This window comes from Triticum aestivum, chromosome 7D, assembly GCF_018294505.1.
Source record: "Triticum aestivum cultivar Chinese Spring chromosome 7D, IWGSC CS RefSeq v2.1, whole genome shotgun sequence".
In the NCBI taxonomy this organism is placed as follows: Eukaryota; Viridiplantae; Streptophyta; class Magnoliopsida; order Poales; family Poaceae; genus Triticum; species Triticum aestivum.
The window spans coordinates 531,317,957-531,390,045 of NC_057814.1; positions in this window are offsets into that span (position 1 = coordinate 531,317,957).

The following is a 72,089-nucleotide window of genomic DNA, read 5'->3' on the forward strand; positions in this document are numbered from 1 at the left end:
TGTGCTCTGTGGCGGTTTGCTTTATTTATAAAGCGGGGCGAAAGCCTTTTTCGGTAAAGCCTATCCTGTAGCCTACAACACTCAATGTAGACGCTTGAGTGTACTTGCATACTATAACGACATATCACACTCACTCACCACTGTGTGGCAGGATCAGTGATATAGTTGGTTCATTTTAGTCCAGCATTTACAAGGTAACATGTGCACTACCATACTTATATATTGCTCTGACCCGCTGCTTATTAAAGACATGGAGCAAGGTCCAGAGATGTGCAGTATGTTGCAACTGCTATATTTAACATGTATGCTTAAGTATCGTTTTTGCACAAATTTATGTTTATGTTTGCTAAGTTGCCCTTCATGCTATGTTTGTTAAGCAAGTTCAGAAGGGGTTCGCTAAGCCGCATGCTAAATTATGATGATCAAGCTCATCGCCTCAGGATTCAAGTGGTAACATGAATGGGTCGCTAGGAGGATAGAAGGCATGCAGAGATATGTTTCTCCCATTGCAACGCACGGACATATTACCAGTATTACTAAAAACTTTTTTAGTATCTACCTTCCTTACATATACATGATTTACTACATTTATGTATATCTTGCCTTTCAGCTCATGGTCAAACTCACTTGATCAATTTTCAGTATCCAGTCTGATGAATGGCTTGGAGTTCGGCTGCAAATGAATCTGAGCATTTGTAAATAGCATCCCTTCTACTCGAAGTTGTCCCAGTGAGCCGACAACTATGAGAAGGTAAGTTATTAACTGTACAGGTATGCATTTCGATTTTGTGGGCTCACGATACACTGGTTTATCTATGTATAAGTAAAGATTTGCTCGCACTTCTATATCATGATTAGGCTGTCACAGTATTTGATTACCAAGTATGTTTGGTTATTTGCCAATTTTGTAATTTTTGTATGGAATGTATCATTTTGTTGACCATTATATGACTTTCCAATTAGAAAATGGATGTTTCATGCAAAAATTCTTTTGTTCCTCTAGAAATTCTCTCATGCCATATTCATTTGTGAAATAGGGCTAATAGTTTGTGTGATTTCAGGTTGGAAAGGGGATCTTTAAGGATTAGAAGGGCCGAGATGCGAAAGCATGGAGCCTTTCTTCTACTGGTTAGTGTTACAACTGAACCGGCCAGGGTCTTATTCAAAGTATCTTAGACCTTCTTGTAAATAGACAGTCAAAGCTTTCTTATTCAAAATCTTTGCATTTAAGTTTGAAATATTTATGTTGCATCAGCTCACACTATCCATTTTTGTATAACATTACCCTTTGATTAAGTTATTTGGGTTCATTACTGAACTTTGTACTGCTTCTTGTTCATTTGTATCAAAAGTATCTTAGACCTTCTGTAAATAGACAATCAAAGCTTTCTTATTGAAAATCTTTGCATTTAAGTTTCAAATATTTATGTTGCATCAGCTCACACTATTCTTTTTTGTATAACATTACCCTTTGATTCAGTTATTTGGGTTCATTACTGAACTTTGTACTGCTTCTTGTTCATTTGTATAGCTTAATTATGACGAAGTACAGATTCTATTCAGCATTTGTGTTTACCAATGGTTATGGGTTAAAGTCAGCAAAGGTAGAATATTCACATGTTTGGAAATCACTTTTGTGGTATATAAGTGCCATCAAGGATCAACCTACACCCATGGACGTGCGTAAGCTAGATAAGTCTGCACATGAACGCCTTTGCTCCAGCCATCTCAGTGTGGTTCCTTCTAATTGCTGGCACATCGGGATGCACAACCTCATTGTTCATGACATTGGTGTTTTGCGGGCTTTCAATCCAATATATATAATGCTCTCTTTACTTCAGAAATATCTAGAAGATCTTTAGATATAATACTATTACAGGTCCAATGTTTGTTAAATTATCTAATGGTCATTTTGGTTGCGTGATGTGTATATTTCTATACCCAGAGGTTGTGGTAGGTTCAAAACGGTCTCTTATCTGCACTGTCAACACATTAACAACTAACATGCATGTTTGATCGATGTGCTACTAATAGATCCTAATGTTATAGCATACCTCCATATTGATATAAGTGAGTGATACGAGTACCAAACATGACAGCTGAATGTACGGAGGTAAGATAAGTGCGCCCAAGCCCGCCCAGGTGGCGCCACCAGGTGGCGCCCCAGTCTCTAGTGAGGTAGCATGTGGTGATTAATCCACTAATTACCATTGTTAATCCAACTCATCACGCTAGCATAGTGTTACGTACATATATGCAACACTATTATATAATCTTTTTGTCCTTAGTGAGGTAGATTCGTCTAAACTTTTTCTTTCTTACTATCACCGAAAGTATTCACAAACAGGGATCTAGTCTATCTAGTGCGCACAATTATCTATTGATTTTTCACGTGAGTTGGCCAATGAATATCCTAATGAAGATCATAAAGTAATTAGTCATTAAGTACATAGCAACAAGATCACCGCAAGAATTACATCAGATATGTCACAAACATTTGAGGATACTCATGATATCATTGTATTGAAGCGTGGGAGAGAAGATGCTACATGTCTACTGGTAGGAACTCATAGTCCATGGGGTGGACTACTCACGCCTCATCATGCGAGCTGCGAAGATCGATGTTGATGAAGAATGCGATGATTCCCTCCTATAAAGCACTGGAATGGAGTTGTAAATCTTCTAGCTAAATTTTGTAAAATGTCGCCACTTGTCACAATATATAGACTACCAATATCTTCTAGCTGTAAAAAGCTAGTTCCAATGGCAGCCTCCCACTCCGTGAGGTGTAGACCATCTTCGTCCTCTCTTGCTGAGTACAAGCACTCATTATCAGATAACCAAAACAGAGCATTGTCGTGTATAATAAGGTTGTGTATGGCACGCATTGTCCGTTCTTACCAAAACTTGGTCACGATATCTTGATTGACCTGAATAGGCGCTTCATCTTCTGCATGAGCATTATCATCCATTTGGACCACCTCCACTTGCTCGGCAAAAAATCTCTGTCTAGCTAGCACTATAGTCATTTCTGAATATGGGGTTCCCTTAAAATAGCCCTGCTCCACTTCCACCCCGATGTGAAAAATAAATACTCTCTTGTGTGATTTCAGGTCCCACGGATTTATGGGTAGCTTCTTTCAATACAAATAGAGCTCTGTTCGAGTACAACACACCAGCGATTTCGTCATGTCTGTGTGGGTGATATCGATTCTTCGAATTCGAGCGAATGTAGGGGAATCCGTGGATCAAACTCTGTGCTGGTCCAATATTGGCAGATGGCGAGAGTAAAGTAAATATCAATATTTATACTAAATTTTAATTGTTGCTTATAAGTCAATTTTCCAACTCACAATGATAGTCAATTATTATGATAAATTTAAAGATTTTATGTAATAAAAATACATTTCTCGGTAAAATACGCCTTAAAACATGTTTAAATCAATCAACTTAAATGTGATCAAATAAGAGATGACAAAATTCCATGTGTTTTTGGATTAATTTGTGAATCTTGTATTAATGTAGCGTATATGTATGTGTGTCATTAACTTTCTTAATAAGTGTGTGTATACAGATATATCTTCAGAATGAACTTTACAATTAGATATGTGTAAATAGAGAATTCTGGATTACACCGGATGTTTACAGGTGTTTGGTACCTAATAATTGGCATGCTTCTTTATTAAATTTTTTGTCAAATAAGTGAAACATATTACAGTGGTTCAATAATATGTTCATGATGTGCAAATGGTATGTACTTAGTACTGAAATATTATTACTCCCTTTAGTACAACTTGTAAAGCGTTCACCAAAGAGAGAAACATGCATTCTATGTAAAATTATTTTATAGTGTGAACTTGCTAGGGGGGGGGGGGGGGGGGCGTTTTGGTTCCCGGGTGCATTTGCACCCGGATGAACAGTACCCCGAAAAAACAATTTAAATGTTTTCAAAAAATTCTGAAATTTTTTGTAGATGATCATGTTGGTGTAGCAAACATGCTTGACAAATTTCATGCGGAACGGAGCAGCGGTGTTTCGTCAGTGAAAAAAACAAATTTTGGATGACATTTTGGGATGACATTTGGTCTTTGATTTGTTTTTTTTTGCGCAGGCCAAAATGCTTAACTTTTTTGTCTCAAAAATTTACAGGTAGCATTTGTATGTGATAAAGATCACAAAAAAAATTTCTCAATTTTTTTGACATTTGAAAAAAAATAAAAAATGGCCCTGGGTGCAAATGCACCCGGGAGCCAAATTGACTTTACGTGCTATGGGTCTCTTATTTTGTTTAGATATTGATTCGTATCTATTTAGTACGTTCTTGGAGGTAACACTTTTTCACAAATAACCTGGTTATTAATATGCACACTTAGTGTAGTGTGTTTGTGCGCGCGCGCCTTCGCCATTGGGCCCGAGGTCGTCGTCCTATTTTCTTGGTCTATGGGCTCGGTCTAACGTCAAGGAGCAACAAAACGAGGTTGGCCTTGGCTATGATGACTCGCACTCACTAAAGAAGACAACTAGGAGTAGAGACACAAACCTCAAGCCAGGTAGGAGAAGCTCAAAGGTGCAGTTGCTTAGGACATTATATGGACGTATGTATATGTATAGTGCACTTTAGTTCGTGCCTAACAACTAAAGCTCGCCTAGTGGATGATCTGCCTCATGATCATGGTGTAATTAGGAACTTACTTCAATTTGTTTTTGCGATAGGAGTCCGGCTTGTTATGTTGCATTGACAAGTGCTTGTAAATTATTGGGTATTAGACTGCTTGTTATGTTGCATTGACAAGTGCTTGTAAATTATTAAGTATCCATTGTATGTACTCCCTCCGTTCCAAAATAGATGACTCAATTTTATACTAAAGTTAGTACAAAGTTGAGTCATCTATTTTAGAACGGAGGGAGTACCTACTAAGTATTTATAGTATCTACCTAAACGGAGGGCCTAGGACATTAGAGGCAATGTTCAACCGTACATGTTGCACATGCCCAGGGCCAGGCCTGATTAAACCCTAAGCCTTCAATTGTATCAAAGGATGGGATGAAGCTCACTAGTAGAAAACCTACCTTTGATCCGGAGCATTAGTCCCGGCCAGGTTTGGGCCCGGGAGTAATGTGATCATTACTCCCGGTTCCAACGGCTAGGAACCGACGGTGGCACGGCCACCGCTAGTCCCAGTTCAAATAGGACCTCTAGTCCCGGTTGGTGATACATCGGGACTAAAGGGGTGACGGCAGGCTGGGAGCCCTGCGAGCACCTTTAGTCGCGGTTGGTATCACCAACCGGGACTAGAGATGGACCCCGGTTGGTGATATATTCCTATATATAGATGCTTCGTGCAGCCGAGTCCAAGCTTTATCCTTTCTCTCCTATCTGTTTCCTTCCCCTAGCTCGAGTTCATCCTCCATTTTTGCCAAGATATGTCAAGATTTGAGGCACCCCATCTATCCAAGGGTTCTAAAAGGTTAGCGACTTCATCCTTTCATCTCTCATTGCTAGTTTAGCTCGTTTCATACTCTATAAGTATAGTGATTTGTGGGTTTTAGTTTGGGAGTAATTATGTGGGAGTTTATTTGATTTATATGCAATATGAGCTCTCGACAAATGTGTCGTGATCATCACCAACATTTTGAGCTCTTCCAGGATATCAATCAAATTCATGATGGGAAATACCATCCTTCCCCCTTGATGATTGTGTTATAACCGACAACATTCTTGCCTTCCCCCAACACAAACTTGTTCATGTTATGGATGCAACTTGCTATCCAACTTGTATGATGATCTACCTTGAAGTATTACTGTCTTTTATGTCAAGAATGTTGTGAGGATTGCTTCACCTTTTACGAATTCTTGAAATAGTGATACTTCTCACCATCACCATTCTTTCTTGGTTCCCGTGTTGATTCTAACCGGGGTACCAACAAGTGAACGGTGCTGTTTGGATTCTGTACTTCTAGCAACCCTAATGCTTTGAAGTTAGTGATCGATAGTTCATTCTTAGACTATCGCTTATTGGATCACCATTCTAACAATTGATCAGGCTACCGATGCCGATATTTCGGGCGCACCTGTCAACTAGTGTTTAAATCGAGTATCGTTTCCTCGAGCATACCCCATTATATCATTGATCTGACAAATGTTATCTCCTTGTTCACATAATTGTAGAAAACCATCTTTTGGAAATCTCGTTGCATTGTCGCTGAGTTCATCAGCCACCTCCTCATCCTCTCCTTGGTTTACTGATGAACTCTGGTTTCGGAACTTGCTTCCATAGTTCATTTCCCGAGAATCATATAATGTCATCTCGTCAATTGTGTTGCACCTATTCTTCTCAGGCATCCTGAGTCTGAGATATCCTAACACCAATCAGATATGAATCCCGGTCAGATATGATGGTTGGGACGCATTTTCCAAGAGTTATAATGTTGGTCTTTATATGACCCGGTAAGGTGATGTCATGCCTAGCACACCTGGCTGGAGGGCCTATTGGTATAGTTCTTCCTTTTAGCAATGTTAACCATTCTTCCATGAGGAAATTGAAAGACTTATTCTATAAGTTGTTCTTGATGAATCCATTGAGTATCCAAAGTCCCACCTTTGCTTGAAGACCATGTCAATGCTATCTCGACGCATGTCTATGGTACTCCGATTTTTAACAAGAACATTTGAAGCCCAATGCTAAATGTTTCTTGCTCAATTATCCAAACACCGTTGTATGGGTAATGTCATGAAATTTCTCTACCCTTACCTAAAGGGTTTTCTACATTATATCCTGCCACGGATATCATGCTCTGCTTGTCTTTGGGAAGGATATATCCCTGAAATATGTGTTTAAACACATTTTCCTTCCCATTGTTCTGTTTAAATCTCATGATCACCTTTTCCTTCCCATTGTTTTGTTTAACCTTATTGGTGATCTATATGATCTAAGCAGTAATATTCTCCTGCTTATGTAAACACCGTGGTGTACAACTCGGTCAGTAAGACCCTGATACTATTGTTGATGATATTCCAGTAACCACCGATGGACGAGAACTTTGCCTATTGGTCCGCCTCGTTTCGACGAGCAGGAAAATGGTTCTCTTCGTCCCTCGCCCTTGGTACCGATGTTGTCGCCGACATAAATGACAGGCTATCCTCTGACATGCCTTGCTTACATGATCACGCAAGACGTCTCCGCCCTTCCTGCCGTTAACTCACATGATGGGCCCATAACCCACAGTTCCACATGATCGAAACCTGACTCTTCTGTACACCCCCTGATCCCAAGGTTGTTCCTTGCGCGTGGCCTCGTATGTAAATTCACGAGCCACTTCTGAGAGATCATCAATTCTGGTATCAAACACGATACTTGTTCCCGTTGCTTTGAACCCCTTTCAAGCCCTGTTTCAGGCATCGAACTATAGCCTGCCCGCTCGAAACTTCCATTTTGCACCTTCTTACTTTGCTCTCGATGATTTCTTAAGTTTCAATTCGAGAGTTACTTTCCGCCACCTTTCCTCCTGTTATCTACCAGATAACCAACATTGTAGCGGTCCGTTTTTCCGAAGTTACCCCTTGTCGTACGTATGATGGAGTTCCCGAAGAAAGGATGCCGACTTCATCATGATGACCTGAAGCAAAGAACTGAAGACATCAACGTAATGAATCGACCTCTTTGAGAAGAGCAACTAGCAACGAGAACACTCGCTAGAATTTCTTAACCAGAATCCCCCCTTACGCCTCTTAAATCTCGGGACGAGATTTCTTATAGTAGAGGAGAATTGTGACGCTCGGATAATTAAGCTACAGTAAACCGCTGCCAATGATGCCACGTCACCTCGGTTACTGTTGATAAACTCGCGTTAGTTCAAAACGATTCAAATTCAAATTTAAAAATATAGGCAAACAACAAAAGCTTTCAAATATTAAAACTAAATTGTTCGGGTTGTGTCAAATAATGCATAGGTAATTATGATGGAGAAACCACATTTTTATAAAAGGTTTAAATGCACTTAAGTAATTAAAATAGTAGGTAAAACAATTAAATAAATGCATTTTGGATTTTATAAAATACTAAACTATTTTGTTCAGGGATAAAACCTTTTGTGGTAGTAGTTATAATTATAACTCTTTTATTTTTGGTATGGGTTTCACTTTTTGTAAAACTATAAACTATTACATAAGTAAAAGAAAACAGAAAAGAAAATAAAGAAAAAGGGAAAAGAACAAAAATAGAAAACAAAACAAATAAAGAAAAGGGGCAAAGCCCCTCCCCTCTCCCTGGGCCGAATGGACCATCTGGCCATCTAGGCCACCAGGAGGCCCACCCCATCCCACCTTAACCTCCCGAAACCCTAACCCCCTCCCCACTCGTTCCCCCTCCCCCCTTTTGCGCCCCCACCCCGATCCAGATCGGGATCGGAGGCGCCCGACCCCGCGCCCCACCGCTGGGCTCCGTCACCGGTCACCGCCCCGCCGCACCTCCGTCCTACCCCGGGATGCCACCTCGCCGGAGCCACCCCACCGCCATCGCCCGCGCCCGCCTCCTCAACCCTCCGCCCCGTGTGGATCCAGTCGGGGCAGCCGACGCCCCCGACGCCCCGCTCCTCGCCGCTCGCCTACGCCGGACTGCCTCTCCCCAACATCGATGTCGTCCCCGTTGTCCTCACCACGCCCCACTGCCACTCCCCTACGGTCACCGTGAGCACGCACCCCTCCTCTCTCCCCGTGTCTCCCACACGCTCGCGCGCACGCCCTCGTCCCGCTTCGCCCGCCACCGGCCGCGCTTGTGGTCGCCATCCCCTACTCGCACACCTCGCCGCGCACGCCCACGCGCTCTACTCCCCACCTAGCTGCTTGTCGCGCGCCCGCAGCCACGATCCGGCGCCCACCCCCAGTCTTCCCACCGCGCCTGCCCGCTTCCCCCGAGCGCGCTCGCCATGCTCGGGCCTCGCCCGCGCGCGCGTGGCCGCTGCTCGATCGCGCCCAGCACCGCTGCCGGCCAGGCCCTCTGCCCGGCGCTGCTCCGGCCGCCGCACCTGTTGCTGCGCCCTATGTCCGCCTGCCTCCGGCCCGCTGCCGCGTCGGCCTGCAGTGGCCTCCCCCCGCCTCCTGTCGCTGCTCCCCTTCCCCGACGACTGTGACCGCTCGCTGCGGTGGCCGCCGGCGCCTTGCCGCTACCGCGCCCAACTCCGGCGCCCCACCGCGCCTTGGCGGCCGTCGCCCACTCACCCGGGTTCGCCCTGTCCGGCGCGCCCGCACCCGCTACCGCCCGAACCGCTATGGGCCCTCTGGGCCATAGACATGTAGGGCCCATCCCCAGAACGATTTAAAAATATAAATAAATATATAAAAAAAGGTTTGAAAAAAATGATAAATAAAATATTAATTAATTATTTAATTATATTTAATTAACCTAATTAACTATTGTTAGTTAATTAAACAGTAATTAGATTAGTTAAACCTAATTAGTTTAAACAGAGTATGACATGCAGGATACACACGTCAGTTTGACCCAGTCAACGCCCTGGCGTCATGCTGACGTCATAATGACGTCAGCGCTGACGTCATAATGACGTCAGCAAACACTATTCTGGATAATGTTGATTTAAAATAATTACGTAAATTCTAAAAATGATTAAATCTTTTAAAATTAATATAAAATAAACCGTAGCTCTGATGGAAAAACTTTGTACATGATAGTTGCTCAGAACGACGAGACAAATCCGGATACGCAGCCTGTTCGTCCGCCACACATCCCTAGCATAGCGAACACACAACTTTCCCCCTCCGGCTCATTTGTCCAAAAACGCGAAACACCGGGGATACTTTCCCGGATGTTTTCCCCCTTCGCATGTATCACCTACTACCGCGTTAGGGCACACCTAGCACCACTCATTGTTATGTCATGCATCGTCATGCATATGTTTGCGTTATATTTATTGTTTCTTCCCCCTCTTCTCTCGCTAGACACCGAGACCGATGCCGCTGCTACCCCTGTGATCGACTATGGTGTTGACAACCCCCTCCTTGCCAGAGCAACCAGGCAAGCCCCCCCCCCTTGATCACCAGATATCGCCTATTCCTTCTCTCTACTGCTTGCATTATAGTGTAGCATGTTACTGCTTTCGGTTAATCCTATTCTGCTGCATAGCCTGTGATGGTTGCTACAGTTGTTACCCTTACCTGCTATCCTAATGCTTAGTATAGGATGCTAGTGTTCCATCAGTGGCCCTACACTCCTGTCCGTCTGCCATGCCATACTACTGGGCCGTGATCACTTCGGGAGGTGATCACGGGCATATGCTATATACTTTATACTGTTACATTACTTATGATACTGTTCGGAGATGGGGCTGAAGGGGCAGGTGGCTCCATCCAGGTAGAGGAGGGCCTGGGTTCCTGACGGCCCCCGACTGTTGCTTTGTGGCGGAGCGATAGGGCAGGTTGAGACCACCTAGGAGAGAGGTGAGGCTGGCCCTGGTCGGCGTCCGCGGTTACTTCATAATAACACGCTTAACGAGATCTTGGTATTTGATCTGAGTTGGTAAAGAGATCTTGGTATTTGATCTGAGTTGGGCCGGTCGTTGACCTTATACGCACTAACCGCCACGTGGGACAAGATATGGGCAACCGGCGTTGTGGTATCAGCCGAAGCCTTCGTGACGTCAGCGACTGAGCGCCGCGCGCCGGATTGGACCGTAAGCCTGCTCTTGTATTAAGGGGGCTAGGTCTGCTTCCGGCCACCCACGCAACATGCAGGTGTGCAATGGGCGATGGTCCCAGACCCCTGCACGCATAGGATTTAGACCGGCGTGCTCACCTCTCTGTTGTGCCTAGGTGGGGATGCGACGTGTTGATCTTCCGAGGCCGGGCATGACCCAGGAAAGTGTGTCCGGCCAAAGGGGATCGAGCGTGTCGGGTAATGTGGTGCACCCCTGCAGGGAAGTTTATCTATTCGAATAGCCGTGATCTTCGTTAACAGGATGACTTGGAGTTGTACCTTGACCTTATGACAACTAGAACCGGATACTTAATAAAACACACCCTTCCAAGTGCCAGATATAACCCGGTGATTGCTCTCACACAGGCGACGAGGGGAGGATCGCCGGGTAGGATTATGCTATGCGATGCTACTTGGTGAACTTACCATCTACTCTCTTCTACATGTTGCAAGATGGAGGCTGCCAGAAGCGTAGTCTTCAACAGGACTAGCTATCCCCCTCTTATTCTGGCATTCTGCAGTTCAGTCCACCGATATTGCCCCTTTACACAGATACCCATGCATATGTAGTGTAGATCCTTGCTTGCGAGTACTTTGGATGAGTACCACGGTTGCTTTGCTTCCCTTTTCCCCTTTTCCTTTCTTCCTGGTTGTCACAACCAGACGCTGGAGCCCAGGAGCTTGACGCCACTGTCGACGACGACTCCTACTACACCGGAGGTGCCTACTACTACGTGCAGGCCGCTGACGACGACCAGGAGTAGTTTAGGAGGATCCCAGGCAGGAGGCCTGCGCCTCTTTCGATCTGTATCCCAGTTTGTGCTAGCCTTCTTAAGGCAAACTTGTTTAACTTAGGTCTGTACTCAGATATTGTTGCTTCCGCTGACTCATCTATGATCGAGCACTTGTATTCGAGCCCTCGAGGCCACTGGCTTGTATTATGATGCTTGTATGACTTGTTTTATTTTTAGAGTTGTGTTGTGATATCTTCCAGTGAGTCCCTGATCTTGTTCGTACACGTTTGCGTGTATGATTAGTGTATGATTGAATCAGGGGCGTCACACTTGGTATCATTATGATGTTGGATCAATTATTACCTTAGTTGCGATTTTGATCACATTTGTTGTTGCATTTAAATGCTTTAGCTAGATAGTTGTATGTTGTTTTATGAGAAGTATGTATGAACTTGTATTAATTTGGTCACTTCGATGTCGCGTAATGAAGATGAGCTGGCAATGTATGTATGATGACCGGCGCTCTCCCTAGTTCATTAATGGTGTGCATAGTTTTCTGCGTGTGGTTGAGGCAAACAAGCGGAATGGTTTTATGTGTCCATGTATGTAGGATTGAAAGTATGTCTAGAGGAGGGTGATTAGACTACTTGACCTAATAAAAATCTAACATTTTCTCAATTTTAGTTGTCGGTAGATTTTAGCAATTAGCACAAGTCAAGCAATCAAACTACACCTGCAATTCTAAGAGTATAGCAGTGGAAAGTAAAACATTGCATATCAAGGTAAAGGGAAGGTTTTGGAGAGTGCAAACGCAATGGAGACACGGAGATTTTTGGCGTTGTTCCGATAGGTGGTGCTATCGTACGTCCACGTGGATGGAGACTTTAACCCACGATGGGTAACGGCTGCGCGAGTCCACGGAGGGCTCCACCCATGAAGGGTCCACGAAGAAGCAACCTTATCTATGCCACCATGGCCATCGAGCCCGAAGGACTTGCCTCACTCGGGTAGATCTTCACAAAGTAGGCGATCTCTTTGCCCTTACAAACTTCTTCGTTCAACTCCACAATCTCTTGGAGGCTCCCAAGTGACACCTTGATATGTCTCCAACGTATCTACTTTTCCTAACGCTTTTCCTCTTGTTTCGGACTCTAATTTGCATGATTTGAATGAAACTAACCCCGGACTGACGTTGTTTTCAACAGAACTAGCATGGTGTTGTTTTTGTGTAGAAATAAAAGTTCTCGGAATGGAACGAAACTTTACGAGGATTTTTTATACAATAAAAGAGAATTTGTGGAGCCAAGAACCACCGGAGGGGGCACCTGGGTGGGCACAACCCACCAGGGCATGCCCCCCTCCAGGCACGCCCAGGTGGGTTGTCCTCACCTGGTGGCCCCGCAGACCCTAAAACCCACGCTATAAAATCCTATTTTCCAGAAAAAAATCAGGGACAAAGAATTATCGCGTTCCACGAGACAGAGCCGCCGTCACCTCCTGTTCTTCATCGGGAGGCAAGATCTGGAGTCCGTTTGGGGCTCCGGAGAGGGGGATCTTCGTTCTCCGTCATCACCAACCCTTCTCCATCGCCAATTCCATGATGCTCCCCATCGGGAGTGAGTAATTCCTTCATAGGCTCGCTGGTCGGTGAGGAGTTGAATGAGATTCATCATGTAATCGAGCTAGTTTTGTTAAGGCTTCATCCCTGGTATCCACTATGTTCTGAGATTGATGTTGCTATGACTTTGCCATGCTTAATGCTTGTCACTTTGGGCCCGGGTGCCATGATTTCAGATCTGAGCCGTTATTGTTATCACCATTATATCTATGTTCTTGATCCGATCTTGCAAGTTATAGTCACCTACTACGTGTTATGATCCGACAACCCCAGAGTGACAATAGTCGAGACCACTCCTGGTGATGACCGTAGTTTGAGGAGTTCATGTATTCACCATGTGTTAATGCTTTGTTCCGGTTCTCTATTAAAAGGAGGCCTTAATATCCCTTAGTTTCCAATATGGACCCCGCTGCCACGGGAGGGTAGGACAAAAGATGTCATGCAAGTTCTTTCCATAAGCACGTATGACTATTAACGGAATACATGCCTACATTATATTTATGAACTGGAGCTAGTGCCGTATCGCCCTAGGTTATGACTCTCACATGATGAATATCATCCAACAAATTACCGATCCAATGCCTATGAATTTATCTTATATTGTTTCTGCTAAGTTACTATTGCTATTGTTACTGTTGTACTTTGCTACTGATCACTTTGCTGCAGATAATTAATCTCTAGGTGTGGTTGAATTGACAACTCAGCTGCTAATACTTGCAAATATTCTTTGGCTCCCCTTGTGTCGAATCTATAAATTTGGGTTGAATACCCTACCATTGGTACAACGACGTGCTATACAAACGGTTTTTAACCCCTTTCGGCGACGACATTTGGAACCATCGCCAAGTGAGTGTGGGCGATAGGGGGTACTTCCCACACGACCCAGAAACTGTCGGGGATAGGCCCTCCCGGGACACCAAATGAGCTCGTGTGCGATCGGGCGAGGCATCAAAACCCAATCATTTCCGTAGGTATGTACATCCCACACGGTGAATCCTAGAAAATCATTTCCGTAGGTATGTACGTCCCACACAGTGAATCCCAGAAAATCATATCCGTAGGTATGTACATCCCACATGGTGAATCCCAGAAAATCATTTCTGTAGGTATGTACATCCCACACGGTGAATCCTAGAAAAACGTTTCCATAGGTATGTATATCACACACAGTTCTTTGTGTGGAAACGTTTGTGCAAGGTGGCCTAAGGCAAACAGTTCGCTGCCGAAAGCCATGTGTGATTGTTATTTGATCGAACACGCCTACTTTCTAGAAACCGTGCGGGTTGTTTGAGTTCATCGCCCATAGGGCTGTCTGAGTAACCGTCTGCAATAGAAAACCCCAATAAGCAGGGTAATTAGCCTATTATTAATAATCCATGTACTAATCAAACTGATATTTCTTATAAAACACGCCAGATATTTCATATCCGTATAAAAGCAACCAGGATTTCATAATCGAATTACATCAGATAGGTTCGGCACTCAGTTATGCCATTACACAACAGCACCAAGTTTCACATGCAGCATCAAAAACCTTTGGAAAGTAGCATCATAGACGGTAAATAGACAGATGAACCTCATCTGGGAAACTGCAGAAGCCGAAGGCAAATATTCAGCCTTCAGTGATGTTGAATGTCCTTGCAACTTTAGGCCAGTGGCTATGGATAATTGCCCGCCCAACCTTCGTCCTCTTCAGCAAGACTTCAATATTGTACCGTGGGTGTTGAATGAATACCTTCCTCGCCTCTTGACCATGCAGGTGGTTTGAGAGGTAATCATCGGTGAACTGCTTTGAAAAGTACTGAAAACAAAGCTATGCATAAATCGCTGTTGTAAATTTTGAAATAGCGCAAGGGGTAAAAACAAGGTAAAAGAGTTGGCACCATCCTATAGTTTACTGATGTCTTCTTCATTGTGCAAACAAAGATCTTGCCGTTATTTGTCGTGAGATTCTTCATCTAACAATCTTTCTGAGTTTCTTGACTTGACTGATATTCATGGACATCTCATTTCCCAATATGCAAAATGGGTCGAACAGTGGGTCTAAGCCTCTGACAGCAGGACCTACATGTGCAAGACCAAATTGTAAGAAACCTAAATATTAGAATGATTCCTTCAACTGCACAATAATGTGCTATTAGCCAAAGGACCCTGCTTGAACAAACCTCGATGGTAAACCACAGTGTCTCCCATTGTTTCCCTTCAACACACATAAGGAAGATCTTGATCAGGTTAACTGAGAGTTGCCATACTATCAGTAGAATATGTATTGAGTACAGTTGTACCCACAACAAATGAAAATCAAATTGCAGAACTGAACCAAATAGTTAAATGGACAGCAGACCAAATGCACCAAAATAGTTAACTAAGCACGACATTGCAGAATAGAAACATGTACTAGAAGATAAGACAGTTAACAAAACAAAGAATGCTTGAGAACAGTACTACGAAATGTAGCAATTGTTGGACCAAAGTGTTAACTGAACATTACATTTCAGAGGACCAAACTGTTAACTAAACATCAAATTGCATATTAACATTACAGAGGACAAATCACTAGAAGGCACTGGCGGTGGCCTCGAGAAAACAACACGAACTATATTTTAAAGTAGACAACCGCGTGGTGGTGTCGATGGTGGCCTCGAAGACGAGGTGCTCCTCCAAGATCTGGCGGTCCACACGCATGGCAGCCATAGCGACCTCGTGCGCGCGTGCGGTCGCATGCTACTGAGCTCCATGTTATACTGCGTGCAAAATGGCTGTGGGCGACGCTTAATTGGAGCAGGGGGCAGTGATTTCGGTGGAAGGTGTCGCGCCGTCGGTCGGGGCATGTGGGACGAGAAAGGAGGAGGATGGTGTGGGTGGGGTGTGGATTACCTGACCATATTGACGAGGCTGCGCGGCAAGAAGAATGGTCGGTGGCGAGGAGGCCGCGCAGCAAGAAGAAGGGTCGCCGGCGTGGAGGCGGCACTGCAAGAAGAAGGGTAGCCGGCGAGGAGGCGACGCTGCAAGAAGAAGGGTCGCCGGCGAGGAGGTTGAGCTGCCAATAAGCACCAGTGAAGGTTTGAACTTGGAAAGCAAGGAGGAACAGTGGAAATGTGGCTTTTGGTAGGGGGGAGGGGCGGGGAGATACATATTTCTGCGATGGCAAACAAACTTCGCTCGGTGCCGCGAGAAACTGGCGCGCAAGTGTGGTTCAAGCGGGGGCAGTGGACTATAGACGACGAATCTTTCTGCGTAAGCCAGACAAGACGGTGCGCCAAGATATTTTATATCACATCCCACATGATTCTTTCTAGTAAACTGTTTGTGGTATACCTGATTTTTTTCATTATGTTTTGGAAGACAAAATGGTGTTACAGAGGGAAAGTATGGTCTTTGAATTGCTAGAACATTTACGTACAGTGAACATGCAACTAGTACATGAGTGCGTGTTTAAATTTGGAATTATTCTGGGTTTGTTTGGCATTTTTATGCATTAATTAAGTTTCTGGGCATTTAATGTGCATAATTCAAATTTGAACTACAAGCACATGCTCCAATGCACCAAAGTTTGTTGAAAAATCACATGTGTATCTTAGGGTGAATTTATAGGTCCCATGCAAGAAATGGGAATGAAATTCAAACATCTAGGCATCATGGCTCTGCCGGAAAGATTGAGAAACTTGGTTTTTTAATTCCTATAAATCCAAAACACGCCTGAAAATCATGAAACTTGGCATGGTGTCATGACATGGCACCAACATGTTGCGGTAAATTTTTTGGCCAGATTGGGACAAGCTTTGGTGTAAGCTTCTTGCAAACCAGAGCTTCCCTCAAGAAGGCTCGTGGTTCCGAGAGGGAACGTGCCTCCTCCGTGTGTGAAACGACATACGTACGTTGCCTTCTCCCGCCTTAATTTTTTTATAGAGGCAGATTAGACCAAATAGAAATATCGTGCTAAGTTTTGGAAAATTATTCTGGGTTCGTTTGGCCTTTTTTATACATTAATTGAGTTTCTGCACATTTAATGTGCATAATTCAAATTTGAACTACAAGCACACATGCTCCAGTGCACCAAAGTTGGTTGAAAAATCACATGTGTGTCCTTGGGTGAATTTATAGGTCTCATGCAAGAAATGGGATTGAAATTCAAACATCTAGGCGTCGTGGCTTGGCCAGAAAGATTGAGAAACTTGGTTTTTTAATTCCTGTAAATCCAAAACACGCCTGAAAATCATGAAACTTTGCATGGTGTCATGACATGGCACCAACATGTTGCGATAAATTTTTGGCCGAATTGGAACAAGCTTTGGTGTAAGCTTCTTGCAAACCGGAGCTTCCCTCAAGAAGGCTCGTGGTTCCGAGAGGGAACGTGTCACCTTCGTGTGCGAAACGAGATACGTACACTGCCTTCTCCCGCCTTAATTTTTGTACACAGGCAGATTAGACCAAATAGAAGTATCATGCTAAATTTTGGAATTATTCCAGGTTCGTTTGGCCTTTTTTATGCATTAATTGAGTTTCTGCGCATTTAATGTGCATAATTCAAATTTGAACTACAAGCACATGCTCTAGTGCATCAAAGTTGGTTGCAAAATAACATGTGTGTCCTTGGGTGAATTTATAGGTCCCATGCAAGAAAATGGGAATGAAATTCAAACATCTGGGCATCGTAGCTCGGCCGGAAAGATTGAGAAACTTGGTTTTTTTAATTTTTGTAAATCCAAAACACGCCTCAAAATCATGAAACTTGGCATGGTGTCATGACATGGCACCAACATGCTGCGGTATTTTTTTGGCCGAATTGGGACAAGCTTAGGTGTAAGCTTCTTGCAAACCGGAGCTTCCCTCAAGAAGGCTCGTGGTTCCGAGAGGGAATGTGTCACCTCCGTGTGCGAAACGACATACGCACACTGCCTTCTCCCGCCTTAATTTTTTTAAACAGACAGATTAGACCAAATAGAAGTATCGTGCTAAACTTTGGAATTATTCTGGGCTCGTTTGGCCTTTTTTATACATTAATTGAGTTTCTGCGCATTTAATGTGCATAATTCAAATTTGAACTACAAGCACAGGCTCCAGTGCACCAAAGTTGTTTGAAAAATCACATGTGTGTCCTTGGATGAATTTCTAGGTCCCATGCAAGAAATGGGAATGAAATTGAAACATCTGGGCGTCGTGGCTCGGCCGGAAAGATTGAGAAACTTGGTTTTTTAATTCCTGTAAATCCGAAACACGCGTGAAAATCATGAAACTTGGCATAGTGTCATGACATGGCACCAACATGTTGTGGTAATTTTTCTATCCGATTTGTGAAGGCGCACACATTAACAATCAACAAAGATATTTTGGAACAAGTGATGTCACGTTACAAATCGGAAACACAAGTATTATTGAAATCGTGGGCGTTCTACTTACCAATTACGTGCCGCCACGCGTCCTCTTTTTTTATTGGCTAGGAGGTGTTGTGCGGGGTAGCTATTTGAGTACGGGAGGCGTGCGATCAGACCCCTACGTGTGCTCATCGGGAGGAGAGCCCTTTGACCACTACCCGCCGCGCACCTCCCTCCCAACGTCTCCATTAATGGCGCCCGAGCCCCTGTTCTATGGCGTGGCTATATGTTTCACTGGACTGAGATTTAAGTGAGAAAAATGAAAATCTGAAAAGAAAGTTTCGCACGGATCTTGATGTAAGATCTGACGGACCTATATAGCATCGACTTCGACTTATAGCAAGCATAATGAATATAAGGACGATTACAGTGGATAATAATTCTCTTACATATTAAGGAACATAATTAAAAAAGCCAGATGTGGCAACGCCCGAAATACACAAGGGAAAAAGAAGGAAGACAACGATCTGGCTCACTGATCTCTACGTTGCTGCAGGCCGCGGGAACTAGTCTCCGCGGCGAGCGGCGATGAGCTCTTTCTTTTCCTCAAGATGCTACTTGAGAGCATCCACAGATTTCTCCACCAGTCTTCTACGCTCTATGCATAGCATGGCATTCTCGTCCATAAGTTTCTCGATGATGACGTCGGTCCTCTTCAACAAGGTAGTGGTCTCCTCCTGCTGCTCTGCACTTCCGACGATCTTCGCCCTCAGCTGGTCGCGCTCGGCCCGGAGCTTCGCATTGCTCTCATGTAGTTGCCGGATGACGCCGGTAGCCTGTTCAAATGAGGCTTTCATGTTGTCCTGCAACCTCGCCCAGCAAGAGATCTGATCCATCTGGCTAAGGACGATGGCATGCATGCGCCAGTAACAGTCTTCGCCTGCCCGCGAGACATTTTCCCAGGCCGCCGCGGCGCGGGATGACATCTCTACTGCATTTGCGGCACGGCGGGACATCTCTTTTGCTTCCGCGGCGTGGCCGGACCAGTCTACTGCAACGACGGCGCGGCGGGACCTCTGTGCTGCTCCGGCGGTGCGGCGGGACCTCTGTGCTGCTCCGGCGGTGCGGCGGGACCTCTCTACTGCTACGGCCGCGCGGCGGGACATGTCGGCTGCTTTCGCAGCGAGGCGGGACATCTCTCACGCTTCCGCTTCCATGCTCACCTCTGCTTGGTGGCAATCTCTCGATCCAGAACTCACACTGTCCATGGCACACGCAAGGGAACGATGATGAATGACTTATTTGTTTTTGTGGATGAGGAGTTGAGGAGGAATGTGCAGTCATCTTGGAGTAGTAGTATTTATAACCGAGTACTAATACGCTCCTAAGTGGGAAACCGCTTAGGTTTTGATCGGTGTGAACAGGTTTAAAATTTGGAATGTGACAGGACGCAGGCTCAAAATTTATTGACGGTTCTATAATTTGTTAGTGCGGCACTATTCCCGGACGGCGTAACGTGGGTACGCTTTCTCGGCTGCGTACGTGGCGTTTCTGTTCTGTTGCCTAATCACAAACAGTTAATCCTTCTGAAGCGTATGCCCTCAGTCGCACATTGTCAAAAAGTAATGCGGTAGACCTTCTTTAACATGTGTTAAAAAACAAAACAAAATTCAAAACAAGGACCTTGACGTTAATTCCACTGATTGGATGTGTCATAAATGTCCTTAATGGACATTTAAGATACATCCCATCAGTGGGATTAACATCAAGACAGCTTCCCATCCGGTCACCCATCTCATGCCTACTCCAGCCTGAGCACAGTTAACTTGAGAGTTCTCTTAGCTGAGCTACTGGTGGAATAGCTTGTCCTTGCTGATATAGGATGCCCTCTTCCATCCTTATGGCGTACCCGATGACCGCCCCTCGCCCAATGGCCAATAGATGTTGTGTAGATAGAGCATATCACATACGTCTTATTAGAAGCAATCGTCTGTGTTATTATCGGTCTTTGCACACATTTCTGATTACAGACCTGTTTGCCGTGTACCACAAACATCTTGATATATTGAACCGTTTCGGTTCTGTTGTCTCAACGTAAACATTCCATCCGAGTGAACCGCATGTCGTATATCGCACACACCTTGATCTGGCTGACCGTTTCTTTTGTGTTGCCTAATCACAAACAGTTCGTCCGAGTGAACCGTATGTTGTACATCGCACACACCTTCATCTATCTGCCCGTTTCTTTTGTTCCTCCTCATCGCAAACGGTTGATTAAATTGAACCGTATGCCCTGCATCGCACACGCAACTAAAATCTAAACCGTGTTTGATGCATCCTCCATCGCAAACGTTTTGCACCTTTTGACGGGTTTTTTACACCACCGTTTGCGATTATGGCATCGCACACAGTTTCGTCGAAGGGTCTCTTATCATAGTGTCGCGTTAGCAGCATCCTGCAGTAGTGTACCCTCGAAAACCGCTGCGATCCCCTATACTTGTGGGTTATCAAGACCTTTTTCTGGTGCCGTTGCCAGGGAGCATAGCTATATTTGTTGAGTCACTTGGGATTATTATCAATTTATCACTATGAAGAATATGAAGGATGCTAAGACTAAGATTTTTCCCTCTAAGATGAGGGGAGGTAAGGAACTGCCATCCAACTCCGCTTTAGATTCACCTTCTGTTATAAGTAAACTTGCAACACCACCACATGCTATTAATCCTGATATGTCGCAAGTTATTGATGATGCTACTTCTACTATGGATGATGCTTATGATGATGCTAGTACCTTGGTTGATGATAATGTGCCACTAGGTGAATTTCTTGATGAACAAATTGCTAGAATAACAAAACATGATATTGTTGGAACTGATGATGAGCTTGAAACAGAAAATCTTGAAACACCTACTAGAACTAGCCCTCCTAGATATGGATTGCCAAAGGTACCGGAAGGTTATGTTATAGGTGAGGAGGCAACTAGAGATATTCTTGCTTGTAAGGATATAGATGATCTAGAGAAATTATTATGCAAGTATAAAGAAAAATCTCTGAATCCTAAAATGAAATATGATCCTAAGTTTGCTACTTCACCTATCTTTATTGATCATAAGGATTATGAATTCTCTGTCGACCCAGAGTTAATTACTTTGGTTGAATCTGATCCTTTCCATGGTTATGAAACTGAAACTGTTGTGGCACATCTTACTAAGTTGAATGACATAGCCACCCTTTTTACTCATGATGAGAAAACTCGCTATTACTATATTCTCAAATTATTTCCATTCTCATTAAATGGTGATGCTAAAGCTTGGTACAATGCTCTTGCTCCTAGTTGTGTGCCTAGACCCCAGGGTATGATTTATTACTTTTCTGAAAAATATTTCCCTGCTCATAAGAATCAAGCTGCCTTGCAGGAAATATTTAACTTCGCGCAAATTGAAGAATAGAGTCTCCCACAAGCTTGGGGGAGGCTTCTCCAATTGCTTAATGCTTTGCCTGATCACCCTGTTAAGAAAAGCAAATACTTGATATCTTCTATAATGGACTAACCTATGCTTCTAGGGATTTCCTAGATAGTTGTGTTGGTTGTGTTTTCAGGGAACGAACTATTGGGCAAGCTGAAGAATTGTTGAATAACATATTGAAAAATTATGATGATTGGACTCTCCTTGAACCACCTGTTAAACCCACTCCGAAGAAGAGGGGTATATTATTTCTTAGTCCTGAACATATGCAAGAGGCAAAGAAATCTATGAAGGAAAAAGGTATTAAAGTTGAGGATGTTAAAATTTTACCTCCTATTGAAGAAATACATGGGCTTGATACACCACCACTACCTAAGGTGGTAGAGGTAAATTCTCTAATGAAATTCAGTGATAATGACAATCCTCACAATATGCACCCTAGCCAATGCCTTTATGAGTTTGAAAATTATATTAGAAAACAAGATCACTTCAATGCAAATGTTATGAAACAATTGAAATACAATTCTGATATGATTGCTCGCTTGAGTGACTTGTCATTTAGAATCTCAAATGATGTTAGGGGTGTGGGAAAGCATGCTTCTATGGTTCAAACTCAGTTAGAACAAGTTGCTAAATGTCAAAGAGAGTTGCTTGATGAAATGAATAATAATATCAATGATCATGTTGTTAGAGTAATGACTAGAGGAGGTAGGATGACTCAGGAACCACTTTATCCTGAGGGACACCCAAAAAGAATTGAACAAGACTCTCAAAGAGTTACCACTGATGCATGTAGTCCTTCCAAAAATAAAAAGAAGAACAAAAATGGTAGGACTTTGCATGCCTCTAGTGAACCTGAAGTAGAGAAACCTCCTGATAATGATAATGAAATTTCTATCTCTGATGCTGAAACAAATCTGGTAATGAACATTCACCTTCTGATAATGAAAAAGATAATGATGAGGTTCATGAAAATACTCAAACAATTAATAAAGAACCAGACAATGATGTTGAGATAGAACTTGCAGTTGATCTTGATAACCCACAACCCAAGAATACACGATATGATAAAAGAGACTTTGTTGCTAGGAAACATGGTAAGGGAAGAGAACCGTGGGTTCAAAACATATGCCCTTTCCACCTAAGTCAACTAAAAAGAAAAAGATGAAGAATTTGAACGCTTTGCTGAAATGTTGAGGGCAGTCTTTTTGCGTACTCGTTTGACTGATATCTTGAAAATGCCTCCTTATGCAAAGTACATGAAAGACATCATCACCAATAAGACAAAAAGACCGGAAGCTGAAATCTCCACTATGCTTGCTAATTATACTTTTAAAGCTGGAGTACCTAAAAAACTTGGAGATCCGGGAATACCAACTATACCTTACTCCATAAAAAGAAACTATGTGAAAACTGATTTATGTGATTTGGGAGCTAGTGTTATGCCTTTCTCTTTATATAAAAGACTTGATTTGAATAACCTCACACCTACTGAAATATCTTTGCAAATGACTGACAAATCAATTGCCATACCTATATGTATCTGTGAGGATGTGCCCGTTGTTGTTGCTAATGTTACTATTTTGACTGACTTTGTTATACTTGAGATGCCCGAGGACGACAACATGTCGATTATCCTTGGTAGACCCTTCTTGAATACTGCAGGGGCTGTTATTGATTGCAATAAAAGTAAGGTCACTTTTCACATCAATGGTAATGAGCATACGGTGCACTTTCCGAAGAAACAATTCCAAGTGAATGGTATTAATGTTATTGAAAAATCTTCGACAATCATTATTGGAAGTTTTCAACTACCTCTACCTGCTGTTAAAAAGAAATATGAAATGCTTATTGTTGGGGACATTAATATCTCTGTTGAGGTAACTTAGTGATTTACGAAAGTTCTTCGGTTTCATGCTAATCGAAAGTGGTTGTTAATAAGACTTGATCAACCTTATTAATGGATCATTTTTGAGAGGTATGAGGTTGATGAATTTAGTAAGCACTACCTTCTGTCCCTGTCTTTTGTTTTATGTTTTTATCAGTTAAATAAAATAAAATGCCATGTTTTATCTATTTTCTGATTTTTCCCGTGGAACAAAAAAATGACCCAAAAATAAAAGTTCTCAGAATGCTCTGAAAATTTAACACGATTTTTTCTGGATATCTAAGAATTTTTGGTGCAAATTGTTGGGGATCGTAGAAGAATTTAAAAAATTTCTACGCGTCACCAAGATCCATCTATGGAGTATACTAGCAACGAGGGGAAAGGAGTGCATCTACATATCCTTGTAGATCGCGAGCGGAAGCGTTCCAATGAACGGGGTTGATGGAGTCGTACTCGCCGTGATCCAAATCACCGATGACCGAGTGCCGAACGGACTGCACCTCCGCGTTCAACACACGTACGGAGCAGCGACGTCTCCTCCTTCTTGATCCAGCAAGGGGGAAGGAGAGGTTGATGGAGATCCAGCAGCACGACGGCGTGGTGGTGGAAGTAGCGGGGTCTCAGCAGGGCTTCGCCAAGCTTCTGCGAGAGGGAGAGGTGTTGCAGGGGGAGAGGGAGGCGCCAGGGGCTGTCATGCTGTTGCCCTCCCTCCCCCCACTATATATAGGCCCCCTGGGAGGGGGGGGCGCCGGCCCTGGATCCCATCTACAAGCGGGGCGGCGGCCAGGGGGAAACTTGCCCCCCAAGTCAGGTGGGGCGCCCCCCACCCCTAGGGTTTCCAACCCTAGGCGCAGGGGGAGGCCCATGGGGGGCGCCCCAGCCCACTAGGGGATGGTTCCCTTCCCACTTCAGCCCATGGGGCCCTCCGAGATTGGTGGCCCCACCCGGTGGACCCCCGGTACCCTTCCGGTGGTCCCGGTACACTACCGGTGACCCCCGAAAGTTTCCCGGTGGCCGAAACTTGACTTCCTATATATAATTCTTCACCTCCGGACCATTCCGGAACTCCTCGTGACGTCCGGGATCTCATCCGGGACTCCGAACAACTTTCGGGTTTCCGCATACTCATATCTCTACAACCCTAGCGTCACCGAACTTTAAGTGTGCAGACCCTACGGGTTCGGGAGACATGCAGACATGACCGAGACACCTCTCCGGTCATTAACCAACAGCGGGATCTGGATACCCATGTTGGCTCCCACATGTTCCACGATGATCTCATCGGATGAACCACGATGTCAAGGATTCAATCAATCCCGTATACAATTCCCTTTGTCAATCGGTACGTTACTTGCCCGAGATTCGATCGTCGGTATCCCAATACCTTGTTCAATCTTGTTACCGGCAAGTCTCTTTACTCGTACCGTAATGCATGATCCCATGGCTAACTCCTTAGTCACATTGAGCTCATTATGATGATGCATTACCGAGTGGGCCCAGAGATACCTCTCCGTCATACGAAGTGACAAATCCCAGTCTCGATCCGTGCCAACCCAACAGACACTTTCGGAGATACCCGTAATGCACCTTTATAGTCACCCAGTTACGTTGTGACGTTTGGTACACCCAAAGCACTCCTACGGTATCCGGGAGTTGCACGATCTCATGGTCTAAGGAAATGATACTTGACATTGGAAAAGCTCTAGCAAACGAACTACACGATCTTTTATGCTATGCTTAAGATTGGGTCTTGTCCATCACATCATTCTCCTAATGATGTGATCCCGTTATCAACGACATCCAATGTCCATGGTCAGGAAACCGTAACCATCTATTGATCAACGAGCTAGTCAACTAGAGGCTTACTAGGAACATGGTGTTGTCTATGTATCCACACATGTATCTGAGTTTCCTATCAATACAATTCTAGCATGGACAATAAACGATTATCATGAACAAGGAAATATAATAATAACCAATTTATTATTGCCTCTAGGGCATATTTCCAACAGTCTCCCACTTGCACTAGAGTCAATAATCTAGTTCACATCACCATGTGATTAACACTCACATGTCACATCACCATGTGACCAACATCCAAAGAGTTCACTAGAGTCAACAATCTAGTTCACATCATTATGTGATTAACACTCAATGAGTTCTGGTTTGATCATGTCATGCTTGTGAGAGAGGTTATTAGTCAACGGGTCTGAACCTTTCAGATCCGTGTGTGCTTTACGAATATCTATGTCATCTTGTGGATGCTACCACGCGCTACTTGGAGCCATTTCAAATAACTGCTCTACTATACGAATCCGGTTTACTACTCAGAGTCATCCGGATTAGTGTCAAAGTTCGCATCGACGTAACCCTTTATGATGAACTCCTTTTCACCTCCATAATCGAGAAAATTCCTTAGTCCACTAGATACTAAGGACAAGTTCGACCGCTGTCATGTGATCCGTTCCCGGATCACTATTGTACCCCTTGACCAACTCATGGCAAGGCACACTTCATGTGCGGTACACAGCATAGCATACTGTAGAGCCTACGTCTAAAGCATAGGGGACGACCTTCGTCCTTTCTCTCTCTTCTGCTGTGGTCAGGTCTTGAGTCTTACTCAATACTCACACCTTGCAACACAGCTAAGAACTCCTTCTTTGCTGATCTATTTTGAACCCTTTCAAAATCATGTCAAGGTGTGCGTTCTTTGAAAGTATCATCAGGCGTCTTGATCTATCTCTATAGATCTTGATGCCCAATATGTAAGCAGCTTTATCCAGGTCTTCCTTTGAAAAACTCCTTTCAAACTACCCTTTATGCTTTCCAGAAATTTTACATCATTTCGGATCAACAATATGTCATTCACATATACTTATCAGAAATGTTGCAGTGCTCCCACTCACTTTATTGTAAATACAAGTTTCTAACAAACTTTGTATAAACCCAAAAACTTTGATCACTCCATCAAAGCGTATATTCTGACCCCGAGATGCTTGCTCTAGTCCATGGAAGGATCGCTGGAGCTAGCATACCTTTTAGCATCCTTAGGATTGACAAAACCTTTCTGATTGTATCACATACAACCTTTCCTTACGAAAACTGGTAAGGAAACTTGTTTTGACATCCATCTGCCAGATTTCACCAATGCAGCTAATGCTAACATGATTCCGGCGGACTTAAGCATCGCTACGGATGAGAAAATCTCATCGTAGTCAACTCCTTGAACTTGTGAAAATACTCTTTGCCACAAGTCGAGCTTCATAGATGGTAACATTACCGTCCACGGCCGTCTTCTTCTTAAAGATCCATTTATCTCAATGGCTTGCCGATCATCGAGCAAGTTCACCAAAGTCCATGCTTTGTTCTGATACATGGATTCTATCTCGGATTTCATGGTTTCTAACCATTTGTCGGAATATGGGCCCACCATCGCTTCTCCATAGCTCGTAGGTTCATTTTTGTCTAACAACATGATATCTAAGACAGGATTACCGTACCACTCAGGAGTAGTACATATCCGTGTCGACCTACGAGGTTTGGTAGTGACTTGATCCGAAGTTTCATGATCACTATCATAAGCTTCCACTTCAATTGGTGTAGGTGCCACAGGAACAACTTCCTGTGCCCTGCTACACACTAGTTGAAGTTATGGTTCAATAACCTCATCAAGTCTCCACCATCCTCCCACTCAATTCTTTCGAGAGAAACTTTTCCTCGAGAAAGGACTCGTTTCTAGAAGCAATTACTTTTGCTTCCAGATCTGAAATAGGAGGTATACCCAACTGTTTTGGGTTTTCTATGAAGATGCATTTATCCTCTTTGGGTTCGAGCTTATCAGCTTGAAACTCTTTCACATAAGCATCGCAGACCCAATCTTTTAAGAAACAACAACTTAGGTTTCTCTAAACGGTGTCGTCTCAACGGAATTGCGTGGTGCCCCTTTTAATGTGAATGCGGTTATCTCTAATGCCTAACCCATAAACGATAGTTGTAATTTGATAAGAGACATCATGGAATGCACCATATCCAATAGGGTGCAGTTATGATGTTCGGACACACCATCACACTGTGGTGTTCCAGGCGGTATTTATGGTGAAACACTTTCCACAATGTCTTAATTGTGTGCCAAACTCGTAACTCAGATATCTCTATGATCATATCATAGACATTTTATCCTCTTGTCACGACGATCTTCAACTTCACTCTGAAATTACTTGAACCTTTCAATAATTCAGACTTGTGTTTCATCAAGTAAATATTCTCAGCATCTACTCAAATCATCTGTGAAGTAAGAACATAACGATATCCACTGCATGCCTCATGACTCATTGGACTGCATACATCAAAATGTATTACTTCCAATAAGTTGCTCTCTTGTTCCATCTTACTGAAAATGAGGCCTTTCAGTCATCTTGCCCATGTGGTATGATTTGCATGTCTCAAGGGATTCAAAATCAAGTGAGTACGAACGATCCATTTGCATGGAGTTTCTTCATGCATATATACCAATAGACATGGTTCGCATGTCTCAATCTTTTCAAAAACGAGTGAGTCCAAAGATCCATCTACATGAAGCTTCTTCATGCGTTCTATACCAATATGACTCAAATGGCAGTGCCACAAGTATGTGGAACTATCATTACTATTTTATATCTTTTGGCACGAACATGTGTATCACTACGATCGAGATTCATTTTAGGTGCAAGACCATTGAAGGTATTATTCAAATAAACAGAGTAACCATTATTCTCCTTAAATGAATAACCGTATTGCGATAAACATAATCCAATCATGCTCAACGCAAACACCAAATCTCGATGGTAGAGGGAGCATGCGATGCTTGATCACATCAACCTTGGAAACACTTCCAACACATATCGTCATCTCACCTTTAGCTAGTCTCCGTTTATTCCGCAGCTTTTATTTTGAGTTACTAACACTTAGCAACCGAATCGGTATCTAATACCCTGGTGCTACTAGGAGTACTAGTAAAGTACACATTCATTTAATGTATATCCAATATACTTCTGTCGACCTTGCCTGCCTTCTCATCTACCAAGTATCTAGGGTAGTTCTGCTTCAGTGACCGTTCCCCTCATTACAGGAGCACTTAGTCTCGGGTTTGGGTTTAACTTTGGGATTCTTCGCTAGAGCAGCAAATGATTTGCTGTTTCATGAAGTATCCCTTCTTTCCCTTGCCCTTCTAGAAACTAGTGGTTTTACTAACCATCAACAATTGATGCTCCTTCTTGATTTCTACTTTCGCGGTGTCAAACATCGCGAGTTGCTCAAGGATCATCATATCCATCCCTGATATGTTATAGTTCATCACGAAGCTCTAATAGCTTGGTGGTAGTGACTATGGAGAACCATCACTATCTCATCTGGAAGATTAACTCCCACTCGATTCAAGCGATTGTGGTACTCAGACAATCTGAGCACATGCTCAACGATTGAGCTTTTCTCCCTCAGTTTGCAGGCTTAAGAAACTTGTCAGAGGTCTCATACCTCTTGACGTGGGAACTAGTCCGAAATCCCAATTTCAGTCTTCGGAACATCTCATATGTTCTGCGACATTTCAAAAACCGTCTTTGGTGCCACAATTCTAAACCGTTAGTATTACGCACTGAACTATCACGTAGTCATCAAAACGTGTATGTCAGATGTTTCGCAACATCTACAGACGACGCTGAAGTTCAGCACACCGAGCGGTGCATTAAGGACATAAGCCTTCTGTGCAGCAATGAGGACAATCCTCAGTTTACGGACCCAGTCCGCATAATTGCTACTACCAACTTTCAACTAAATTTTCTCTAGGAACATATCTTAACCAGTAGAACTAAAGCGCAAGCTATGACATAATTTGCAAAGACCTTCTGACTATGTTCATGATAATTAAGTTCATCTGATTAATGAACTCCCACTCAGATAGACATCCCTCTAGTCATCTAAGTGATACATGATCCGAGTCAAACTAGGCCGTGTCCGATCATCACGTGAGACGGACTAGTCATCATCGGTGAACATCTCCATGTTGATCGTATCTACTATACGACTCATGTTCGACCTTTCGGTCTCTTGTGTTCCGAGGCCATGTCTGTACATGCTAGGCTCGTCAAGTCAACCTAAGTGTTTCGCATGTGTTTCGAGGCCATGTCTGTACATGCTAGGCTCGTCAACACCCGTTGTATTCGAACGCTAGAATCTATCACACCCGATCATCACGTGGTGCTTCGAAACAACGAACCTTCGCAACGGTGCACAGTTAGGGGGAACACGTCTCTTGAAATTTTAGTGAGGGATCATCTTATTTATGCTACCGTCGTTCTAAGCAAATAAGATGTAAACATGATAAACATCACATGCAAATCATAAAGTGACGTGATATGGCCAATATCATCTTGCGCCTTTGATCTCCATCTTTGAGGCGCGGCATGATCACCTTCGTCACCGGCATGACACCATGATCTCCATCATCATGATCTCCATCATTGTGTCTTCATGAAGTTGTCTCGCCAACTATTACTTCTACTACTATGGCTAACGGTTAGCAATAAAGTAAAGTAATTACATGGCGTTTTCATTGACACGCGGGTCATACAATAAATTAAGACAACTCCTATGGCTCCTGCCGGTTGTCATTCTCATCGACATGCAAGTCGTGATTACTATTACAAGAACATGATCAATCTCATACATCACATATATCATTCATCACATCCTTTTTGGCCATATCACATCACATAGTATACCCTGCAAAAACAAGTTAGACGTCCTCTAATTGTTGTTGCATGTTTTACGTGGCTGCTATGGGTTTCTAGCAAGAAAGTTTCTTACCTATGCAAAAGCCACAACGTGATATGCCAATTTCTATTTACCCTTCATAAGGACCCTTTTCATCGAATCCGATCCGACTAAAGTGGGAGAGACAGACACCCGCTAGCCACCTTATGCAACTAGTGCATGTCAGTCGGTGGAACCTGTCTCACGTAAGAGTATGTGTAAGGTCGGTCCGGGCCGCTTCATCCCACGATGCCGCCGAATCAAGATAAGACTAGTAACGGCAAGAAGAATTGGCAACATCAACGCCCACAACTGCTTTGTGTTCTACTCGTGCATAGTAACTACGCATAGGCCTGGCTCATGATGCCACTGTTGGGGATCGTAGCAGAATTTAAAAATTTTCTACGCATCACCAAGATCCATCTATGGAGTATACTAGCAACGAGGGGAAAAGAGTGCATCTACATACCCTTGTAGATCGCGAGCGGAAGCGTTCCAATGAACGGGGTTGATGGAGTCGTACTCGCCGTGATCCAAATCACCGATGACCGAGTGCCGAACGGACGGCACCTCCGCGTTCAACACACGTACGGAGCAGCGATGTCTCCTCCTTCTTGATCCAGCAAGGGGGAAGGAGAGGTTGATGGAGATCCAGCAGCACGACGGCGTGGTGGTGGAAGTAGCGGGGTCTCGACAGGGCTTCGCCAAGCTTCTGCCCCCACCCGGTGGACCCCCGGGACCCTTCCGGTGGTCCCGGTACACTACCGGTGACCCCCGAAACTTTCCCGGTGGCCGAAACTTGACTTCCTATATATAATTCTTCACCTCCGAACCATTCGGGAACTCCTCGTGACGTCCGGCATCTCATCCGGGACTCCAAACAACTTTCGGGTTTCCGCATACTCATATCTCTACAACCCTAGCATCACCGAACCTTAAGTGTGTAGACCCTACGGGTTCGGGAGACATGCAGACATGACCGAGACACCTCTCCGGTCATTAACCAACAGCGGGATCTAGATACCCATGTTGGCTCCCACATGTTCCACGATGATCTCATCGGTTGAACCATGATGTCGAGGATTCAATCAATCCCGTATACAATTCCCATTGTCAATCGGTACGTTACTTGCCTGAGATTCGATCGTCGGTATCCCAATACCTTGTTCAATCTCGTTACCGGCAAGTCTCTTTACTCGTACCGTAATGCATGATCCCGTGGCTAACTCCTTAGTCACATTGAGCTCATTATGATGATGCATTACCGAGTGGGCCCAGAGATACCTCTCCGTCATACGAAGTGACAAATCCCAGTCTCGATCCGTGCCAACCCAACAGACACTTTTGGAGATACCCGTAATGCACCTTTATAGTCACCCAGTTATGTTGTGACGTTTGGTACACCCAAAGCACTCCTACGGTATCCGGGAGTTGCACGATCTCATGGTCTAAGGAAATGATACTTGACATTGGAAAAGCTCTAGCAAACGAACTACACGATCTTTTATGCTATGCTTAGGATTGGGTCTTGTCCATCACATCATTCTCCTAATGATGTGATCCCGTTATCAACGACATCCAATGTCCATGGTCGGGAAACCATAACCATCTATTGATCAACGAGCTAGTCAACTAGAGGCTTACTAGGAACATGGTGTTGTCTATGTATCAACACATGTATCTGAGTTTCCTATCAATACAATTCTAGCATGGACAATAAACGATTATCATGAACAAGGAAATATAATAATAACCAATTTATTATTGCCTCTAGGGCATATTTCCAACACAAATAATATCAGAGGGAGGTCCACGAGGTGAGCACAACCCTCCTGGGCGCGCTAGGACCCCCAGGCGTGCCCTGCTGGGTTGTGGTCCCCACGTGGGCCCCCTCACTTATCTCTTCATACCACTTCACCACCTACCTCCAGAAAAAAATCCCATTGCTCTCTCTCTCGTGTTCTTGCTCTCAAACCCGCGGATTTCGATCTCTTTGCTCGAAGCTCCGTTTCTGAAACTGTTTTGGGGGATTGTTGCTTGGTTTGTGACTCCTCTGTTTGTCCAATTAGTTTTTGCTTTAGTGGTTTATATTTTGAATAATTAGCTACTCCTGGTGCTGTTGTAGATGAGCTTGCATGTTGACCTCTTATAATTCTAAGTAGTTTGAATGCTTGCTATGGCCTCTAGGCATCCCTATGAGTAGTTGCTATCAATCTTGTAAAGTTTTGTTGAGAAAAATTTTTGTACTAAAAGTTTTAGAATTTTTGTTCATAGGAAAACCATGAGTATCTTTAGGAAGTTTGCTTCCAAGAAAACTCCAAGGGTGTGATTGGGGAGTCATCTGGTAGTGATCTCGCACCCGGAGATTGGCGGAGCTACGGCCGTGCGAATGGCCGCATACCCCGTTCATGGAAGGGGTCGGAATCCTTCAAGAGTTTACACAATATGCTGCTTATGCCGGCCTCACCGACTTCATCGCGACTGAATGCGAACAGTATCATCTCCTCACAAATTCCTTTGTGCAAAGTTTTAATTTTCTTCCTAGGAATAATCCCCCTGAAGTGTAGTTTAATTTATATGCTGAACCCCATCAGATACCACTTACTGAATTTTGTGAAATATGCTTGCTTCCTTCTGATGGTAGTTTGGTAGAGCCTAGGCCCGCAAAGTTTGAAGGCTTTTATCGTACTCTGACAATGGGTGATGAGAGAGGGGTGTCGAGTATCACCACCACTGGCTTGCATTTTCCTGGTGTTCATTATTTTGCTCTTTTCATTGAAAAATGCTTGCTTGCTAGAGAGAAGGTATGTGCACTCAGTTCCCCAGACCTTGCGGTCTTACGTCATGCACTAGATGGCGACAACACTTATATCTTAGGAGCTATTGGCACATCGCCTCCACATTAATAAGTCAAGGGTAAAATACATGGAGGTATTTATGCCACTCGTTTGGCGGCTCGCTTTAATGTTCAGATACGCCTGCATGATTATCCTTTGCCCAAGGTTTACCTAGATCGCGCGGCCATGGATTACCACCAGTTTACTGATGTCGATTATCCTAACATTCCTATTCCGTATAACCTGGTTTTTAGTGTGAGAACTCATGATATTATTCCATTGGCTGCACCTGCTTTGTTTGATCCTATTTCCAGGGGTGGATACCGGATTATGCCTGCGGATATCATCACCTACCGGAACAACCAGGCTGCAGCAGAGGAGGAGCCTCAGCAGTGGGAGCCATAGGTGCCCGCTCCTCAGCAGTTCGACATGGGACCCCATGGTTTCTTCGACTACTGACTGATTACCAAGTTAGGCCAAAAGCCTAAGCTTGGGGGAGTATGTGTTTCTCACTGACTTTACATTCATGTTCACACATTTCAGTTGTCGGTGTTTGCACTTTATTCATGTTAGATTTATTTTCTCGCTTTCTTCTTGTGTGTTTGAAAAACTTTGAGAAAATCCAAAAATATTTCCTGCTTCTTTTTATTTTTCTTTCTAGAGTAGTTAGTTGTAGCACCAAAAAGAAAAAACCAAAAAGATTTCCTTGTTCTTCTTTTGCTTGTTGGGAGCTTTCCCGTGTAAATAGTTTTTCTCGTTTTTGCGTTTTCCTTTTTTTATTTGCTTCTTTCAGATAAAACCAAAAACTCCAAAAATATTTCAGTGTGTTTCCCTGAATTTCTTTTCTTTTTATTGAGTTGTACTAAGGAGAAGACCACGATGAAAATGTTGAGTCGCTGTCATATGCATTATTGTTGACGTAACAAAGAGCCCATTTTACCTTGTCTCCTGTTGAATAAAATGTTTGCAGATTCCAGCTTAGTCCACGACACTCTTGCACTATTATTATTTTCTTATTGTTCGATCGTGCAAGTGAAAGGCAATAATGACGATATTCGATGAACTGGCCGTGGCAGAGAGAAACGGGTATGAACTCGACTTGTTCTGTTTTTGTAAATATGATTAACCTAGTATCCATGATTCAGCTCATTATGATTAAACATGCACTATTGCAGGATGCTGCTAACGCGACACTACGATCAGAGACCCTTCGACAAAACTGTGTAAGATGCCATAATCGCGAACGGTGGTGTAAAAAACCGTCAAAAAGGGTGCAAAACGTTTGCGATGACGGATGCATCAAACACGGTTCAAATTTTAGTTGCGTGTGCGAAGCAGGGCATACGGCTGATCCAGACGAACTGTTTGCGATTAGACAGAACAACAGAAACGGGTAGCCATATCAATGCATGTGCAATATACGGCATACGGTTCGCTCCGATGAACTGTTTGCTATTAGGGAAAGCAACAGAAATTGTCAGCCTGATCAAGATGTGTGTGATATACGGCATACGGTTCAGTCGAATGAACTGTTTGCTATTAGGGAAAGCAACAGAAATTGTCAGCCTGATCAAGATGTGTGTGATATACGGCATACGGTTCAGTCGAATGAACTGTTTGCTATTAGGGAAAGCAACAGAAATTGTCAGCCTGATCAAGATGTGTGTGATATACGGCATACGGTTCAGTCGAATGAACTATTTTTGATTAGGGAAGAGAACATAAACAGTTTAACTTAACAAGATGTGTGTGATACGCGGCAAAAAGGCCCTGAGGTTAATTCGAGAACAAGTACACATAGGTTAAATTTGACATGCACGACTTATAAGTTTCACAGAAATCATATTACATTTTTTGGAAAACATTTAATTGTGTTGAATGTATATAAGGCTTCGTCCTATTAGTTGAATTAACCTCGAGGTCCGTGTTTTGGAAACATGTCGTAAAGTAACGGGATAGACCTTCATTCAAGCCAATCAACATGTGTTCAAAAAATAAAAATTATCAAAAAGTAACGAGATAGACCTTCTTCAAGCAATCAACATGTGTACAAAAAACAAAAAAATGTAAAAAAAATTACAAAACAAGGACCTCGAGGTTAATTCAACTAATATGATGGAGCACTATATACATTCAACGCAATTAAATGTTTACAGTGACCCATCACATCAGTTAATTTAACATCCAGGCCACTTCCCATCCGGTCACCCATCTGATGACTACTTCAGCCTCAGCACACTTAACTTGGGAGTTCTGTTAGATGAGCTATCGGTAGGGAAGCTGGTCCTTGCTGCTGTAGGATCCCTCTTTGCATCCTTATTTATTGGGCACCCGGATGACCGACTTTTGCCGCCCAATGGTCAATGCCACGTCCCCCGCATGGCAGTTTTTGCAGCAGGTAACTGCATCGTCGCGCCGCGCCCGGCGCAACCGCATGCACACGAACGTGCGTGATCATGCGCCGGCCCCAAACACTGGCGGCACAACTTATAAATTGACGGATGGAGTACTAGTTACAGCGATGCATATAATTAAGCAAAGGGATCGCACATGTCTGTATTGACTAGAACGAGAATGCAATAGCACAATAAGAATTAAGGCCACGATGATGCGATCGCAGTGGTGGTTACAGGAGGCAAGAAGAAAGATGCATCCATCAACGTACGACCTCCTCCTCCTCAAATCAATGCGACGGGCCACCGACCGGCGGCTAAGGAGCGGCGGCTTTTGTGGCAAGGTCAAGGTGCTTCTCAGCAAAGGCATCCAAGGCTTCCAGCCGGTTTAAGAAGACCAATGTCGTAGCGTCCTCACTGTCCTTGTAGATACCTATGTACATGATTCGCTTATACACATGGATGTGTAGGTCGACGGTTTCTTGCAGGGCGAGGCGCCTCGCGGCGAGCGTGACCTCCAGGTGGACATTCTTCGTGGTGTCGACGGGCAGTCACAAGGCCACCAGTGCTTGAAAGAGGTTCCGAACATGGAGGACGATTAGGGTGGCAGGCAATGAGGAGCCCGGGCGCGTGGGTTGGAGGAGTACGGCGATGTCGTCCGCGAGTTTCTTGACGACGGTGAACCTGTTGGTGGTGCAAACGATCATCTGGTCGTACTGAGAGTCGTAGCTGGCGTTGACGGCGGCCATCCACCAGCGGGTCACCAACACCGTGTGGAGACGATCCACGGCGGCATGCCGCAGGCCGGCGTCGTGGACCATCTGGCACAGCCGCTGGCCGCTCGCGCGCATCGCCGCCATGGGTCTGGAGTGAGCACTTTTCTGCTTAGTAGTGTAGGTGCTTAGGCAAATGCTTAGGTGCGTACGATGTGGTAGATGCATTGGAATGGAGGGGCGCCTTTATATGAGTGCAAACTGCATTGCATTCACATCGTGCTGCCTCTTTTCCCGGTCCTCCTCCCATTACTTCCCTCATGCATTCACACAATGCTAATTGAAGGAGGATGCATCATTGGCCGTTAAACATTTCGGGAACCGCTACCCTCTCCCTCGTCTGCATTAAAGCTGTATCGGGAACTGCGCTGCCCGCTGTCAAATCGAATAGTACTGCACCGCCCGCTGCACGCCCGGCTGAACACGCCTCCTTGCCTCCATCTATGCTTAATTACTGAATTTTAGTTGCAAAAATTAGATACTGCTAGTGATTTTTAGCTTCATATTTTGAGAAATCGCAGTGTTACAGGGTTGGCAAATGGCAATGTTACTAGATCAACAAATGTCAATCTTTCTAGTTTGACAAATGGCAACATACCCAATATGACAGATACAAATCTTACCGATTTTATTGTAAGTGGTTCACACGGCTCATCCAAAAGAACCGTTTGTGTTCAAGAGATGCACAAATCCTACTCTCACTTTGCATACGGGTGTTCTATCTAAAACATTTGCGATCAAGAGCCATTAAAACCTATAGCCATTAAAACCAAGACACGTGGCGTCACATGAATGGTTAACATAACGCACACGGTTTGAATTATAGAAACGTTTGAGATATTAAAGTGGCAGCTATTTTTTCAAAATGCCTTTGTTGGCTGTTATTCGAGTGCGCCTTCTCTCAAAATGGACATGAAAAATACCACAGAAGTTTCATGAATTTCAGACGAGTTTTGGATTTACTAGAATTTAAAAACAAAGTATCTCAACATTTTGCCGGCAATCAACGGTGCCCTGGTGTTTTAAATTCATTCACATTTCTTGCATTGGACCTAAGCATGCACCCAAGGACAAAGATTTGATTTTTCAACCAATTTATATGCACTGGAGCATGTGCATGTAGTTCAAATTTGAATTATGCACATAAATGCATTGAGAACTCACTTAATGCATAAAAATGTCCAAACGAACCACGAAAATTCACAAAAAGTGACACAACACTCCTGTTGTTCTATGTTGACACGAGAAAAAATTTGAAAGCGATAAGAGGCAATGTATATCGTTTCGTCCCCAAAGGTGGGATGTTCCGTACCGAAACCATCATGCTTGTTGTGAGAAGCTCTGGTTTGTGAGAAGCATATACCCAAACTTGCCTCAAATGGGACAAAAAATTTACCACGGCATGTTGATGCCGTTCCATGATAGCATGCCAAGTTTCATGAATTTCAGACGAGTTTTGGATTTACTAGAATTTGAAAACCAAGTATCTCAATGTTTGCGGCCGAGTGATGGTGGCAGGGTGTTTGACATTCATTCCCATTTCTTGCATGGGACCTAAGCATGCACCCAAGGACAAAGATTTGAATTTTCAACCAATTTATATGCACTGGAGAGTGTGCATGTAGTTCAAATTTGAATTATGCGCATAAATGCATTGAAAACTCACTTAATGCATAAAAATGTCCAAACAAACCCTGAATAATTCCAATTCTTTTATGACACACACATAGTTGCATGTTCACTGCAGATAAAAGGTCTAGCAATTCAAAAAACGTCCATGGCCGTTGTGACCCCATTATGTAATTCAAATCAAGACGAAAAATCAATTAGATCCCACACAGTTTATTATAACCAACCATGTGAGATGCAGCACAAAATATCTTGGAGCACTGTCGGAGTATAGTACGCATACGGCTTACCCGAGAAGGTGCGACGGCTATAGTACACAACCCGCTCTGAATAAGGGACCGTGTCTGATGACACTTTGCGCGCCAGTTTTTTCGCTGAAGCGATTCCAAATTTTCGGCTTCCACAGAAATATCTACCTCCCCGCCCCCTCCCCCTTACCAAAAGCCACATTTCCCCTGTTTCGGCCTTCCTTTCCAAGTTGAAACCTTCACTCCTTGCTTGCAGCGTCGCCTCCTCATCGGCGACCCTCCTTCACGCTGCTCGGCCTTGCCTATCCAGGCAGGTAATCCACACCCGACCCCCATCCTCCTCCTCCTTCCACATCCCAGATGCCCCGACCCCCGGCGCGAACGCGACACCTTCCACCCAAATCACCGACCCCTCCACCAAATAAGCACCGGCCAAAGCCATGGTGCACACAGTATAGCAAGGATCTCAAGGAGCATTTGGCAGCGGAGAAGAAAATCGCGGCCGCACGCGTGGATGAGGTCGCAATGGCTGCCATTCATGCCGACCCCCAGATCTTGGAGGAGCACCTCGCTGTCGAGGCCACCGTTGACGCCTCGCGCGCTGACAGTTCGTGGTTTTTTCTCGAGGCCACCGTCGGTGTCTTCGACGAAGACTACGAGGTGTTTTCTCAGCGTGCACGTGCTTACCTCATCTCGAGAGCCAGTAGGTTGGTGCCCGGAGCGGCTCAGGCAACTCACCACTACAATGAGGGCACCCACGATGCGGAGGCCTCGCCCTCTTCCATGTCCAAGGAGTCAATCGTCATCGATATCTCGGACAATGAGGTGTAGCTTGTCTTATTAGCTCAGTATAAGGACCCATGTTCAGTTTGCTAGCTACCGCCTTTCCTTAACAAATACTAGTGAATTGTGCTATCTAGTTTTACCATGCAATCTTCTGCTATAGTGTATATGTTCTATATGTCGTGCAATGTGGTGTTCAGTTAACTGCTTGGTTCAATTCTGCAAATGTGATGTTCAATTATTCAGGGTGCAATATTTCCAGGTTGTTAAGCATGCTTGGTTTGGTTAACTGTCTGATCTTCTATTACGAGTATGTTATATTGTGCAATGTGGTGCTCAGTTAACGTTTGGTTCATTTGTTGTGGTGTTTAGTGCCACCTCTTGAGCACTGCGTTGGTTTTCCCTTGAAGAGGAAAGGGTGATGAAGTAAGGCAGCGTAAGTATTTCCCTCGGTTTTTGAGAACCAAGGTATCAATCTAGTAGGAGGCCACGCACGAGTCCCTCGCACCTACACAAACAAATAAAATCCTCGCAACCAACGCAATAAAGGGGTTGTCCATCCCTTCATGGTCACTTATGAAAGTGAGATCTGATAGATATGATAAGATAATATTTTTGGTATTTTTATGATAAATCTGCAAAGTAAAATAAAAGGCAATAAAATTAACTAAGTGTTGGAAGATTAATATGATGGAAAATAGACCCGGGGGCCATAGGTTTCACTAGTGGCTTCTCTCGCGAGCATAAGTATTACGGTGGGTAAACAAATTACTATTGAGCAATTGACAGAATTGAGCATAGTTATGAGAATACCTAGGTATGATCATGTATATAGGCATCACGTCCGAGACAAGTAGACCAACTCCTGCCTGCATCTACTACTATTACACCAAACATCGACCGCTATCCAGCATGCATCTAGAGTATTAAGTTCAAAAGAACAGAGTAACGCTTTAAGTAAGATGACATGATGTAGAGGGATAAACTCATGCAATATGATATAAACCCCATCTTGTTATCCTCGATGGCAACAATACAATACGTGCCTTTCTGCCCCTACTTTCACTGGGAAAGGACACCGCAAGATTGAACCCAAAGCTAAGCGCTTCTCCCATTGCAAGAAAGATCAATCTAGTAGGCCAAACCAAATAGATAATTCGAAGAGACTTGCAAAGATAACCAATCATACATAAAAGAATTCAGAGAAGATTCAAATATTGTTCATAGATAAACTTGATCATAAACCCACAATTCATCGGTCTCAACAAACACACCGCAAAACAAGATTACATCGAATAGATCTCCACACGACAGGGGGAGAACATTGTATTGAGATCCAAAGAGAGAGAAGAAGCCATCTAGCTAATAACTAGGGACCCGAAGGTCTGAGCTAAACTACTCACACATCGTGGGTGAGGCTATGGTGTTGATGTAGAAGCCCTCCGTGATCGATGCCCCCTCCGGCGGAACTCCGGAAAAGGCCCCAAGATGGGATCTCATGGGTACAGAAGGTTCCAGCGGTGGAATTAGGTTTTTGGCTCCGTATCTGGTAGTTTGGGGGTAGGTAGGTATATATAGGAGGAAGAAGTACGTCGGTGGAGCAACGTGGGCCCCACGAGGGTGGAGGGCGCGCCCCCCTACCTCGTGCCTTCCTGCTTGATGTCTTGATGTAGGGTCCAAGTCCTCTGGATCATGTTCGTTCCAAAAATCACGTTCCCGAAGGTTTCATTCCGTTTGGACTCCGTTTGATATTGTTTTTCTGCGAAACTCTGAAATAGGCAAAAAAAGCAATTCTGGGCTGGGCCTCCGGTTAATAGGTTAGTCCCAAAAATAATATAAAAGTGTATAATAAAGCCCAATAATGTCCAAAACAGAATATAATATAGCATGGAACAATCAAAAATTAAAGATACATTGGAGACGTATCAAGCATCCCCAAGCTTAATTCCTGCTCGTCCTCGAGTAGGTAAATGATAAAAACAGAATTTTTGATGTGGAATGCTACTTAGCATAATTTCAATCTAATTCTTCTTATTGTGGCACGAATGTTCAGATTTAATATGATTCAAGATAAAAGTTTAATGTTGACATAAAAACAATAATACTTCAAGCGCTAACCAAGCAATTATATCTTATCAAAATAACATAGCCAAAGCAAGTTATCCCTACAAAATCATATAGTCTGGCTATGCTCCATCTTCCCCACACAAAATATTCATATCATGTACAACCCCGGTTTTAGCCAAGCAATTGGTTCATACTTTTTAACGCGCTTCAGCCTTTTCAACTCTTACGCAATACATGAGCGCAAGCCATGGATATAGCACTATGGTGGAATAAGGTATAAAGGTAGGGGTTATGTGGGAAGACAAAAAAGGAGAAAGTCTCACATCAACGAGGCTAATCAACGGGCTATGGAGATGCCCGTCAATTGATGTCAATGCAAGGAGTAGGGATTGCCATGCAACTGATGCACTTAGAGCTATAAGTGTATGAAAGCTCAAACAAATGAAACTAAGTGGGTGTGCATCCAACTTGCTTGCTCACGAAGACCTCGGGCATTTTGAGGAAGCCCATCATTGGAATATACAAGCCAAGTTCTATAATGAAATTTCCCACTAGTATATGAAAGCGACAAAATGAGAGACTCTCTATCATAAAGATCACGGTGCTACTTTGAAGCACAAGTGTGGTAAAAGGATAGTAACATTGTCCCTTCTCTCTTTTTCTCCCTTTTTTTTATTTGGGCCTTTTCTCTTTTTTTATGGCCTCTTTTTTTTAGTCCGGAGTCTCATCCCGACTTGTGGGGGAATCATAGTCTCCATCATCCTTTCCTCACTTGGGACAATGCTCTAATAATGATGATCATCACACTTTTATTTACTTACAACTCATGAATTATAACTCAATACTTAGAACAAAATATGACTCTATGTGAATGCCTCCGGCGGTGTACCGGGATATGCAATGAATCAAGAGCGACACGTATGAAAGAATTATGAATGGTGGCTTTGCCACAAATACAATGTCAACTACATGATCATGCAAGGCAATATGACAATGATGGACCGTGTCATGATAAACGAAACGATGGAAAGTTGCATGGCAATATATCTCGGAATGGCTATGGAAATGCCATAATAGGTAGGTATGGTGGCTGTTTTGAGGAAGATATAAGGAGGTGTATGTGTGATATAGCGTATCATATCACGGGGTTTGGATGCACCGGCGAAGTTTGCACCAACTCTTAAGGTGTGAAAGGGCAATGCACGGTACCGAAGAGGCTAGAAAATTGCGGAAAGGTAGGTGTGCGTATAATCCATGGACTCACATTAGTCATAAAGAACTCATATACTTATTGCAAAAATTTCTTAGCCCTCGAAGCAAAGTACTACTACGCATGCTCCTAGGGGAAGGGTTGGTAGGAGTTAACCATCGCGCGATCCCGACCGCCACACAAAGGATGACAATCAATAAATACCTCATGCTCCGACTTTTTTACATAACGGTTCACCATACGTGCATGCTACGGGAATCACAAACTCCAACACAAGTATTTTTCAATTCCACAATTACTCAACTAGCACAACTATGATATTACCACCTTTATATCTCAAAACAATTATCTAGTATCAAATTCTCATGATATTATAATTAAAGCAAATTGACATGCTGTTTTAAAGACTCTCAAAATAATATAAGTGAAGCATGAGGGATCAATAGTTTCTATAAAACAAATCCACCGCCGTGCTCTAAAAGATATATGTGAAGCACTACAGCAAAACTATATAGCTCAAAACATATAAGTGAAGCACATAGAGTATTCTAATAATTTCCGAATCATGTGTGTCTCTCTCAAAAAGGTGTGTACAGCAAGGATGATTGTGGTAAACTAAAAACAAAGACTCAAATAATACAAGACGCTCCAAGCAAAACACATATCATGTGGTGAATAAAAATATAGCTCCAAGTAAAGTTACCGATGGAAGTAGACGAAAGAGGGGATGCCTTCCGGGGCATCCCCAAGCTTTGGCTTTTAGGTGTCCTTAGATTATCTTGGGGTGCCATGGCATCCCCAGGCTTAGGCTCTTGCCACTCCTTGCTCCATAATCCATCAAAATCTTTCACCCAAAACTTGAAAACTTCACAACACAAAACTTAACAGAAAATCTCGTGAGCTCCGTTAGCGAAAGAAAACAAAAACACCACTTCAATGTACTGTAATGAACTAATTATTTATTTATATTGGTGTTAAACCTAGTGTATTCCAACTTCCCTATGGTTTATAAACTATTTTATTAGCCATAGATTCATCAAAATAAGCAAACAACACACAAAAACAGAATCTATCAAAAACAGAACAGTCTGTAGTAATCTGTAACTAACGCAAACTTCTGGAACTACAAAAATTCAGACAAACTAGGACGACCTAGACAATTTATTTATTGATCAGCAGCAATTGGAATCAATATTTTATCACGTTCTGGTGATTTTTAACAATTGTTTTCGTGAACAGAAAGTTTCTGGAATTTTCAGCAAGATCAAATAACTATCATCCAAGAAGATCCTATAGGTTAAACTTGGCACAAACACTAATTAAAACATAAAAACAAATCTAACCAGAGGCTATATCAAATATTTATTCCTAAACAGAAGCAAAAAGCAAAAAACTAAACAAAATTGGGTTGCCTCCCAACAAGCGCTATCGTTTAACGCCCCTAGCTAGGCATAATAGCAAGGATAGATCTAGGTATTGCCATCTTTGGTAGGCAATCCATAAATGGATCTCATAATAGATTCATAAGGTAATTTTATTTTCTTTCTAGGGAAGTGTTGCATGCCTTTCCTTAATGGAAATTGGAATCTAATATTCCCTTCCTTCATATCAATAATTGCACCAATCGTTCTAAGGAAAGGTCTACCAAGAATAATAGGACATGAAGGATTACAATCTATATCAAGAACAATAAAATCTATGGGTACATAATTCCTATTAGAAACAATAAGAACATTATTAATTCTTTCCATAGGTTTATTAATTTTGGAATCCGCAAGGTGCAAGTTTAAAGAGCAATCATCAAAATTACGGAAACCTAGCAAATCACACAAAGTTTTTGGGATCGTGGAAATACTAGCACCCAAATCACACAATGCATAGCATTCATGATCTTTAATTATTATTTTAATAGTAGGTTCCCACTCATCATAAATATTTCTAGGGATAGAAACTTCCAACTCAAGTTTTTCTTCATAAGATTGCATCAAAGCATCTACGATATGTTTGGTAAAGGCTTTATTTTGACTATAAGCATGTGGAGAATTTAGCACGGATTGCAACAAGGAAATACAATCTATCAAAGAGCAATTATCATAATTAAATTCCTTGAAATCCAAAATAGTGGGTTCATTAATATCTACAGTTTTGATCTCTTCAATCCCACTTTTACCAATTTCTGCATCAAGATCTAAAAACTCCGAATTTTTGGAACGCCTTCTAGGTAAAGGTGGATCATATTCGGTCCCATCATTATCAAGATACATATTGCAAAACAAAGATTTAATAGGGGACACATCAATAACTTTTAGATCTTCATCTTTATTTTCCCAAAAAAAATCCGGTTTAGCGGCCATCTTATTAACTAAGGTGGCCTGCTTATCTGAAACTTCAGCTATTAACTTCTCAAGATGAGCAATCTGAGATTTCAAACCATCAAATTCTTTAGACATATCATTGAGCTCTTTATTCATATAACCCATAAAGCTTTTTTGTTCCTTAAGCTCGTTTCTAAAGAAATTATTATGCTCAAATTGTAAGACCATAAAACTCCTAACGTTGCTTTCGATCTCTTCTAACCTTTTAAGGTGAAGATCACCAAATCTAGGTAGAGCCATCGTGATAAGCAAGCAATCCAACATACGAGCAAACAAGAAGCAAGCGAAAAAGAGGCGAACGGAAAAGAGAGGGCGAATAAAACGGCAAGGGTGAAGTGGGGGAGAGGAAGACGAGAGGAAAATGGCAAATAATATAATGCGGGAGATAAGGGTTTGTGATGGGTACTTGGTATCTTGACTTTTGCGTAGTCTCCCCGGCAACGGCACCAGAAATGGCTCGTTGTCGGGAGTCAAATCTTGACTTGACTTCGCGTAAGCCTCCCCGGCAACGGCGCCAGAAATCCTTCTTGCTACCTCCTGAGCACTGCGTTGGTTTTCCCTTGAAGAGGAAAGGGTGATGCAGCAAAGCAGAGTAAGTATTTCCCTCAGTTTTTGAGAACCAAAGTATCAATCCAGTAGGAGGCCACGCACGAGTCCCTCGCACCTACACAAACAAATAAAATCCTCGCAACCAACGCAATAAAGGGGTTGTCCATCCCTTCATGGTCACTTATGAAAGTGAGATCTGATAGATATGATAAGATAATATTTTTGGTATTTTTATGATAAAGCTGCAAAGTAAAATAAAAGGCAATAAAATTAATTAAGTGTTGGAAGATTAATATGATGGAAAATAGACCCGGGGGCCATAGGTTTCACTAGTGGCTTCTCTCGCGAGCATAAGTATTACGGTGGGTAAACAAATTACTGTTGAGCAATTGACAGAATTGAGCATAGTTATGAGAATATCTAGGTATGATCATGTATATAGGCATCACGTCCGAGACAAGTAGACCAACTCCTGCCTGCATCTACTACTATTACACCAAACATCGACCGCTATCCAGCATGCATCTAGAGTATTAAGTTCAAAAGAACAGAGTAACGCTTTAAGTAAGATGACATGATGTAGAGGGATAAACTCATGCAATATGATATAAACCCCATCTTGTTATCCTCGATGGCAACAATACAATACATGCCTTTCTGCCCCTACTTTCACTGGGAAAGGACACCGCAAGATTGAACCCAAAGCTAAGCACTTCTCCCATTGCAAGAAAGATCAATCTAGTAGGCCAAACCAAATAGATAATTCGAAGAGACTTGCAAAGATAACCAATCATACATAAAAGAATTCAGAGAAGATTCAAATATTGTTCATAGATAAACTTGATCATAAACCCACAATTCATCGATCTCAACAAACACACCGCAAAACAAGATTACATCGAATAGATCTCCACACGACAGGGGGAGAACATTGTATTGAGATCCAAAGAGAGAGAAGAAGCCATCTAGCTAATAACTATGGACCCGAAGGTCTGAGGTAAACTACTCACACATCATCGGAGGGGCTATGGTGTTGATGTAGAAGCCCTCCGTGATCGATGCCCCCTCCGGCGGAACTCCGGAAAAGGCCCCATGATGGGATCTCATGGGTACAGAAGGTTGCGGCAGTGGAATTAGGTTTTTGGCTCCGTATCTGGTAGTTTGGGGGTACGTAGGTATATATAGGAGGAAGAAGTACGTCGGTGGAGCAACGTGGGCCCCACGAGGGTGGAGGGCGCGCCTGGGGGGTAGGCGCGCCCCCTACCTCGTGCCTTCCTGGTTGTTGTCTTGACGTAGGGTCCAAGTCCTCTGGATCATGTTCGTTTCGAAAATCACGTTCCCGAAGGTTTCATTCTGTTTGGACTCCGTTTGATATTCTTTTTCCGCGAAACTCTGAAATAGGCAAAGAACAGCAATTTTGGGCTGGGCCTCCGGTTAATAGGTTAGTCCCAAAAATAATATATAAGTGTATAATAAAGCCCAATAATGTCCAAAACAGAATATAATATAGCATGGAACAATCGAAAATTATAGATACGTTGGAGACGTATCATTTAGTTGACTGCTTGGTTCAATTCTGCAATGCGATGTTCAATTTTTGTGGCTCCATTCTGTTATTGTATACCATGTGAGAAATAAATCGAATTTGGCTGTACTAAATACATGAGAAACAAATACAATTGCTATATTTCGAAGTTGTTAAGCATGCTTGGTTTGGTTAACTGTTTGATCTTCTATTAGGAGTATGTTATATTGTGCAATGTGGTGCTTAGTTAACGTTTGGTTCATTTGTTGTGGTGTTTAGTTAACTTCTTGGTTCAATTCTGCAATGCGATGTTCAATTATTGTGGCTGCATTATGTTATTGTATACCATGTGAGGAATAAATGTAATTTGGCTGCACTTAATACATGAGAAACATATACTAGTGCTATTTTCCTAGGTCTTAATCATGCTTGGTTTGGATAAATTGGTTTTCCATGTGGCTTGAATTAATTTGATGAATCTGCAATGTGCTTATTTATCATCAACATATTTTACTAATAGCATGCGAACCCTTACTTAACCTGATGACTAACTACCTTATATGTGTTGTAGGTAAACAATGGGAAGCACTAAGGTTTACAAGATGGTACTAACTATTATACCTTGCCTTTTTTTATTCCTTTGCCCTATTATACCTTGCCTTTTTTTATTCCTTTGCCCCATTTCCGATATAGAGAAGATATTTATGCACATCCTTGTTTTCAGGGTTCACTTATGATTACCTCTCAAACCACCTCTGTGGTCAGGAGGCGAGGAAAGTTTTCATACAACACCCACGGTTCAATATCGAAGTGTTCCTGAAGTGGTCGAAGGATGGACGGTCAATCATCCACAGGCACTGCCTAAAGTTGCAAAGATCTTCAACATGAATGAAGGCTCAATATTCGCCTTCCGCTTCAGCAGTTTTCCAGATGAGATGCATCTCCCTATGTACCGTCTATGATGCTAATTTCGAAAGGTTCTAGATGTTGCATGTGAAATTTGCTGTTGGTGCAGTTGTGTAATGGGGTAGCTGATTGCTAAAGCTATATCATGTTGTACTCCGATGTATTTCAATTATGAAATCATGCTTCCTTAATATGGAAATGGAATATATTATGTGCTTAATATGAATGTCAATTAGATTGGTAAATGTATTATTAATAATAGGGCAATTAGCCCGCTAATTTGGCAAATTAGCTTGCTAATTGGGTTTTCCTATTGCAAACGGTTGTTGAGAAAACACCGTGGGCGATGACCTCAGGCAACGGACACAGTTTCTAGGAATAAACCATGTTGGATCAATGAACAATCACACACGACATTCTCTTGAAAATTGTTTGCGTTACGCCACCTTGCGCAAACGCTTTCCTTGGAGTGACTGTGTGGGATGTATATACGAACGGAAACGTTTAGCGGTGACTGACTGTGTGGGATGTACTTACGACCGGAAATGTTTTGGCCTATATAATTTTATTTTTTAGCACTACTATACGTATTTCTGTATCTGAGTGCTCGCCAGTAGCACGTGACCTCATTTTGCCGAGCGTGTGTGCCAGGAGGGCATATCCCCGACGGTTTCTGGGTCGTGTGGGAAGGACCCCTGTCGCCCACACTCACTAGGTGATGGTTCCGAATGCCGTCGCGGAAAGGGGTGAAAAACCGTTTGTATAGCACCGACGTGTACCAGTGATGTTTGCAATGACAATTAGAAATTATAGTTTCTCATGCCATGCATAAGTAGCTGGGAGTGGATAATGATTTATCTTGGATGTCAACACCGCATTAAGATGATTGTGATGTAGTATGATGATATGGTATCCTCCTCTGAATGTTCGAGTGGCTTGACTTGGCACATGTTCATGCATGTAGTTGAATCAAAACCAACATAGCCTCTATGATATTTATGTTCATGGTGTTCATATTCTAGTCATGCTAGTGTCCAATGTTACTTATGCATAATGCATGTTCATGACTGTTGTTGCTCTCTAGCTGGCCGCTTCTCAACCTATTTGCTAGCCTTCGCCTGTACTAAGTGGGAATTCTGCTTGTACATCCAAAACCTTAAACCCAAGTTATTCCAGATGAGTCCACCATACCTACCTATATGTGGTATTATCCTGCCGTCCTAAGTAAATTTGCATGTTCCATCTCCAAAAACTTCAAATAAATATCCTTTTTGTGTGCCTGGATCGTTCATGGAACGACAGGAGGTAGTCGGTATCTTCCATGCTAAGCGGATTATTCTCAGGTCGAGTGTTTATTCACTCGCCATCGCACGAGAAAATGGGCGGTAATAGGGATTCCCGGTCCCAAACTGCAAACAGAAAAGATCTTACAAATAATCAAACAAAAACTCCTATGGAGTCATAACTTTTACTTTATCGCTTGGGAACCGCTACTAATGTGTTTAGCGTGGAAGATATTGATAACTGATAGTCGTGAAGTAAACAAGAAGGGTGCATCTCCCAAAATATCATTTACCTCTATTTTAAAAACTTGAGCTCTGGCACCTCTGCAAATCATTGCTTCCCTCTGCGAAGGGACTATCTATTTACTTTTATGTTGTGTCATCAACTTCTCAAATAAGCGCCAGAACCTGTGAGCACTGCTATCATGCTGATGCATTGTGTGTAGCTAATGTTGGGTGCATCATGACTGGATCTTTTCTACCATGAATTACAATGTCTAGTCCCTGCTTGAACTTTGGAGGTGCTCTGCATTTATGTTTTGCAGTCTCAGAAAGGGCTAGCGAGATACCACTATTGTCATATTATATCATGGTTGTTTTGATAACGTGTTGCTGTATGAGATATCTTATTATTGCTCGCTCGCTGATTATGTCATTGATATGAGTTAATATAATTTTTAAGAGTTATTGTCGCCATGGTGATTTATAATGTTGGCTGAAAACCTGGGTGCTATTTAAGCTTATTTATGCAAACAAGAGCAAAAGAGTTCGTAAAAGTTTTTCTTTTTCACTTTCAGTTTATCAACTGAATTGCTTGAGGACAAGCAAAGGTCTAAGCTTGGGGGAGTTGATACGTCTCCAACGTATGTACTTTTCCTAACGCTTTTCCTCTTGTTTTGAACTCTAATCTGCATGATTTGAATGAAACTAACCCCGGACTGACGTTGTTTTCAGCAGAACTACCATGGTGTTGTTTTTGTGCAAAAATAAAAGTTCTCGAAATGGAACGAAACTTTATTAGGATTTTTATACAATAAAAGAGAATTTCTGGAGCCAAGAACCATCGGAGGGGGGCACCTGGGTGGGCACAACCCACCAGGGCGTGCCCCCCTCCAGGCGCGCCCAGGTGGGTTGTCCCCACCTGGTGGCCCCGCAGACCCTGAAATCGACGCTATAAAATCCTATTTTTCCAGAAAAAAATCAGGGAGAAAGAATTATCGTGTTCCATGAGACGGAGCCGCCGTCACCTCCTGTTCTTCATCGGGAGGCCAGATCTGGAGTCCATTTGGGGCTCCGGAGAGGGGAATCTTCATTCTCCGTCATCACCAACCCTTCTCCATCGCCAATTCCATGATGCTCCCCACCGGGAGTGAGTAATTCCTTCATAGGCTCGCTGGTCGGTGAGGAGTTGGATGAGATTCATCATGTAATCGAGTTAGTTTTGTTAGGGCTTGATCTCTAGTATCGACTATGTTCAGAGATTGATGTTGCTATGACTTTGCCATGCTTAATGCTTGTCACTTTGGGCCCGGGTGCCATGATTTCAGATCTGAACCGTTATTGTTATCACCATTATATCTATGTTCTAGATCCGATCTTGCAAGTTATAGTCACCTACTACGTGTTATGATCGGGCAACCCCGGAGTGACAATAGTCGGGACCACTCCCGATGATGACCGTAGTTTGAGGAGTTCATGTAATCACCGTGTGTTAATGCTTTGTTTCGGTTCTCTATTAAAAGGAGGCCTTAATATCCCTTAGTTTCCAATATGGACCCCGCTGCCACGGGAGGGTAGGACAAATTAAAGATGTCATGCAAGTTCTTTCCATAAGCACATATGACTATTTACGGAATACATGCCTACATTATATTTATGAACTGGTGCTAGTGTCGTATCACCCTAGGTTATGACTGTCACATGATGAATATCATCCAACAAATTACCGATCCAATGCCTACGAATTTATCTTATATTGTTTCTCCTAAGTTACTATTGCTATCGTTACTATTGTACTTTTCTACTGTTCACTTTGCTGCAGATAATTAATCTCCAGTTGTGGTTGAATTGACAACTCAGCTGCTAATACTTGCAAATATTCTTTGGCTCCCCTTGTGTCGAATCTATAAATTTGGGTTGAATACTCTACCCTCGAAAACTGTTGCGATCCCCTATACTTGTGGGTTATCACACCTAACCAATCTAGGAGACACCACTCTCCAAAAGGTAATAGACGGTGTTGTTGATGTTGAACTCCTTGCTCTTGTGCTTCATATGATAGTCTCCCCAACACTCAAACACTCTCTCGCAGATTTTCCTTCAGTAGAAGAAAGGATTGAATGGAAATCAACTTGGGAAAGGCTAGAAATCAAGGTTCAAATGGTTGGATTGGAATCTCTTGATCTGAACACATGAGTAGGTGGTTCTCTTTCAGAAAATGAGTAGTGGAAGTTGTGGTTTGTTCTGATGGCTCTCTTAGATAGTAGGTCGTGGTGGAGGGGTATAAATATGCAGCACCAAATATCCAACCGTTAAATGTCTTTGACCCAACTCGGTTACACGACATGAAAATCTCGGTGAGATCGACTAGTGTAAAACACTTGACTGTTAGTATTTTCGGTGAGACCGAACAGAACGACTCGGTGTGACCGAAGTGCAATGGCTTAGGCAAGACCTCGTTTCGAAAATTCCAATCGGTTCATCTCGGTGATTCTGAAATGAAGCGACTTCATCACAGAAACTTGGTCTCGCCATCTTGGTGAGACCGAGATCGATTTCGGCTATACCGAAACGTTAGGGTTTGGCATGTGGTAGTGTATGGGACATCTCGGTGGGTCCGGATGGGAGCTTTTCGGTGGGACTGAGATGGACTTTAGGGTTTTGGGTGAAAGTGAAGTGGAGAAGTAGTTCAGGATTTTGGAGCAATACCACTAAGCACTTGAGCAACTGAGTCATGATCAAAACTCATCCCCTTTTAATAGTATTGGCTTTCCTATGGACTCAATGTGATCTTGGATCACTTAACCAAAAATATAGAGTCTTGGAGCCTTGCCAATCTTTGTCCTTGGCATTTTGAAGGGGTCCACATTCTTAAGTCCTTGCCATGCCACTGTTGAACTTATCTAAAATATACTAGATAAAAGTGTTAGCCCAACAATATGTATGTTGAAATTAATTACCAAAACCACCAAGGGACTAAGTGAGGTTTCAATCTCCCCCTTTTTGGTAATTGATGACAACATACATCAAAGCTTCAAGTAAGAATATAGCAGATGGTGTATTAAATCTTTGAGAGAACATGTAACATGCATAGGCTCCCCCTACAAGTGTGCAAACATGCAAGTGATCGTAGCTCATGAATGTGAGTGCACAACAGGAAGGAGTGAGTAATGAGTTACATGTATCTTGGCTACATGCATCATAGCAACGTGATGAAAGGAGTACCTTCATGTCAATGGTTCCTTCTTGCAAACAATATGTGCAACAAGCAAGAAATCATCATGCACATGAGTGTGATGCATATACTTACCTTGAACTACTTGATCAAGTTCCTGAGGAAATACACTTGAGAAAATGAGGTTAGATAACACAAAATAATTTCTCCAAGAAAGGACACAAGACCAACAAGAGTACCAAGATTGGGATGACATGTATGAGGTAAGTATCACTAGATGAGTACTTATTTTGATGCAATCATGTCCCCAAAAAGATCATACAAGATTTGCAATAGAATTTCAAGTACTTTTCTCCCCTAAACTTGAACTTCCTCTCCCCTGAATCTAACATTGTATAATGGGAGTAGGTAGGGTGAGATAAAGTCAGGGCAAACTAAAATCAGAGCAAACTTAAGTTAAGTCAACTAGAATTGTCAGCATGTTTCTCCCCTCTTAGAAACATGTAGGTTCTCTCCTCTTTTGTAAAAATCATATCTCTTCCTTAGGATATTGCTCTGAACATAGAAGAGATTTGTAATAAGCTTTGATGTGCATGTCTCTCCCTCTTTGACATCAACTTCCAAGAAGGGTCTGGCTTCAAAGTTGTGTGTCAAGTGGGTGTGTCCTGGAGAGGCACAACTAGGCATGATATAATTTTAGATGTGGTCAGAGGGAAAGAATCATTGAGTGGAGCTGGCTAAACAAGATAAATAGTTTAGCAAAAGATTCTTTTAGCAGTGAAGTCAATGACTCTGAGTTGTTCTGATCAGTGACTCCGAGTCGGGAAGTTCACAGACAGATCACATCGGTTGGTCCTAGTTGGTCCTTTTCGGTTGCACCGATGAACTTTGTGCAGTGTTTAGTTGCACTTCGGTGAGACCGATGTGTTTCAAGTCAGAGGAACCGAGTTCGTCACAGAGAGAAAATTTTGTCAACTCAGCTCACTTGCACTTGAGATCTCACAAGTACTTTCAGGGAATTCAAATAAGATTTGCAAAGAATTGATTAGAAATTAGCTAAAGAAAATAACACTAGAAGAAAGAGATCTAGATGAAGTTTTTTTTGAAAGGGGAAACAATCTAGTAAGAAGAAAACTAACTAAGGAAAAAATAGAGAATAGGGGTCGGCTACTAGGTCACCTATGTTAGAGTATATTGACTTAGGAGTCAAGTGAGGTCACTTGATGATAGGTCATACTCATCATTAAGCTCAAAATGGGGTTGCCATTTTTTCGTTTTAGCATTTCAATGTATTCACATCTTGTTGAGTTGCTTTGGCTCATGTCTTTGAGTAGAGCTTCTCTAAGATGTGAGGACTTACATTGGGTTTGGTGCCGATGTCCATCATGTAGTTGAACTTGAGTTGGATGCTCATAGAATGAAGTTGAGAGCAATCCTTTCATTTGTAGTTCATCTTCCCACACGGGTTAGTTTTGCAAGGAACAACATATGTATCCAATTTGACAAGAGTGAAGCATAGAATCATATATTGTCAAATGATATGTTTGAGTTTTCTTGTTCCTTGGGCAAACCAAAGAGTATAGATACTTGGTTCAATTTTCCTTGCTCAAGATATGAGTTTTGAGAGCAAGCTCATGAAATAATGCATATCAATGTAGCTACAAGGGTTAGATGTAATACAAGGGAGCAATGTATCCAAGATATAAAATGATCATCATAAGAGAAGCATCAAGGATTTGTCATAAAATCTCATGCCTTTGCATGCATCCAAGTGAGTGTCTAGTTCACGTTGGAAGCATCAATGACATTCAACTCAGTTCTCAAGTGACAAAATATCTTCTCATCAAGAGTTTTAGTGAAGATATCCGCCAATTATTTGTTGGTACGAACATGCTTGAGGTCAATGTCACCTTTAGCAAAATGATCTCGAATGAAATGGTGACGAACCTCAATATGCTTAGTTCAAGAATGTTGCACGGGATTGTGTGCAATCTTAATAGCACTCTCATTGTCACGTAGCAATGGCACATGTCTCACATGTATCCCATAATCTTTGAGAGTTTGTGTCATCCATAGTAATTGAGCACAACATGATCCGGCTGCAATGCATTCCGCTTCAACAGTGGATAGAGATACTAAACTTTGTTTCTTGGAAGACCAAAACACGAGAGATCTACCAAGAAATTGACATGTACCCAAAGTGGATTTTCTATCAACCTTGTCTCCGGCATAGTACGAATCGGAATAGCCAACAAGTTTGAAAGAAGCTCCTTTGGGATACCAAATGCCAAAGTTTGGTGTATGTATTAAGCATCTCACAATTATTTTCACGGCCTTAAGATGACATTCTTTTGGTGCCGCTTGATATCGTGCACACATGCACACACTTAGCATAATATCGGGACGGGAGGCACATAGATATAGCAATGACCCAATCATGGATCGATAAACTTTTTAATCAACAGGTTTGCCATCCTTTGTCAAGTCAAGATGTCTGGTGGTAGGCATGGGGGATTTCATACCTTCGCTTTCTTGCATGTTTAAATTCTTAAATAAGTCATTGGTATACTTTGTTTGAGAAACAAATGTGCCATGCCTAGTTTTCTTGATTTCGAAACCAAGGAAGAATTTGAGTTCACACATCATAGACATCTCATACTTTTCCGATATCAACCTTCCAAACTTCTCACTAAAGTGAGGGTTAGTAGATCCAAAGATAATATCATCAACATATATTTGGCACACAAATAGTTCACCATTCACTCTCTTAGTAAAAAAGGTTGAATCAATTTTACCAATTTCAAACCCTTTTTCAAGAAGAAACTTTGTCAAGCATTTATACCAAGTTCTAGGGGCTTGTTTGAGACCATAGAGAGCTTTATGAAGTTTGTAAACATGGTTTGGTTTCTTTTGATTAACAAATCCAGGAGGTTGTTGAACATAAGCTTCCTCCTTAATTTCACCATTTAAGAAAGCACTCTTAATATCCATTTGATAGAGAGTTATATCATGGTGATTGGCATAAGCAAGTAAAATGTGAATAGACTCAAGTCTAGCAACAGGGGCATAGGTCTCACCATAGTCCATACCTTCGACTAAAGTGTAGCCTTGAGCAACGAGACGGGCCTTGTTGCATATAACTTGTCCATCCTCATCTTGCTTGTTAACACCAATTTGGTTCCGATGACGTTTTGTCCATCCTTGGGCTTCTCAAGCAATACCCACACTTGATTCCTCTCGAAGTTGTGTAGCTCCTCGTGCATAGCATTCACCCAATCGGGGTCTTCATGGGCTTCATCAACCTTAATATGCTCAATGCTAGAGATGAATGAGTAATCCTCACAAAATTTAGCTAAACAAGATTTAGAGAGAGTAGATCTCCCGGATTTGATGTCGCCAAGAATTTGTTCAATGGGGTGATGCTTGTCAACTCTTGCTCTAACTCAAGGTAGATTTTTCTTGGGTTGTGGTGAAGCATCTTCATCATCTTCTTCTTCTTCATTGTTTTTGGTATTGTTGTTCGCTTGAGGAGGTGGAGAAGGAGGTTGAGGTGGATCATCTTGTTGCACTTCCTCATTTCCTTCTTCTTGATGTGTTCAACTTGTGGATGCCTCCATATAAAATTGTAGTTCACCTTGATGTGAACTTGAGGCTTCCACTTGAATGGAGGAAGTACTCTCCTTCACCTCCATTGGACGGATCTTGCCGATGGAGAAGTCTTGATTTGCTTCCAAAGGATATTTGTCTTCTACATCAATTGACAATTGCTCGACTTGCGAGCCGTTAGATTCATAAAACTTCACATCTACCGTCTCTTCAACTTTTCGAGTGAAGTTGTTGTAGACATGGTAAGTGTGAGAGTTTGATCCGTAACCGAGTAGGAAACCTTCATGAGATTTAGGAGCAAATTTTGAACGACGACGCTTATCAAGAATGTAACACTTTGAGCCAAATACTCGAAAGTATCCAACTTGTCGCTTGTTACTAGTGAGTAGCTCGTATGCCATTTTGCCAAGAAGCTTGTGAAGATAAAGTTGATTTGTAGCATGACAATCCGTCTCAACCCCTTCTGCCCAAAAGTGTCTTGGTTCTTGTATTCATCTAGCATCATTTTCTCCATCTCAATGAGGGTACGGTTCTTCCTCTTGACAATTCCATTCTGTTGAGGTGTGTATGTTGCTGAGAACTCATGTGAGATGGCTTCTTGGTCAAGAAAGGTATCCATATTTGGCGTTCTTGAACTCCATTCCATTGTCGCTCTGAACCTTCTTGATCTTCACTTCAAATTGGTTTTGGGCCTTCCTAGAGAAGTTCTTGAAGATCTTTTGTACATGTGATTTGTCATTGAGAAAGAACACCCACGTAAATCTTGAAAAATCACCAACAATGACCAAACCGAAAGAGTTACCAGCAAGGCTCTTGTAAGCATTGGGACCAAAGATATCCATATGGAGTAGCTCAACTGGTCTCTTTGTGGTCATAATGTTCTTCACAGGATGATTTCCTCCAACTTGTTTTCCTGCTTGGCAAGCACTACTAAGTCTATACTTGTCAAATATAACATCTATAACACCAAGGATATGACCTCCTTTAACAATTTTATTGAGATTTCGCATGCCAACATGTCCTAGTCTTCTATGCCACAACCAACCTTTAGAAGATTTTGCAATAAAACATGTACGAGGTTGGGCTCTCTTAGTGAAATCAACAATGTATAGATCACCTCTGTGCATACTGGTAAATACCATATTGTTATTATCTCGATGAAACACTTGGCAATCTACTTCAGTAAATAGAACATTGAAACCAAAGTCGGCTAGTCTAAATACGGAAAGAAGAGTGTAGCCAAGAGATTCAACAAGCATAAAATTTTGAATGGAGCTATCATTGGATATGGCCACCTTACCAAGGTTAAGTACCTTACCCTTAGAGTTATCTCCAAAAGTCACATACTTGCGTGGACCATCATTTTTAGCAAGCTCATGAAACATATCTCTAGCTCCGGTCATGTGAACGGTGCATCCACTATCAAGAATCCACTCTTTTCCTCTGGCCATGTATTCTCGAAGATTTGCCATGAGACTAAGATTTCTCATAGTCTTCTCATATTCGATGTCGAATTCTTCGTCTTCATCATAATAGCCATGTTCACCATCATCATCATGCATGTGATCATCACCTAGGGCAAATGATTCGTTAGATTTATGATCATAACAATGTGCAAGTTTGTGAATTCTAATGGTTTCCATGATAATGTTGCTAATGGTTCCAACATCACCTTTAGCACACATAAGATCACAAAGGTCAAATAGACATTCATCAAACTTAGGATCACTAGGCTTCATCTTATGAAAGGCAATGGACTTATGAAGAATCTCACTGAGGTTCTTTAATGAGTAATTGGGAAAGCGTATCTCAATGTCTTTCCATAAGGTGTATGCGCATTCAAAGTTTTGCATACGAGCAAGCACATTTTTAGGTAATCCTCTAATGATAAGATTGAGGGTTCTAATGTTATGAAGCATATCAATTTCCTCTTCAAGGGTGAGGTGTAAGGGATCAATAGGATGCACATAAGGACATTGAACATACTTACTCAAACTAAATTCATCAAAGATAGCAAGTATTTCAACTTTCAAAGAGTTATAGTACTCTCCATCAAGTATAGGCACTCAACGTCTAAGACTCCCCAAAGTAGACGAATCCATCTTCCTCCAATGGTGATCAAACCAAGGCAAATGGAGACCAAAGCCCTGATACCAATTGTAGGATCGGAGAAGATAGGTCTAGAGGGGGTGAATAGACTCTTAACCAACCAAAGGTGCAGTTTTTAATTCTCTTGAAATTTAAGCACATTTTGGCACTAGTTAAGATAACACCAAGACTTCCTACACATGCATATCTAGAAATTGGGACGCGGAAATAGTAAAGCATGCAATAGCGCGGAAGTTAAAGACTAGAGATGGAAGATCAAACACAATGAGGACACAAAGATTTTTTGCGTGGTTCCGATAGGTGGTCCTATCGTACATCCACATTGATGGAGATTTCAACCCACGGAGGGTAACGGTTGCGCGAGTCCACGGAGGGCTCCACCCACGAAGAGTCCACGAAGAAGCAACGTTGTCTATTTCATCATGGCTTATGCCCATGAAGGACTCGCCTCACTCGAGTAGATCTTCACGAAGTAGGCGATCTCCCCGCCCTTACAAACTCCTTGGTTCAACTCCACAATCTCTTGGAGGCTCCCAAGTGACACCTAACCAATCTAGGAGACACTGCTCTCCAAAAGGTAATCAACAGTGTTGTTGACGATGAATTCCTTGCTCTTGTGCTTCAAATGATAGTCTCCCCAACACTCAAACACTCTCTCACAGATTTGGCTTTGGTGGAAGAGAGGAGTGAATGGAAAGTAACTTGGGAAAGGCTCGAAATCAAGGTTCAAATGGTTGTATTGGAATCTGATTAGTGAAAGTTGTGGTTCATTCTGATGGCTCTCTTAGAGAGTAGGTTGTGGTGGAGGGGTATAAATAGGCAGCACCAAAAATCCAACCGTTACAAGTCTTTGACCCAACTCGATGACATCGACATGAAAATCTCGGTGAGACCGACTAGTGTAAAAGGCTTGACTGTTAGGCTTTTCGGTGAGACCGAACAGAACGACTCTGTGTGACCGAAGTGCAATGGCTAGGGTAGGACCTCATTTCGAAAATTTCGGTTGGTTCATCTCGGTGATTCCGAAATGAAGCGACTTCATCACAGAAACTTGGTCAGGCCACCTCTGTGAGACCGAGATCCATTTCGGCTGTACCAAAACGTTGGGGTTTGGCATGTGGTAGTGTATGGGTCATCTCGGTGGTCCGGATGAGAACTTTTTGGTTGGACTGAGATGGTCTTTAGGGTTTTGGATGAAAGTGAAGTGGAGAAGTAGTTGACGATTTTGGAGCAATACACTAAGCACTTGAGCAACCGAGCCATGATCAAAACCTCATCCCCTTTTAATAGTATTAGCTTTCCTATAGACTCAATGTGATCTTGGATCACTTAACCAAAAATTTAGGGTCTTGGAGCCTTGCCAATCTTTGTCCTTAGCATTTTGAAGGGGTCAACATCCTTAAGTCCTTGCCATGCCACTGTTGAACTTATCTGAAATATACTAGATAAAAGTGTTAGTCCAATAATATGTATGTTGACATTAATTACCAAAACCACCATGGGACAAGTGTGCTTTCACCCGGCCATAAACAAAGGCCCTTACAAAGTCTAGTGCAAGGTAGCAGAGGTCCAAAGACGGTAACAAAGCCACAAATACGAATAAACGAGAAAGATACAAGCCAAAACGGTTGAAATACAGTGACGTTGCATCGGTCACATGCTAGGTATCAGAGTTGTAGTCACCATAGGGATGGCGGGGCGGCGCCCAGCCGATGATGGCCCCTATCCCGATCACTGAAGCTCAGTGCACTACAAAATCTACTCTCTTTAGTGAAAAAAACTGGTGACTTAATAGGGAACGTCGTTAAAGATCATTTTCTGTGACGGTCAACCGTCACCAGGTGTTCTCCTCCCGGGGCAGCGCCCTCGGTAATTTTGGTGACGTTCTGGCCTGATTTTAGGTGATTCTTTTGGGCATCAATAGGCATGTCCATTTTCTGTGACGGTTTTTTCTGTCACTAAAAGTAATGGACGAGATAGTGAACGGAGTATACAAATAAAAAACCGAGACTATAAAATTTGAACTAACTACCTCGCTCTTATGTACGAGTTAACCTAAAATGGCTACAAACGGTGATCAACAAGAAAGGTGTCCCCTTTAGAGCACCTTTATTTTCTTTTCATATTTATGCAGCAAAAAACACAAGCAATTTACTGTTGGCATCTATGGTTTTTGAGAGAAGGATAAAAATCGGTGGAAGCAAGCGTGGCGTGATACGTCTCCGTCGTATGTACTTTTCCAAACACATTTGCCCTTGTTTTGGACTCTAACTTGCATGATTCGAATGGAACTAACCCGGACTGATGCTGTTTTCAGCAGAATTGCCATGGTGTTATTTTTGTGCAGAAATAAAAGTTCTCAGAATGACCTGAAAATCAACGGAGAATTATTTTGGAATTAATAAAAAATATTGGCAAAAGAATCAAGGCCAAGGGGCCCACACCCTGTCCACGAGGCTGGGGGCGCGCCCCCTACCTCGTGGGCCCCCTGGAGCTCCACCGACCTCAACTCCAACTCTATATATTCGTGTTCGGGGAGAAAAAAATCAGAGAGAAGGATTCATCGCGTTTTATGATACGGAGCCGCCGCCAAGGCCTAATCTCTCTCGGGAGGGCTGATCTGGAGTCCGTTCGGGGCTCCAGAGAGGGGAATCCATCGCCATCGTCATCATCAACCTTCCTCCATCACCAATTTCATGATGCTCACCGCCGTGCGTGAGTAATTCCATTGTAGGCTTGCTGGACGGTGATGGGTTGGATGAGATTTATCATGTAATCGAGTTAGTTTTGTTAGGGTTTGATCCCTAGTATCCACTATGTTCTGAGATTGATGTTGTTATGACTTTGCTATGCTTAATGCTTGTCACTAGGGCCCGAGTGCCATGATTTCAGATCTGAACCTATTATGTTTTCATGAATATATGTGAGTTCTTGATCATATCTTGCAAGTCTATAGTCACCTACTATGTGTTATGATCCGGCAACCCCGAAGTGACAATAATCGGGACCACTCCCGGTGATGACCGTAGTTTGAGGAGTTCATGTATTCACTATGTGTTAATGCTTTGGTCCGGTACTCTATTAAAAGGAGGCCTTAATATCCCCTAGTTTCCAATAGGACCCCGGTGCCACGGGAGGGTAGGACAAAAGATGACATGCAAGTTCTTTTCCATAAGCACGTATGACTATATTCGGAATACATGCCTACATTACATTGATGAATTGGAGCTAGTTCTGTGTCACCCTATGTTATAACTGTTGCATGAGTAATCGCATCCGGCATAATTCTCCATCACCGATCCAATGCCTATGAGCTTTTCACATATTGTTCTTCGCTTATTTACTTTTCCATTGCTACTGTTACAATCAATACAAAACTATCACGGTTACTTTTACCACCGTTACCGTTACTTCCATACTACTTTGCTACTAAATATTTTGATGCAGATATTAAGTTATCCAGGTGTGTTTGAATTGACAACTCAACTGCTAATACTTGAGAATATTCTTTGGCTCCCCTTGTGTCAAATCAATAAATTTGGGTTGAATACTCTACCCTCGAAAACTGTTGCGATCTCCTATACTTGTGGGTTACCAAGACTATTTTCTGGCGCCGTTGCCGGGGAGCATAGCTCTATTCTTTGAGTTACTTGGGATTTATATCTGCTGGTCACTATGAGGAACTTGAAAGACGAGAAAACCAAAATTTATCCCTCAACTACGAGGGGAGGTAAGGAACTGCCATCTAGCTCTGCACTTGATTCACCTTCTGTTTTGAGTAAGCTTGCGACACCTAAACCTGCTTCTGCTATTACTTCTGATATGTCGCATGTTATTGATGATGCCACCTATGCATGATACTTATGATGAAACTACTTCTATGCTTGATACTACTGTGCCACTTGGTGAATTTCTTGATGAACAACTTGCTAGGGCTAGAGAGAATGAAATTATTGAAACTGCTAATATTGATGAAAGTGATGATGAAGATTCTCCCCCAAGATATGAATTGCCTGTTGTGCCTGAGGGTTATGTTATGGATGAATAAACTGCTAGAGACTTTCTTGCTTGCAATGATATAAGTGATCTTAAGAAATTATTAGCTAAGCTAAAAGAAAAATCTCTGAATGCTAGAATGAAATATGATCCTGCTTATGCTACTTCACCTATCTTTGTTACTGATAAGGATTATGAATTCTATGTTGATCCTGAGATAATTGCTTTGGTTGAATCTGATCCTTTTTATGGCTATGAATCTGAAACTGTTGTGGCACATCTTACTAAATTAAATGATATAGCCACCCTATTCACTAATGATGAGAAAACTCGCTACTATTATATCCTTAAATTATTTCCGTTCTCATTAAAGGGTGATGCTAAGATATGGTTTAATTCTCTTGATCCTGGTTGTGTGCGTAGTCCCCAGGATATGATTTATTACTTCTCTGCTAAATATTTCCCCGCTCATAAGAAACAAGCTGCTTTAAGGGATATATATAATTTTGTGCAAATTGAAGAACATAGTCTCCCACAAGCTTGGGGGAGGCTTCTCCAATTACTTAATGCTTTGCCTAATCATCCTCTCAAGAAAAATGAAATACTTGATATCTTTTATAATGGACTAACCGATACTTCCAGAGACCACCTGGATAGTTGTGCTGGTTGTGTTTTCAGGGAAAGAACAGTTGATCAAGCTGAAATTCTATTGAATAATATGCTGACTAATGAAAATAATTTGACACTGCCTGAACCAACTCCTAAGCCAACTCCGAAGAAAAGGGGTATTCTATTTCTCAGTCCTGAAGATATGCAAGAGGCGAAGAAATCTATGAAAGAAAAAGGTATAAAAGCCGAAGATGTTAAGAATTTACCTCCTGTTGAAGAAATACATGGTCTTAATTCATCACCTATTGAAGAAACACATGGTCTTGATAACCCGACATAGGTAGTAAAGGTAAATTCTCTCTATAGATATGATAAAGCTGAAATCCCTCCTGCTAAGTTTGCTAGCCAATGTTTGGATGAGTTTGATAACTTTATGGTTAAGCAAGAAGATTTTAATGCTTATTTTGGTAGACAACTGAACGCAATGCTTATATGATTGAACACTTGGGTGATTATATGTCTAGAGTTAAAGGTGAACTTAAACTCATTAGTAAACATGATTCTATGGTTACCACTCAAGTAGAACAAGTACTTAAAGCTCAGAATGATTTGCTCAATGAATTGAATAGTAAGAATAATGACTTTGCTGTTAGAGTTGCAACTAGAGGAGGTAAAGTGACTCAGGAACCTTTGTATCCTGAGGGCCACCCTAAGAGAATTGAGCAAGATTCTCAGAGAACTAATGTTGATACACCTAGTCCTTCTAAAAGGAAGAAAAAGAAAGATGATAGGACTTTGCATGCTTCTAGTGAATCTGTTGTAGACACACCTGAGAATCCCAAGGATATTTCTATTTCTGATGCTGAAACACAATCTGGTGATGAACATGAACCTAGAGATAATGTTAATGATGATGTTCATGTTGATGCTCAACCTAGAAATAATAATGATGTAGAAATTGAACCTACTGTTGATCTTGATAACCCACAATCAAAGAATCAACGTTATGATAAGAGAGACTTTGTTGCTAGGAAGCACGGTAAGGAAAGAGAACCATGGGTTCAGAAACCCATGCCTTTTCCTCCTAAACCATCCAAGAAAAAGGATGATGAGGATTTTGAGCACTTTGCTGAAATGATTAGACCTATCTTTTTGCGTATGCGTTTGACTGATATGCTTAAAATGAATCCTTATGCTAAGTGCATGAAAGATATTGTTACAAATAAAAGAAAGATACCGGAAGCTGAAATTTCCACCATGCTTGCTAATTATACTTTTAAGGGTGGAATACCTAAGAAACTAGGAGATCCAGGAGTACCAACTATACCATGCTCCATTAAAAGAAACTATGTTAGAACTGCTTTATGTGATCTTGGAGCCGGTGTTAGTGTTATGCCTCTCTCTTTATATCGTAGACTTGATTTGAATAAGTTGACACCTACTGAAATATCTTTGCAAATGGCCGATAAATCAACTGCTATACCTGTCGATATTTGTGAGGATGTGCCTGTTGTGGTTGCAAATGTTACTATTTTAACGGACTTTGTTATTCTTGATATTCCCGAGGACGATAGTATGTCTATTATTCTTGGAAGACCCTTTTTGAATACTGCAGGGGCTGTCATTGATTGCAATAAAGGCAATGTCACTTTTCATGTTAATGGTAATGAGCATACGGTACACTTTCCGAGGAAACAACCTCAAGTCCACAGTATCAATTCTATTGGAAAAATTCCATCGATTACTATTGGAGGTTTTGAATTTCCTCTTCCTACTGTCAAAAAGAGATATGATATTCTTATTTTGGGGGATGTGCATATCCCCATTGAGGTAACATAGTGTTATTCGAAATTTCTCCGGTTCCATGTTATTCGGAATGAGTTTGTTAACAAGACTTGATGAACCTTGTTAGCGGATTCCTTTTGATAAGCATGAGATGGATGAAGTTAGAAGGCACAACCTTCTGTACCCTCCTTTTTACTTTCTGTAATTTAGATTAAATAAAGCAAAAATAGTATTTTTTTTGTCTGTTTTCTGAATTATCCATGCAATAAAAAATACCTCGAAAATAAAAGTTCTCCAAATGCCCCGAAAATGAAATATGATTTTTTCTGGAATATTTGAGAATATCTGGCACTGAGAACACAGCAGGGGGAGCAAGCACCTGGCCACAAGGGTCCAGGGCGCGCCCCCCTGCCTCGTGGGCCCATGGTGGCTCCCCTCCACTTATTCCAGCCACCACACACTCCTTCTTCCTCCCAAAAAAATCACCAACCAGCTCAAGCACGAGTTCTAGCTCATTTTGCTGCGATTTTTGATCTTCTTGCTCAAAGCTCCACTCACAAAACTGCTTTGGGGGATTGTTCTGCGGTATGTGACTCCTCTAATGGTCCAATTAGTTTTTGTTCTAGTGCTTTATTCATTGCAATTTGTTGCTGCTTAGGCGACCCTATTCTTGAGCTTGCATGTCAACTTTATTTGGTCCCAAGTAGTTCTAATGCATGATATAGCCTCTAGGCACTTGTAGGAATAGTTGCTATCAATTTTGTTGAGTTTGGTTCACTTTTATTTTGAGTTACTAAAATTATCAGAAATTTTTCAGAGGAAGAAATATGTTTAGGAAAATGTACCAAGGTGGTCCTTCAAGGAAGCAAGGACCCAGGCTCGCAATATGCGATACGGACGATGAACCACCAAGGGAGGCTCAAGTGCGGGCTTGTGAATGGCCGTTAGAGGACTTTATGGTTCGAGCAGGAATCAAGGAGGAATTTGATGCATATGTGCGTAATGCTGATCTTGGGAGCTTCAAAGCAGATAAGTGCTGCCAGTACCACTATCTCACTGATTCCTTTGTGAGAAGGTTTGAATTTTCATCATCACGCAATTCTCAAACTGTCCTACTTGATCTTTATGAAAATTCTTATACTATGGACTTAGAGGATTTTAATACTGCCTGCAAACTTCCACAATGGGGTAGCACTAGTGAGCCTCGCAAATCTGAGTTTAGAGATTTTCTTGCTAGTATAACTGTGGGGAAGTCTAGAGATATAACACAAGCTACCATAGGAAGCATTCATTTTCCCTCTATACATTATTTTGCTCTCTTCATAGGTAGGTTCATAAATGGTAAGGATGAAGCATGTCACATGTGTGTCCCTGACCTCAGTGTTCTCAAGAGTGCTGTATTAGGAGATAAACATTATAATTTGGGAGCCATTGTTGCACGTAGGTTGCATAATAATAGAATTAATGGAGATTTCTTTGGTAGAATTTATGCAACCCGTTTAGCTAATTTTCTTGATATACCCATACGTGAGTATGATATTGAGTTGCCTCCTGTTTATTTAGATTATGAGGCTATGGTTCATCATCAGTCTGTTGAGAGGAACGATCAGTTCCTCCAGTACCGACTAATCTTTGACAGACGACGCACCTATCACGTCGCTCTCCCTGCTCCTACTTTCTTTGACTTTCAGGCAAAAGGGAGACATATTATAACCAGGGAGGAGGCGAACGAGTACGAGTGTAGGACTGAGACAGCTCGCCTCCAAGCTGCAGCCCACGATGCAATAGCCGTTGCATCTCAGTAAGACCCCAACTATAACTTTGGATATCCGCCAGGCCAGCCGTGGGCATAGACCAACTTAGGCAAAAATCCTAAGCTTGGGGGGGTACGTATTTCTCACCGACATTACATTTATGTTCACACACTCATGCTAGTTGTCGGTGCTCATACTTTTTCACTGTAATATCCATGCTAGTTTATTTTTTCTTTTTCTCGCTTTCTTCTTGTGTGTTTGAAAAACCTTAAAAAAATTAGTTGTAGCTTTTAGCTAGTTTACCTTTCTTGCTTGTAGTAGTAATTAAAAAGAAAATCCAAAAAGATTTCTCGTTCTTATTTTGCTTGTTAAGAGCTTTCCCGTGTAAATAGTTTTATTTCTTTTCTTGTCTTTGGGGGTCGAGAGGAGAAGACCATAATGAAAATGTTGAAGTGGCTCTTATATGCATTATTGTTGATTTAACAAAGAGCCCGTATTGCCTTGTCTTCTCCTGTTTATTGAATGCCTGCAGGTTCCAGCTTAATCCAATGCACGTGCACTATTATTATTATTCACATCATTCGGTCGTGCAAGTGAAAGGCAATTATGACGATATATGATGGACTCATTGAGATGAGAGAAGCTGGTATGAACTCGACCTCTCTTGTTTTTGTAAATATGATTAGTTCATCATTCCTGATTCGGCCTATTATGAATAAACATGTTTGCAATGACAATTAGAAATTATAGTTACTTATGCCATGCTTAATTAGCTAGGAGTTTATAATGGTTTACTTTGCGTGCCAACATGCTATTAAAATGGTTGTGATGTGGTATGATAGGGTGGTATCCTCCTTTAAATGATTCAAGTGACTTGACTTGGCACATGTTCACGCATGTAGTTGAAACAAAATCAACATAGCCTTCACGATATTTATGTTCATGGTGGATTATATCCTACTCATGGTTGCACACAATGTTTATTAATTTTAATGCATGTTCATGACTGTTGTCGCTCTCTAGTTGGTCGCTTCCTAGTCTTTTTCTAGCCTTCACTTGTACTAAGCGGGATTACTGCTTGTGCATCCAATCCCTTAAACCCCAAAGTTATTCCATATGAGTCCACTATACCTTTGTGACTCCCCCGATTCAATCATACACTAATCATACACGCAAACGTGTACGATCAAGATCAGGGACTCACGAGAAGATATCACAGCACAACTCTAAAAATAAAACAAGTCATACAAGCATCATAATACAAGCAAGGGGCCTCGAGGGCTCGAATACAAGTGCTCGATCATAGACGAGTCAGCGGAAGCAACAATATCTGAGTACAGACATAAGTTAAACAAGATGCCATAAGATGGCTAGCACAAACTGGGATACAGATCGAAAGAGGCGCAAGCCTCCTGCCTGGGATCCTCCTAAACTACTCTTGGTCGTCGTCAGCGGCCTGCACGTAGTAGTAGGCACCTCCGGTGTAGTAGGAGTCGTTATCGACAGTGGCGTCTGGCTCCTGGGCTCTGGCATCTGGTTGCGACAACCAGGTAGACGGGAAGGGGGAAAAAGAGGGAGAAAAGCAACCGTGAGTACTCATCCAAAGTACTCGCAAGCAAGGAGCTACACTACATATGCATGGGTATATGTGTAAAGGGCCATATCGGTGGACTGAACTACAGGATGCCAGAATAAGAGGGGGATAGCTAATCATGTCGAAGACTACGCTTCAGGCCACCTCCATCTTGCAGCATGTAGAAGAGAGTAGATGGTAAGTTCACCAAGTAGCATCGTATAGCATAATCCTACCCGGCGATCCCCTCCTCGTCGCCCTGTTAGAGAGCGATCACCGGGTTATATCTGGCACTTGGAAGGGTGTGTTTTATTAAGTATCCGGTTCTACTTGTCATAAGGTCAAGGTACAACTCCGGGTCGTCCTTTTACCGAGGGACACGGCTATTCGAATAGATAAACTTCCCTGCAGGGGTGCACCACATAACCCAACACGCTCGATCCCATTTGGCCGGACACAATTTTCTGGGTCATGCCCGGCCGTGGAAGATCAACACGTCGCAACCCTACCTAGGCACAACAGAGTGGTCAGCACGCCGGTCTAAATCCTATGCGCACAGGGGTCTGGTCCCATCGCCCATTGCACACCTGCACGTTGCGTACGCGGCCGGAGAGCAGACCTAGCAACCTCCATTTCAAAGGAAGTCACATTACGCGGTCCAACCCGGCGTGCGCCGCTCAGTCGCTGACGTCACGAAGGCTTCGGCTGATGCCACGACGTCGAGTGCCCATAACTGTTCCCGCGTAGTTGGTTAGTGAGTATAGACCAAATGGCCAGACTCAGATCAAATACCAAGATCTCGTTAAGCGTGTCAATTGCTGTAACCGCGGACACCGACCAAGGCCAGGCCCACCTCTCACCTAGGTAGTCTCAACCTGCCATGTCGCTCCGCCACAAAGATCCACCCAGCGGGCCGTCGGGACAAAGGTCCTTTTAGCCCCAATCCGTGAATCACTCGCGGGTACTCCTCGAGCCGACCCGACTTTAGTCACCACATGTATCATGTATAAAGTATATAGTATATACCCGTGATCACCTCCCGAGTGATCACGGCCCGATAGTATAGCACAGCAGACGGACAAGAATGTAGGGCCACTGATGGAAAACTACCATCCTATACTAAGCATGTAGGATTGCAGGTAAAGGTAACAACAGTAGTGGCAAAGACAGGCTATGCAGCAAAATAGGATTAACGGAAAGCAGTAACATGCTACACTACTCTAATGCAAGAATATAGAGAAGAATAGGCGATATCTGGTGATCAAGGGGGGGCTTGCCTGGTTGCTCTGACAAGAAGGAGGGGTCGTCAACAGCGTAGTCGGTCGGGGCACCAGCAACGGCAAAGACAGGCTATGCAGCAGAATAGGATTAACGGAAAGCAGTAAAATGCTACACTACTCTAATGCAAGAATATAGAGAAGAATAGGCGATATCTGGTGATCAAGGGGGGCTTGCCTGGTTGCTCTGGCAAGAAGGAGGGGTCGTCAACAGCGTAGTCGGTTGGGGCACCAGCAACGGCGTCGGTCTCGTAGTCTACCGGAGAGAAGAGGGGGAGGAAACAATGAATACAATGCAAACAGATGCATAACGATGCATGACAAAGAAAACAGCGGTGTTAGGTGTGCCCTAACGCGGTAAGAGGTGATACCGGTGAAGGGGGGAAACATCCGGGAAAGTATCCCCGGTGTTTCGCGTTTTCGGACAGATGAACCGGAGGGGGAAAGTTGCGAGTTCGATATGTTAGGGATGTGTGGCGGACAAATGGGCTGCGTATCCGGATTCGTCTCATCGTTCTGAGAAACTTTCATGTAGAAAGTATTTTCATCTGAGCTACGGTTTATTTTATATGATTTTCTAAAGTTTTAAATCATTTTTAGAATTTATTTAATTAATTTAATTCAACATTATCCAGAACAGTGCATGCTGACGTCAGCATGACGTCAGCAGTCAACAGGGGTGTTGACTGGTCAAACTGACGTGTGGGTCCTGTTTGTCACTGACTAGACTAACTAATCATGATTAATTAGTTTAATTAGTTGTTTAGTTTAATTAATCAAAATTAATTAAGTTAATTAATTAATATCTTAATCATTATATTTTTAATTCCTTTCTTTCTTTTTTTAACGTCTGGGGGCTGGGCCCCACGTGTCATTCGACCAGGGGCCGATGCGGGTTACGGGCGCTAGGTGCTAACGGGCACAGCCGAACGGGCGCTGGCCCGCGGGGGCGTACCCGACTGGGCGCCGCGGGGCGGCTGGTGCGCGTGGGCGCCAGCACACCGGCGTGGAGCTCCGGTGGCTGCGACCGAGCAGAGCATGGGGAGGGCCGCGACTGCCGACACGCAGCAGGGCGGCCGGAGGCGGACGACGGGCGCGCGAGGCCGCGGCGAGAGGGGCGGAGGCTCCTCGGCATGACACAGGGCGAGCGGGAAGGAGCAGCGCGTGCGAGTGCGGCGAGCGGGCTGCAGAGGCGACGGGACCGATGAGCTGCAGCAGCGCCGGTGAGGCGGGGCAGTGAGGGGCGCGGGCTCGGGGCGCGGGCGCGCACTGCGAGCAGGGCGCAACACGGGCGGGCGGCTGGATGGTGCGAGGGCGCGGTCGCGCAAGCGGGGGCCGATGGCCAGAGCGGAAGGGAATGGCCCGGGGCGGGCCTCGGCCCCGAACGGCGTGCAGAGAGCGAGCGGGAGGCGCTGGAGGTGCGGGTGCGGTGAGCTCTACGGGGTAAACGAGAGGGGGAAGACGAAGGATGGGAGGCCTCACCGGGCCCTGTAGGCGTGCAACAGCGAGCTCGGGGAGGGCTCGATGGCGGCATGCTCCGGCGATGGGGACAGCGTCCTCGGGCGCGAGCAGATCCGTCGAGGGAGATGGAGATGGGAGCGCGAGGTGGCGGGCGACGGAGCCGGCGAGGGCGACGACGGAGCCGACGAGGGCGGCGACGTGCACGTCGGGCGCGACGAGTTCGTGCCCCGATCCAGAACGAGCGGAGAGGGGGAGGGGATCGGGGCGAGGGGATCGTGGGGAGGGAAAGTGGGGACGAGTGGGGAGGGAACCGCCAGGGTTTCGGTCGCCCAGGGGGATAAGGGAGCGATGGGGGCGGCAGGGCCTGTGGGCTGGTGGGTTGGATGCCTAGTTGGGCCAAACGGCGGAAGGGGAGGGGGGAAGGCCCGGGGTTTTCTTTCTTTCCTTCTTCTTTGTTTTCTTTTTATTTCAACTTCTTTTTCTATTTAGTTTCTAAGCCATTTTAGTCTTAATAAGTACAAAAGTTGCTCCACAATTAGTATAGTAATATAGGCTACTGTCACAAAAAGGTTCGGGGCAAATAAAATAGTTTGGATATTTCTACCATTTTGAAAATGCATTTTAATAAATAATTGACCCATGTTTTAATTATTTTAGGCCACTTAATTACTTTACAAAAAGTTGATTTCACCACCATAATTGCCTACGGATTATTTACCACCTTTTGAACATTTTAGTTTGACATTTGAAAACTTTTTATAGTTTGGCTTTATTTTAAATTTGAACCCAAGCAATTTTGAATCTAAGCGAGATTATCAACAGTAATCGTGGTGACTTGGCATCATTAGTAGGGGGTTACTGTAGCTTGATTATCCGGGCGTCACAATTCTCCTCCACTACAAGAAATCTCGTCCCGAGATTTAAGAGGTAGTGAAAGGGGGGAAGGTTTGGTTACGAATCTAGCGGGTCTTCTCATCCCGGCTTGCTCTTCTCGAAGAGGCCGGTCCAATACATTGATGCCTTCATTTCTCTGCTTCAGGTCATCATGATGAAGTCGGCGTCCTTTCTTCAGAAACTCCATCGTACTTACGAAAGAATAAAGGGTGGGCATTCCGGGAGAATAGACCTCTGCAAGGTCGACTATCTGGTCGATAACATCGAGGAAGGTGGCGGAAGTAACTCTCGAATTGAAACTTACAAAAATATTGAGAGCAAGGTAAGGAGGTATCATGGGAAGTTTCGAGCGGGCAGGCAATCGTTCGATGCCTGAAACAGGGCGTGAAAAGGGGTTCAAAGCAATGGGAATAAGTATTGTGTCTGATACTAGAATTAATGATCTCTCGGAAGGTGGCTCGTGAATCACATACGAGGCCAAGTGCGAGGAATTAACTTTGGAAACCGGGGGTGTATAGGAGAGTCAGGTTTCGATC